This window comes from Sturnira hondurensis, unplaced genomic scaffold (genome assembly GCF_014824575.4).
Source record: "Sturnira hondurensis isolate 20B ecotype Veracruz unplaced genomic scaffold, ASM1482457v3 Scaffold0011253, whole genome shotgun sequence".
Taxonomy (NCBI): Eukaryota; Metazoa; Chordata; class Mammalia; order Chiroptera; family Phyllostomidae; genus Sturnira; species Sturnira hondurensis.
This window is the reverse complement of record NW_028083884.1, coordinates 3144966-3217054: the sequence shown is the minus strand read 5'-3', so window position 1 is coordinate 3217054 and position 72089 is coordinate 3144966. Positions and strand designations below refer to the sequence as shown.

The window sequence follows — 72089 nt, the reverse complement described above, 5'->3', positions numbered from 1 at the left end:
GAGAACGGAAAGTTCTCCGTTCTTGAAGTTTTCTCTTTTTCCCTCACTGCTTCCTGTATCCAATACATGAGCAAACACAATCAATTCTACTTGCAAAACAGAATCTCCAATCTGCCTAGCTCACCTGCCCCTTCATCCAAGCAGCTATCACCTCTCCTGGGCGACAGAAATATCCATCTCCCTCTTTTCCTGCTTCTCAGATCTGTTCTCCATCCTGCAGCCAGGACAATAATTGTTGTACCTAAATGTAATCTCTTACCCCTATCCCATGCTTAAAAGGCTTTGGAAGCTTTGCAATGTGCTTCAAATAAAATTCCCCCTTTTTACCAGGGTGTAGGGCGCCCTGCATGATCTGGCCTCTGCCCACAACTCCAACCTGGTCAGGGACCCCTGCCCCAACCCCCTCCTCCAATATGCCCCGCGCTCACTCTTTCAGCCCTCAGCTCAATGCTATCAGCTTGGCTCTCTCTTCATCCTTCAGGGCTCAGCCCAGATGTCACCTCTCCCAAGAGGCCTTCCCTGACTACCCAGGTTGCCAGATTAATTACATACCACCTACTTAAATTTGGGTTTCAGGTAAAAAACAAATAATTTTTAATATAAGTCAGCCCCAAATACTGCATGAAACATATTTATGCCAAAAATGCATTCCTTGTATATCTGGAATTTAAATTTAACTGGGCATCCTTCAGTCTTCTTTACTAAATCTGGCAACGCTATCAACCAATCAAGTAGTTATTCTCAGCCATAGCACTTTGCTTCCTCCCTTCACTCACCACAGTCCTAAAGTATGTACTGGTATGTCCGTATTCTCACTAGACTGTAAGTTCTTTAAGGACAGGGCCTGTGTTCATTTTAGTCACCAGTTTATACTTAATAATTAGCACAGTGCCTAGCATGCAATAGAAGCTCAATAAATGAATAAACAAGTATTATTTTAGCCGAAGAGTTAGCATCCTTTTTTAAAAAAAACTTCCTCCCAGGTAATGTGGTGAGTTTTCACCTTCCAGAAAACACACTTCACAGACCAAGGAGCAGAGTATGTAATCCTAATCATTTAGCTCAGTAATTAGACCTTAATGTGAAGAAATTCAGCTGACACGGCACCGAAGAGACGAGGTGTTGAGGGATGCTAGCACCGCCGCGACACCTCTCCAAATGATGAAACCATGGGCCAAAATAAAATAGGAGGAAGGCAAGGACGAAGGGAGATAGAAAGGGGTACCTGCAGGAGCAGAGAGCTCGGGTCAGCAGTTCAGGGGAAGAAAAGTAAAGACCGATGTCAATAAACTAGAAAACAGAGAGCAACCCTGGGCAAGGGGATACCAGGAAGAAGCTGAAAACGCTGGGCCAGTGCAAAGACTACTGGGGCACTTTGGAAAAGCAAAAGGTCATTTAAAAAGCAAAAGTCAAATAAATAATAAGCCCTGCCCAGGAGTCCCGATAAATGTGACTTGTAATATCCAAAGGAAAGGTCGGCAAATGAAGACGCTGAGAGATAGAGAACATAATCTAGGCAAAGGGTTTTGTTTTCAGAATTTGATTTGCTTGCTTATTTTTAAAAGGAATGTGAGCACAGATGTTCAGCGACATCAATTTCCCAGGAGGGGCTGGTGCCTATTTGCATGCCCTCGCATAAAAATAAAACTCGCTAAACTCCTGGCCTATTTAACTGTAGCTTTTTAAGATAAGGCAGCAGTCATGCTCTCTCTGAGCAGTGACGGCGTGGAATTTACTGTCAGATACTCGCAGAGTATCTGACACTAAATTGTTTCTGAAGTGTTCTTATCCTCGGATGCCTGTGGGGTTGTTGGGTCATTTCTGTGGTCCAGAGGTGGGTCCTTAAAACCCACGCAGGGGTCTGTCTGATGTGCATTTACAACAATTTATCCCTTGGAAGGTATCTGCTCTAAGTCACCTGGAAGGAAGGGTTCATTTTAAAAGGCGGTGCAAGGCACATTCTAATTACACTACTCGAGATTAAAGAGGAGAGAATCTTAAAAGCAGCACGAGAAAAGGAGACAGTTACCTACAAAGGAGTTCCTATAAGACTGTCAGTGGATTTCTCAAAAGAAACCTTGTAGGCAAGAAGGGACTGGAAAGAAGTAGTCAAAGTCATGAAAGGCAAGGACCTACATCCAAGATGACTCTACTCAGCAAAGCTATCACTTAGAATGGAAGGGCAGATAAAGCCCTTCCCAGATAAGGTCAAGTTAAAGGAGTTCATCATCACCAAGCCCTTATTATAGGAAATGTTACAGGGACTTACCTAAGAAAAAGAAGATCCAAGACTATGAACAGTAAAATGCCAATGAACTCACAACTATCAACACTTGAACCTAAAAAAACAAAAACTAAGCAAACAGCTAGAACAGGAACAGAATCACAGAAATGGAGATCACACGAAGGGTTATTAGTGGGGAGCGGGAGGAGGAGGGGGGAAAGGTATAGGGAATAAGAAGCATAAATGATAGGTACAAAATAGGTGGGGGAGCTCAAGCATAGGATAGGAAATGTAGAAGCCAATGTACGACCCATGGACATGAACTAAAGTGGGGAATGCAGGTGGGAGAGGGGGTGCGGGGCAAAGGGGAATAAAGGGGGAAAATGGGACAACTGTAATAGCCTAATCAGTAAAATATTAAAAATAAAATAAAACGAAAATAATAAAAAAATAAAATAAAATGTGCAAGGAAAATTTGTCAAACCCCTTTCTGCCCTGGGGCCTTTGTAGGTACTGTTCCTTCCCCCATCACCAGGCTGTCTTCCGGGCCTCAGGACTCCTGGTGGAGGTCACAGACTTGGGAAGGAGACTCCTCCACTTCACTGACCCGCCGCCGCCCCCCAACCCCCGTCCACTCTTTTTCTTCTCAGACTTATGACAACTTGCAATCATGAGCCAATGATTGTGCGTCCGCCGCCGCCACATCCCCTGCGTGGGAAATCCCACGAGAACGAGGACGGTCCTCGTCTTCACTGCTGGATTCTCTGAGTCCAGCAGGTCCCCTGGGGCACACAGTGAGCCTGGTGCACATAGTGGGCCTAGAGACACTCGCTTCACAGGTGACTGCAAAACCCTGGGTTTGTGGGTGATTCCATGGAGCGTTAATGAGGCTGACAAAGAAAATAGCTTTCGATTAGGAAAATCTAAGGTTGCATGTGTAATAAACTGAGCCCTGGCAGGATGGCTCGGTTGGTTGGATCATCACCCCACACACCAAGAAGTGGAGAGTTTCATTCCCGGCCAGGGCACAAACCTAGGTGCAGGTTGGATACCCGGTGGTTGTGACATATATGGGAGGCAACCAACTGATGTTTCTCTCTCACAACAATGTTTCTTTCTCCCTCCCCACCCGGCCCCTAAACGCACATCAATAATCATATCCTTGGGTGGGGATTAAAATAAAAGTTACAAAAAATGTAAGTCTAATTACAAATTCACTGTAGAGAATTGCTCTTTATATCATCGTTCTAAACCCAATGAGTATTTCCAAATCAACATGATCATTTTTCTTGGGAACCTCAAAGACTCTAAAAACTCTGTGTGTTCACCCTCAGACCTGAAAAGGCAGGTGATTCTCCACATTTTAGACTTGACTCATCACCCGCTGAAAGGCAAGCCCAAAATCTTTGAGGCCTTTGCCTCCTCCATTCTGACCTCCACCTACTAGCGGGGAGGGCTGAGGACTGCCTTCCTGCCTGTCACGTGCTCCCGTCTGTCCAGCTCAGCCGTCTAATCGCTAGAACGTACTTCCTGGGTGGGAACCAGAGGTGCTCTCTACTGTGAGGTTGTGAATTAAAAAAAAGAAAGAAAGAAAGAAAGTTACATAAATGGTGAACCTTTTAAAATGACTTTTATAAAAAAGAAAAAGTCACAGTCCCCAGTTGAGACGAAATGCACTGTGGACACCGAGAAGTGACTGTACTTTAACAAGAAAACAATGGTCTGGTACAATCCTGACTAATGTTGCCTCGTCATTACAGAAGTGATTTTCTTCCTTTTTAGTGTGGCTCAGGATAATCCCCCAATACCGAGGCACTTCATTTTTTCCCCCCTAGAGAAGCAGGAGTGATTATCATGAATGATAAGCGAATTTGTCAGCATTTAGTGCAGCAAAGTCACTTCCATCCATCTACACGGAGACCTGCCTGCAGGCGGGGAGGGCTCTGCTGCCTCCGCTGTGGCCTCTGGCTCTGGGAAGGGGCCGTTGGGGAGCGGTGTGCTTTGGTGTCTGTTCTGACATGGCAAGAATATTACGGCTAATTTAATATTTGCTAAAATATCAAAAATCCCTCTAATTGAATAAATTTACCGAAGAGCTGCATAGATTTCAATGGTCTTCCATACGAGCCATTTAGGAGAAAAGATTGATTTCTTTAAGAGGATCCAGCTGCAACTTGCCTCGAGCATTGCACAAATTCTTCAGGGGAACTGATGACCATTTTTCCTTGTCAGTCTAGTTGAAAATGATACCCAGTAGTTCCATTTATCAGTGGGGAAAACTTGTTTAAACACATTCAGAATGCTGCCCCTGTTTGTATTGAAGCTAATCCTTCTGTTTCTCTTGTTAAGGAGGTTTTAATACAAACACAACCAAATTGGTTCTGTGTGAGCTGCTAAAACCCAACAGCAGCAGGAAGAGAACGGGAATAGTTCCACCATCATTCATATTAGAAATGCAAAGCTGTTTATTTTTAGGACAGAATGACAACGCCCAAGGAGACCAAAAGAAGAGTGAGGGAGAACTCTGTTCACAATGAAAACGAACTCAGTTGAATTTCATAAGCCTAAACCTGAGGTTGCTCAGGATGGAGACTGAGTCTTAACTTTCTTTTTTTTATTTATTTTTTTTATTTTTTTAAAGATTTTATTTATTTATCTTTAGAGGGGAAGGGAAGGAGAGAAGGAGAGAAATATCAATGTATGGTTGCCTCTCGTGAGTCCCCTGCTTGGAACTGGCCTGCAACCCAGGCATGTGCCCTGACTGGGAATCGAACCGCGATCATGTGGTTTGAAGGCCCGCGCTCAATCCACTGAGCTACACCAGCCAGGGCTTAACTTTCTTTATAAACCCAGGTCCTGGCTCCCCCCAGGTAAGAGTTGATCGGCTTATTGGACTTGCCGGGGCCACATAAATTACACTTTTCTCCCCAATCTGAGACGCATGGAGCAGTCGGAAAACTGGAGGCAAAATTATCAACTTTATTAAAGGTAAAACTGAATTAGAGGGCGTGGCTTCCCTGTGTGTCTAGAGTGGCCTTTTTGGTCCTTCATCCTGAATTAGATACAGCTGGCCCCTCAGTCGGGGCAGCTCTGGCCAACTAGAGGTCCCCCTAAAGATGCAGGGCCTGCCCCCGAGCTCACTGCGTGGCTGAGGCGCCCCAGAATGCGTGCCCCCTGTGGACAGGCTGCCTGGCAGGATGCTCGGCTCCCTTCCCAAACCTGCGCATCAGATAAGCCACACCCCCTCCCGCCGCCATGGAGGCTCAGACTGGAGCTGCAAGTGTTGCAGATGTTTTTCCTTCCAGGAAGCATGGTGAAAACTGGAGACCTACACCGGCTGCGGTGAATGCTTGGTAAAATGGGGGAGAAACGTGGTTTTAAAATGACATGTCTTATGATCTCTGTGGGCTTCGCTAGGGCTGGATTTTCAACTCTGTTGTTATTGGGATAGCCAGAGTGTAACTGTTGGCAATAACCCTGTAACCAACTAAAATTCAGGTCATTACTTAGATCCACCTTTTGGATCTTCCTTCTGTGTTGATTAAATTATGTTATTGTCAAAGGAATTACTAGATTAGACTTTGATGTGTACATTTGCTTTCCTCTTCTGTTCACGGACATGGTTTGGTGTACTTTTTTTGTAACCTGTTGCTGGGGCAACTCAGTAATTCTAAGCCTAGGCAACTATTTGAGTCAGGATGCTGTTCTTTAGCGACCTTAATTGGCTGGAGAGAAAAGTCCTTGTTATGGTGCTTTCTATTCTGTTTTGGGTTTCAGAATTTCCGGATGTGTGACAAATATTAAACAAAAGATCACTTTGATTTGGGCTTTCGGGCTCAGATCAAAGTCGCCATCATCAAACACTGACGGAGAGGTGATGAAACCAGGCCCTGCTCCGCGGTGGCGAATTCAGACGCGCAGGCCTGGGCGTCCGGGAGCGTTTGCCAGGGGCCCCCCTGAGAATCAGATCTGTGAGGGGGACACCTGGGTGCTGACGCTCGGCCGGTGACTCCTCCATGCTCTGGCCTTGGATTTGCATACAGTTCATTTGATGTTGTTCTAGTACTGGCTTCAGGTGAGCTTCGGTCACTCAACACTGAGATACTAGAAGTAGAAAGACATAAAGCCCTCTCAAGGTCTAAAATGCATTTCCTAAAAAAAAAAAAAAGTTGGAAAGAAGGTAAAACCCCAGACCGCTGGATTTTATAGTCTCAGAGTTTTAGGGATGGGAAGACTTCGGAGATCATCAAATCTGCCAACCCCTAACCCACTTCCTCATTTTAAAAAGTGGAGAAACAAAATCGAGCACGTCTAGGGACTTGANCAGTTCATTTGATGTTGTTCTAGTGCTGGCTTCAGGTGAGCTTCGGTCGCTCAACACTGAGATACTAGAAGTAGAAAGACATAAAGCCCTCTCAAGGTTTAAAAGGCATTTCCTAAAAAAAAAAAAAAGTTGGAAAGAAGGTAAAACCCCAGACCGCTGGATTTTATAGTCTCAGAGTTTTAGGGATGGGAAGACTTCGGAGATCATCAAATCTGCCAACCCCTAACCCACTTCCTCATTTTAAAAAGTGGAGAAACAAAATCGAGCACGTCTAGGGACTTGAACAAAATTACAATGCTCATCAAAAACGGGGAGGGCTAGAACTCAAGTTTTTCAGATTCTCTGTTTACCTCTCTTTATCGCTGCTCCTCAAATGTTGGAAACATTAAGAGTATCCAGGAATCAGTAGAAGGTAGTGTGAATGCTCCTTAGTTACCTGTACTTAGTGTAGAATGCCAGTTTGTCGGAATATTCAAGGAAGGTCCCCAGTAAGTTGCAAACCACATGTTCCAGCACAAAGCATGACTGCCCCTGGGTCCCAATAATTTTCGAGCTTCCATTTCCCTTCCCAATACATTTCATACTAGAGTCGCTGTACTAATCATACAGCTCAAATCTGGCAAATCCAGGTAAGAACTGGTCCATGAATCTGCTTCCTCGCTTGAGTGGACCCAGAACATAAATCCTCCCATTGGCCTCCACTGTTGAAGATTTATTTGTTTTAGGTGTCGTTTGGGGGGTCCTGGGGATTCCAGAGGAATGATTGGAAAGGTTTTGGAGTCAAATTTCAAAGCCTGAAAGTGAAAAGGTCAAAACAAGGGTGAGAAGGGGCGGGAGGCCCCCAGGAAGGAAGAGGCACAGGCACCTTCCTGCCAAGACGCTGCTGAAAAGTGCTCGCAGGTGACTGGAAACACCTAGGGGGCATCCACGTTGGGAGCTAGATCTGGGAAGGAGTGAGGCAGGTCTCCACCAGGCCTTTCAGGTTCCTGAAAAGCCCATCAGCATTTACATCACAACCAAGAGCTGGACACCTGGGGAGCCACAGACCCAGCTTAGGGGAAAGGAGGGCGGGAAAGGCCAAAGATGCTGACAAGAAACTCATGACAGCCCCAGAGGGGAAAAAGGAAAAAAAAAAACCCACCCAAAGAGGCCCGGGAAGAAAGACTTCGCCAGGTGGCACCACTTCAGTTTAATTAGACAAAGGCTTGGGGGGTGGGCTGTGAGGTCTGAAAGCAGAGACACCTGGGAGTGAAAGGGAAGGGGGAGGGTGGGGGCAAAGGTTGAGAAAAACAAGCCACCTGGGACTCTGATTGAAACTCTCCCGCCAGAATAAGGTGTAAAGGAGGCAGGTCAAGGAGGCTGGCAGAAACCGGAGTGCAGAGGTGGAGGAGGGAGGGGGCAGGTGCAGAGGGGCCGGGCGTTGCCCACCAGCCTGCCTGCTGTCAGGCAAAAGAAGTCACGTGACCCGGGGATGCCAGGGATGTTACCTCTCCAGTGTCCTCAGCTGTTATTAGCATAGCAAGGAATAGATGTCAAATTAGGAGGGATGGGGGAAAGCAAAAGAGACCAACCTAAAAAATCTTTTTTCTTCCATTTCTTTGCTATAAATATGTGTATGAACAGTGTGACTGTGAGTCATGGCACATTTTCTCCTCTCCACTTTTTTCTCTTGCAAACCTCTAACATTCAGAAGAGGTGGAAGAACGGTGCACTCTACAACCCATACATCCTTCACTTTGATTTACAAATGAACGACACCTTCACTTTGGCTTTGGAGCTACGTCCGGTTCCTGAGCCATTTTAAAACAAGTTGCAAACAAGTGCTTCATCCCTACGCACGTCCACATGCGCTTCCTACTTTTCAGGCCGCTCTAGTACATTCCTGGGGAAGTTCACATTCATTTTACTTAATATATAGTTTATATTCAATTTCCCCCCCAAATCTTTCTTTTCAGCTTTCAAAAAATCCAGAATCCAAAATTTGCGCAATACATTTGGTTATGTCTCATTAGATTATTTTAATGGAGGGTGGCCTTTTTGGTGCGTTTATTGTTTTTCAGGACAGTGACGTTTTTTAAGCTAACTGACTAGCATCCGTCACACTCTGGATTTGTCTGATTGCTTTCTCGTGGTCCGAGTCCCATTAAATAGCTCTGGCAAGAATAACGCACGGGAGACACAGTCTCTCCCAGGAGGACACACCTTCTATCTCACCCACACACAGAAAAGGCCGCCATTGGCATGGCATGAAGACTGTTTGTTTCTTTACTTCAATTCCATGCTGATGTCACGGTTTCTACCAAAACACTTTTTTTTTTCCAGTAGCTATTATGGTCACACCCAGATCAATAAAATAGCTACTACACATCTATTTATGAACCGAACACTGCATCTGATGGTAAGATTCCAGGCAAAGAAATCAATCTGAGAAAGACGCTGAATTCTAGGGCTTCGCTGTCCAAGGCACAGAGAACATGGAAAAGGCAGTTCCTGGACTGAATTCTGAAAGGAACTGGGCATCAGAAACACGATGGGCACTTTGCACTGGGCTCTGTGGCGGGAGCAGCACCCATCTTCCCGGAGAGCCTGGGTCCCGGGGCTGCTGTGTGCGCTGCAGGGCCCCGCGGGTTCTGGACGCCAGATGCGGGAGTGGGAACGCTGACAGTTCTGAAAATGGAGGAGCCTGACCCCCATTCCCGGCCAGATGGTGAGCCACTCCCCGCAGCAGGCCAGTGCTTCACTCGAGGCTCCCTACATGTTATTTCCCACAGACAGACCCCCAACTTACATAAAAACTGGCCGAAGTCTCAAACCAGGTCACAGCCACGTATTCCTGAGATTGGGCAAAAGATGCATCTTATTTAAATCCCAAAATGGTTTGTGTATGTGATGAAAAATTCAAATGACCAAAAAGGGTTTATTTAAAAAAAAAAACGTTATGTCTCGAAAGCAAATACCCAGTCCTATCCTTCAGAAATAACCGCCGTCTTACACGTTCTTCCAGGAATGTTCCTGCAAACCCACACGTACCTGTACATATTTTAACATGCAAATTCCCAGAGCACTCTATACTTTCCCGATGTCTTTACCTTCCCCATTAACCATGTGTTTTGGATATTTGCCCTATCAGCTTATATACAGAGCGCATGCTTGTTACCTAATGCACAGCATTATTCTATTAGATACCCTGGTCGCCAGTTTCGTGTTTCGTTATTATCCATGATGCTGCAGCCGTCACTATAGCAAGCACGACCTCGTACACATCCCAAAACATCTCAGGTAAATTCCTAGGTTAAATTGCCGGATCAAAATGGGTACACATTTAAGATATTAATAGATATTGTGCCCTCCAAAGAGCCTGTCTCATTCTACTCCAAATGACGGGAGTTCCTGTCCCCTTCTCCCAGCAGGCCTGTGCGTTAACAGCATTGAGCACTTTGACAGGTGAGACATGGCATCTTATTTTTTCTAATATGTAGATGTTTAAAAGGCTCTTGGGATTTCTTCTTCTGCCTGTTTGTTGTTTAATTTTTTCCTAGTGGCTCATCTTCTTCTTATGGGTATATTTAGACATATCTGGGTATATTTAGTTCATGCGATAGATATATTATATGAACTAGATATATTTAGCCATATATCTAAATAGATATATTTAGACATATATCTTATGGGTATATTTAGTTCATATAATTCAAAATTAGACCATGTCTGTCATACATGTTGCAATATTTTCTCTATTTTGTCAGCTGCCCTTTGACTTTGTTTATAGTATTTTTTGTTGCTCAAATGTTTGAAAAGTTTTATGTAGTCAAATACAACTCTTCCTTTATAGCATTTAGGTTTTGTGACTTGAATAAAGAGGATTTCTAGCCCTGGCTGGTGTAGCTCAGTGGACTGAGCACAGGCCTGAGACCCAGAGGATCGAGGTTCGATTCCCAGTCAGGGCACATGCCTGGGTTGCAGGCCTGTCCCCTGCAGGCCAACTCCCAGCAGGGGATGCATGAAAGGCAACCATACATTGGTATTTCTCTCCCTCTCTCCTTCCCCTCTTTAAAGATACATAAATAAATAAAATCTTTAAAAAAAAGAGGATTTCTCTGCTCTGAGGTAATTAAGAAGCAAAGCAGAATAAAACTCCAATATTTTTGGTACTTCTCACCCTTTATTTAAATTTTTAATCCATGTAGAATTTGTTTTGGTGTGAAGAGTGAGGTGTGGATTGGAATTCGTATTTTTTCCAGATGGCATTCAGTTGCATTAAGTCCATTTATTGATTGACCCATCTTTTCCCCACTGCTTTGATGTTTGTTTTTCATCTTTTGAAGGTAATTATTCTCAATAAAGAGGCTAACTCAGACATCATTAAGTCTTGGTTTTGAAAAGTCTTCAGCTAGTTTATTCAATTTAGAAGCTACAGGGGGAAAAAATCCTTTTACATACAACTCTTCCTCCATTCAGCGATTCGGAACTTCTTTTCCCCCCAAACTGAAGAACTCACATATCAAAAATATTGACAAGGTTTCTCAGATGAAATTTACTTTCGTTCATCTTTCATTTCTAAACGATATGGTTGGAATTTCAAGTGTAGAACGACAGGAAGTTCTGGGCAAGGCAGGAAAGGGGAACAATAGCCCATGTGCACCATTGCCTGTCATTTTTGAAAGAACTCTCCCTATTCTACAGATCACTCCGGTTTTGCTTTTCAGTTTTCCTCGGAGCATCTCCCAGGTTTCAGAATTAAACTCACGAGTCAGGTAAAAGCAGCACAGGAACACCGCGTGAGCTCATTATCAGCCCTCCCTCCCTGCTACTGGGTCCAGGTGGCGCTCCTCACAAGATAATCCTGGGTCGGCACCAACTGGTGCTGCTGGGATTAACCCGAGAGAGTACTCGATTGGCTACTTCAGCGTCAGCAGGCCTTTAAGAGATCCAAAATTGTTCCTTAAGGGGGCAGTGCAGGGCCCAGGGACTCCACGAGCCCACAGGAGACACCAGTCACTGACCATGGTTATCAGTCTGGTGAGTGAAGGAAAGGAAGAATGGATATTGGATTGGATCAACGGATGGATGGGAGGGCCCAAAGGAATCTTCACCAACTTCCAGGACACAGCAGCAACTGGTAATCGGTCAACTAACTCCCAAGACAAAATGTGTTTACCGCGCTGCACTGAGGTTTTATTCAGGGCTCCCTGACTGTTCAATGAGAGACATGTTAAATAAAGCACTTCAGTCAGTCAGAAAAAGCCGATCTTACTTAGTGCTCTCATGAAAATGAGTTCTTTATTTTTGTATCACGATATAATTAAGAAAACTTGTTTTTATATCTAGTTACCAGAAGACTCCTAATCAGAAGTTGATTGATGTACTCCCTGTTTCAATTAGGGACCACTCAAGGTTTCTTTCTTTCTCATTAATTACCAATATAAGTCAAATTAGAATAAGAACTCCTCCCTCCATCACGGACAATAGTGTTTTTATATAGCCATGATCGCACTACTTTGAAGTGCAGATAATTAAAATCTCAGCATGCTGCCATCCAACAAAAAAAGCAAAACCTTCTTACACAGTATTTCAAGGAACCAGCCACTAAACTCCTCCTTCCACTTCTTTCTCTCTAGCATGCATTTACGGAGGACCTGGCATGTGACATGTGACCTGTAAGTGGCAGAGAGCAAAATGAGCAGCTATTTTGTTCCGGTCAGTATGCATCAGCGGAGCAGGGCCCACAGACACGTGAACAAGTATCTGCAGTGGGACAGGATAAGCCCTCACTCAGATAAAGAAATGCAATGAATGGAGAAGCTGAGTAAGCCCGCGTATCCGACTCGGGTAGACCGCCTATCGTTTGAGATGCACATTTATTTCTGCCCATTTCCCATTGACCATGGCCATGGTCTTGAAGTAACCATTTCTCCTCCAGGTTCAACTCCCAGTGCCTGTTTAAAATATAAACAAACAAGCTGTTATTTTATTCATTTTTTAAAGGTGGCTCCTTTATAAGATACTGTCATTGTTTGTAATAGATATTCACAGCGACCATATAGATCTTAATAACAATAATTTGATCACTCATTCAACAAATATCTGAGTACCATCTACATAGCACAGACAGTGCCAGGAGTCAGTGTCGGGGCTACAATGACTAGGGGTACACACTCCTTTCCAGGAACTTTTGTATATTTTTATAAAATGACTATTAGACCCCAAACAAGGACAAATAAATGCATAAGATGGGGGTCGGCTGGAGGTCAGCGAAGGTTAGACGGGGGACTCTTGGTGGAAAGGAATGAGCAGGATTGGAACAAATGTCAGAAGAAAACACTGTTCATACGATGCTCCATCCCACGAAAGCTTTGAGGTGACTGACAAAGATACACACAGTTCCAAATGATTCAATACATGAGTCTGGACAAGGAGAAATATGGATAGTAATATAAAGGTTGGAGTAAATGGGCCATTTAGACATGCGCACTGCAATGTGTTTAACTACTCACTGAATCACCGGAGGCCAAACACGAGGGACTGCCAAACTGAGGAGCGATGTAGGCGGAGCCCGTTCAACCCAGATTCACTCCACAGGCAGGAAGAACTGCGTGCAGAGACGATGAAAAGGCACTTGCACAACTACTGGGAGTCTGTGAGAGTCAACAGAACGGAGAACCCAGACTTGAGGCGAAAAATAGAATAGTAAACGGTGAGAGACTCTGTCATAACGTTGAAAGGTAAAGATCATACCGAAGGTTAAAGTAATAGGCTAATATCCTAAAATAGTGCTATCTATGCAACAGCCAATCAGCTATAAGATGTGGGGCGCCGCGGTGGTCTGGTGGCTTTAGCCAGAGATGGGCTCTGTACGTGTCAGGGGCACCCATGAGTGGGGTCACTGCTGCTCATGAGACCAGTAAGAAAAAGGTTTAATTCCAAGGAAGCCTGGCTGAGGCATCAAAACACAGCTGAAAGTGGTGAGAGCAAGAAGGCACCTGCAAAGAGGGAATGCCCGGACTGACCAACAATCTGTGGGACGGCCCCTCGGCGCGGTGGGGACTGAATCTTGTCCCATGCATATGCCATTCTGGGACATTCTTCAAGGAGGCACCACAACAGGTGTCTAGGCTACAGCTCATCACGTGGTGTGACCTCGAAGTGAACAACAAGCCTCCCTCGGACAGCCAGGCTCCTTAGAACTTGGAACTAAGATTTAGTCACTCCCGGCTACAAGGTCTAAGCATCCAGGCGTCTCCATGAGACCGAATGCCTTAGAAAACCTCAGTTTTCAATCGTTCACAAGGCCCCTTGCTGTGGGGAATTCACACATGAAGCCAACCTCCCCCATCCTCTGCCGGTGCGGAGGGGAAAAAGAAACAAAAAGCCTTGTGCTCCAACAGGACTGGAGTACCCTTTGAGGCCTAGGGTCTCACAGGAGAGTCCCAGCACCCAGCTCACAGTTGTTCCAGACACGCGAGTAAACTCCACTCGGGTTCCAGAGTAAACCCGAGGCTCCCCCACACCCTTCCTCCAGGGATGACCCCAGAGTGCCCTGGGCCCGACTTCCTTCTCTGGCCTGCTTCGCAAAGCACAGCGCTGTCGCTCCCGGAGGCTCCCTGCAGTAACTTCCCACACTCACAGAAGAGCTCTTATAAGCGTAGTTCTAATTAGTATTAACTCCAATAATTTCAAGTCTAGACACTTCAAGTCAAAATGACCTCTTAATGCCACCTCGGCACAGCGCTTTGCCCAGAGTAAGAAGAGAGCTTCATTTTTGGAAAAGACCGCTCCATTTCAGATCACATCTTTCTTTAATTAAAATACATGGATTGTCTTCACAAACTCTTTCTGAATATTTCATGTGTTTTGAGCTTTATTTGCTGTACATATCTTCGCAGTGTGCATATTATTCAAATATTCCTAACAGATGGTCTCAAGTGCTACATACTGCACAGCATTAAGTGAATAGCTTGGTAAACAAATGAGTCAGGGATTAAAATATTTTACAGCTTATAAATCATGAAAGATGTTCAATAACAGTACATTACTTAAAAAAACCTTTAAATGTAAACATAAAAACATGAAATGTGCTATGGGACCTGTGAATGGTTTATAAAAAACAAATTCATTCCTACCAGAGGTGCTCATCGGGCATGGTCTCCGAGAGCGCCCCCTGACTCAGTCCGAGGGCGATAGCTAGTTCACCTGTGAGCCCGCCTCTTCTCTCCTCCAGCCAACCAGGTGCTTTCTCTGCCACGCTCCCCCCACCTCCCACACCCCCAATTAACACCTCCATCACTGGGAGAGGAGAGGAAACTTGTAAGCCAATTTTGTTACTCTCTAGAATAACTTGAGCAAAACTTTGCTGAAAGAGGTTGATACCGTATCATTCGAGTTGAGGATTCGAAATCCACTGTGACTTTGAGGGTCTGGTGACCAGCTCCTTTCATGAGGGGCTAATGCTGGCCACTGACGTCTCCACTGGGGGTTTGCATGATGATTAAAACAAAAAAAGTTTTAAAAAAACCCAAACCCAGCAACTTTTGCCAGTGTTCAGATGTCTTCGGACCCATTTTACGCTGTTCATGTTCTCACCATAATTCCTCTGAGGAGTGAAGGCCATTAAATATTCTGGTGGGCGTTCTCTCCTGCCACGCTTGTTTGAAATGATGTTACTTAACCTACTGTGGAATGACCTTTTCCTAATCATTGGGTGTTTCTACTACTTGTGCAAGATCAGGCAAGAGTCTGAAATTTCATTCTAGATTTCCCTACAAACAAGGGCTCGACTCAGCATTTTTTGTGAAAAGAATGTAAACCTTTGCTGAACTGTTTGCCAAAACGACTGTAGCTAGCCAAGTTACAGAATGCCTGTTAAGCAAAACCTCCCACCTACAGTCACAAGTCGGCTTTGTCATACTAAGGCTCATTACCCAACTTCACACGTATATTCAAAATGTGCTTCTCCCACATTCCATGCCTGGCCCCACTGGCTCTCTCCCCTCTTCCACACTGTTGTCTGTGGCCTCAGGAAACGGCCTCTGGGAGGCTGGAAGAGATGCCCTCCTTCAGCCAACGTGGCCTAGCCAAGGTCGAGGGAAAGGAGGCCATTCTGCAGTTTCACTTTAAACCCACGCTGTTTCCCTTCTCGATCACGACAGCAAACCGTACTGCACAAACAAAACCCATCACGTCCATGAATCAGTACTCTGCGCGCCTGCATCCACTTCGCATAATGCAAGGTGTGTACCTTAGGAACATTCTACCGCTATGAAGTCTCATCATGGAGATTAAGTTTCTCTAAAGTACAAAATACTCATTAAAAAACTGAAAAAACAAGCAGAGTTACATTAAGCAAAAAACAATGATCCTGTAAAGTACATTAAGCCAAGAAAAAAAGGGGGGCGGTCTCTATTTCAGCGGTTCTCAAATATGCATTTGAAACACCCTTGGGGGCTTATTCACAGGGCTCTGTGGGTCCTACCCCCCCGAGTTTCTGACCTACTGGCTGTGGGGCAGCCTGGGGATCTGCATTCTCACAAGTCCCCAGCAACACCACACTGCTGCCTGAGGCAACAGTGGCAAACCAGTGGTCTGAGGCATCCACCCTTCTCCATCTGGCTCGAGTCGAACAGTACGGTGGAATTTCAAATGGTTAATGCATAAAATCAAACTTCGGAATCACCGGCCACCATGTTTTAAGTGAAAACCATTATTTCATAACCTGCAAACCTTATGAAAACACATCAACCTTAGAGTACTGGAAATTACCATACAACACACCTGATTTGACCTCCACAGAGCACAATACTGGTATTGTGAACTCAACTGATCTTCGGGACGCTAGTAGTTTTCGGACAATTTTTACCGAGACGCAAGACCATCATAAATGTTGAAAATGCATGCTCACCACAGAAAGGTAGGTGACACACCCTGGGGTAACATTCGAGGACTCTAACCACTGGAGCAGGGGACTGGAGTTCAATTACATACCTGTATGGTTCTCCCTGAACAGCACCTTTCCAGTCACGCTCGGGGACGGGCACACTGGAGAAAGTCTTCTTTTCCTTAATTAACAGCATTTAACCTAAGATCTACATTCTTAACACAATTTTAAATGTGCAATACAGTATTGTGGATTACAGGCACAATGTTCTATGGGGGATCTCGGGACTCAGTCGTCTCGTGTAGCCAAAGCTTTGCACCCACTGAGTAATTATTCCTCCTTCCCTCCCACAAGCAAGGTTTGGACTGGGCTTCTGTCTTACAAAGCACACCAGCTCCCCCCTCCATGTGCCCCTTGACCAAGCCAGTCTTTGGATAAACATACGATCATTTGCGGGAGAAGGAAACCACCACACTGCTCTGGACTGTCCTTACCATGAAGACAAGGAGAGGATGCAAGACGGCACCTTGGCACCAGTGACTGGCTGAAGACGAGATTGCAAACTGGTGGCCCTCAGATTTTTGTTACAAAAAAAATCAAGAATAAGTTGCTCACATTTGGAAATCATATTTCACATAAATATCCGTAGTTTCGGTTTCTCTCCAAAGATCACGTTGAGCAGCCCTGGCCTGGCCTTCACTTCCATATGGCCGCACAGCTGTTGCCCACTCTTAGTGAGAAAAACGGGCTCCCCGAGTTGCCACTGTCCCCAGGAGTCCCTCCTCTGCCACACCTGGCCCGTCTTCTTATCCACCGCCACCTGCCTGGCCCTGTAAGCATCCGAGTTTGCAATCCCTGCCCTAAGGGTGCAGCACAATTAAGATTGGCCGGGAATTGCAAATAACCTGTGGTGTCCGTCTCTCACGCCTCGACGTCACTCACCAGCGCACAATACACTGTAATGTTGTAACAATGACTATCTTACTCTGATCTAATGTATTAATAAATCATTTGCAAACTTTGATACTAGTGTTCAAACAAACTGGACCCTATCTGACATGTGTCCACGACACGCTGTAATGGAAAACCTCTGATAGAGAAATTTGCTTTCGTGCTTCCCAGCATAAATTCTGACTTTTGAATATGCCTCACAAACGATGAAACCATGGAAAATTTCAGAATCGAGTTGCAGGCTGTAAGGGGTGTCAGAGAGATTCACATACTTCTAGTCCATGTAATTCTAGGCATATAAAGATGGTGCTTATAAGCATTAACTCTGCCGGTCATAAAAATGTGAAAGTATGACATTTGTGTTATCATGTGAAATTATTGAGGGGGGGGGGAATGTAGAATGCTGGGCACACAGACCATAAATAAGCCCACTGCTTTGAAAAACCAAACAGAAACATTTCTGGGACAGGCACCGCACTAAAACAAAACTTACATGAAAAATAGCCACTCTGCTTGAATAATAACTCTCTACTTCCAAATTACTCCAAAATACCTTTGTCTCAGTAGCCCAAGGAAAAATAAGCGTGTGTACCAGGAATAGGTAGGAAGAAGAATAATCCAGGAGTGTGCTGGGGGAAGAGAAGGATTAAGTTAAATGGGTCCTCCTGAACTGAGAGCAACTGGAGGCTAGGAAGGCGTTCTGGCCTGCAGAGAAATCTCTTGTTCCAAATGTGTATGACTAATGCCTAAGACTGCTTGCTATGTATGGATCATATCTCAGAACACAGAATACAACTGCTTAATACACTGCCATAACCCACCCCCGCCCCCACCCCGGGTCCTGAGATTCCCGCTTGCCTTGGATGGACAGGGGTGTGCATGGATGCTGTGTTGAGAAAACACCAGGCATAGGCCTTCCATAAATACTCACTTGTTATTTTCTACCAGACCATAGCTCCATCCCTATGAGGGGGTATCTTACACAGAGGGCACTCACACTGCTGCCGCAGAATATCCACTCTAAGGTACTTAGACATTTGCCTCTCAATGAGTTTTCAGAACTCTTTCCACAGTGAAGGGGTTTGTAGATCTCACAGAACACCTGCTGCAATGCATCAAACAGGAGGCATCGCCAGTATTTTTAAAAGACACGGAAGCCTCACGTATAAGTGCATATGCCACAGTGTTTTATCTACAATAAGAAGTTAGACAACTGAGTTAAGATTAAACACTTTAATCAACTATAATAAATCAATATATATTATATAAAAAGTCTGATTCATGCATCAGATTACATAAATTATGTAACTGTCACATTATGCAATGCTTACATACTTTTGAGTTTGTACCTGCAAAAACGTATACAAGTTACGAGAGCATTTTACTTAATAAGTGTAATACTCTTCAGTTATAAATAATGCTTGTATCTTTCCAATACCTGCTAAATATATACATTTCTAGATCTGCAGCATTTTTGGTACCTTGAAATACAAACCACCTGGGAGCTTCAAAGATTAACAGGCCCAATGGATCATGTTACAGACTTCGACTCCATGGTAAGAGCGGGTTTTTTGGCAGAGAAATAAAATAAAACACCAACTCTAGCTTAATGCTTGGAGAGTTGCTACACCACTTAATAAACACATCAGAAAACCCTTCAGATGCGGATTAATTAGTTAAGGTGCTATCTATTGCATATTAAATACTTCCAATAACTGCATGTGGATTAGGAAAGTTATAAATCTGTGAAAATGGGGGCTTTCCACTGTGTGCTGACAGACCTAGCATCTACCCTCACGAACGAGCGGTGCTGCGATCCTTCACCTCCTACTTCAAAGAGGTCGAGAGCGCGAGCGTGCTTCATGTGCACTTACACACGCCCCAGTGACACCTAGCATGTCGACGAGACATATGAATGCACGGACATCAAAGTTTCAGCTCCGCTTCCATATCCAAGGTAGGTAGCTTTTCCTGGAAAGCTCCAGAGGCAAATAAAAGCTCTAGTGTCACAGGTACTAGATATATTGAACACAGTTCTTCTCTTTTCACATTCTCCTTGCTAAAGAACAAGGTGGGGGGGTGGTGGGCAGGGGGAGTGAGCAAGGGGGGGCAGGAGGAAGCAGGGCTGTCACTAATGAGCTGTGTTTTACTGAGGTTTCCAGCCACGAAAGCCTTTTAAATACAAGGCAACATTTTCACAGCTGGAAAATCACAACGACATCTTCATTTACTGCCAAAAGCAATAGACGTGGTTATGTAGAATCTGTGGATAAGACCACATTCATGGGGGCCCGGCAAAACCAGGCTCAATGCAGAACNAACAAGGTGGGGGGTGGTGGGCAGGGGGAGTGAGCAAGGGGGGGCAGGAGGAAGCAGGGCTGTCACTAATGAGCTGCGTTTTACTGAGGTTTCCAGCCACGAAAGCCTTTTAAATACAAGGCAACATTTTCACAGCTGGAAAATCACAACGACATCTTCATTTACTGCCAAAAGCAATAGACGTGGTTATGTAGAATCTGTGGATAAGACCACATTCATGGGGGCCCGGCAAAACCAGGCTCAATGCAGAACACAGCAGCCAAAAGCAACACGTGAGCGTTTCTCATGAATGGTGACGCGTCACTCTACGTACCATGCTAAGACAGGACCCTGGGAGTCAGTGAATGAAATGGAAGCCTAAGTGGAAAAACAGTATAGTATGTTCAGTATTTTCAAAACTGAATTTTAAAGCTGGGACAGGAACTGGTTGTAAAATAATAGAAATATTTTAATAACAGAAGTATATTAACTTAGGTTTGAGATAAGCACCAATTTTGTGATTTTTTTAAAAAAATCCTCTTATTGGTGAAAGTATTTTTGAGCATGCATTTCTAAGCATAAATAAAATCCATTTATAAGCCTATAGTGCTGTGCATTATTTAATGAGTACCTATATTTTATTTCCATTTCTAAGCTACTAACAAAATACACCATTAATACTTAAAAGTTACATTTTGGAAAAACAAACTAAAGTGATCTTTCTGTCGTTTCTTCTACGATGCTAGGAAATAAAATACTGTTTGCACTGATGCCCAAACACAGGAAACACCGATGTGTTTACTGGGGAGCTGATGTTCACATTTTGGTTTTCAGTTTATTATATTGACAAACTATGAAAATATATATAATACGTTGTCTTCTAGGTCATGAGTGAAACTTCATAAACATCCAAATAGAACATTTTTAGGCAGTGATAAATGCAGATTGAGTTTTCAATAGAATTCTTGTCTCAGATTTAAAGATAAAAATATTGGGTCACTTAGAACTAAATCACTCACATGTGGATAAGTCTCATTCTTAACAATTTTTATATAAGCAAAGAATGTCTCCTTAAAAATGAATTTCCTCATAAAGAGAATAGCAGTTACTCAAAGCATCCTTTTTAATGAGCTTTCATATAAAACATAACCCCAACACAAAACCAACATCCCAGTTCATTCTATAAAGAAAAAATTTGGCCAAAGCATATTAAAATTTCTGCAAATAATATGTCGTCCTACTAAAAACACATGGATTTTGGTACTTTAAAAAAAGTGTAAAACGAGCTTCAATCATACTAACAACAGAAAAAATAAATGCTAAGAATTTTTAATATTTAATAAATGCTAGGAATTTTTAATATTTAATAAATGTTAAAAATGGCACCGTTTAAAAAATAATTTAAGACTTCAAATGGGAAAATAAAACTCTACATCAGATTTGGAGGTTTATTAAAGAAATACATAAGAAGGAAAAGTTGGTAAAGCTGTTTTTCCTTCTCTGTTTCTTCATTTCAAAAATTTAGTTTAATATTTGTGAAAATTTTTCCTAATTTCAAAATGTATGCTCTTACATACAGGAAAACTAAAAAAACTCAGAAAATATAAATAACAAGGGATTTTAGCTTATCCACTGAATATAAGCTTAGCCAAGTATTATACAATTCAAATCATTAAAATGAGCAAAACTCTGATATCTGCTTTGTATTTAACTTTCAATGAAATCTTAGCAGAGACACATATTAGACAAAAATGCACTTCATTAAAAGATTGAGAAATACATGTCTCCACATACAGGAATGTGTTTCATTTTAAGTTCAGAAGAGACAGATTCAGTGTTTCATAGCAAGTACTTTAGATTTTTAAGGTAAAAAGTAGTAATTAGTAATATTTTTATAACCAGTGTTTTTCACTTCAAATTTCAGACTAATTTTGTACAAATATAATTTTGTACAAAATGCTGACTGCTTCTATGAATTATCTTTATAGTTCATAGAAGCAGTCAACATTTTGGGGGGGAACAGAATGATTTCAAAAGCCAACATATAATTGTGTGATAAATCAGTTCTTAAAAGGGTCGGTGAAGAGCAATGTGTAACGTCACGTTAGTCGCGCTCTCTCCTGCAAGCTCAGTCTTCCTTCAGTGACTGGTACTTTGGTTCAGGACCCAAACGCAACCATCTGCTCTATTACTTATGTCACTGGAGACCGAGCCGAGTGCTTTACCCCCCGAGTTTGCCCACTGGTTTGGATCACCGGGCATCAGATGATCACCTACTCCCCCACCAAATTATCTTCAGCTTGAACTTCTGAGTATTTTCTTTGCTAGGGATGTATCGGCGTTCAGATTCTCAACAAAACAAATTACATTAGCTTATCTTCAGCTTAGAGCTTCAAGAAAACTCAAATGTTAAGATAAAAAATGAATTCAAGAAATCCATGCTGCTGTGAAGTTAATCAAGTTAAAAAAGGACTTTGGACCATTACTTTGGATGAAGAGCCAAGGTCGGATGCAGGAGTGGCCCAGAGCAGGAGCTCATTTCGAAACCAAGGTTCCCAGTGTCAAGAGGGACTTGAAGCAACCTCCCCGGTGCAAACCGTAATACTGTAGTAGGATGGGGGTTGCTGTGCGTCAACAACGCACACACGTTTTCAAGTTAAGAACTGGCATCCTAATTTGAGAGGCAGCAGTTGTTTTTCAACGTCCTAAAAACACATGTATACGTGAGGTATATGCACGTATTTTATACACGAATATACGTGAACTTATATTCATGTACATATATATGTATATAAAATATGAAGTATTTTTAAGTAGTGTTTATAATGAGCAGTATTCCTGCAGCTAAACTGTCTACAAATTGAATGTGGGAAACCAACCACAGTATCAACTGTCACATAGCAAGTGGTGAGAAATATATTCCTGAGGAACAATTCATGTACCTTTGAAGACATTCCTAGGCCTGTGGGGGACTCCAGCACCTAAGGGAGTCCTAAGGAACTGCTTACTGACCGAGAATCTGGCCCATTTTCACTGTTAAACTTTAAAAGTTTAAATTACATAGCTCACTTCAGAGGTCACTCTGGATAGTCCCTGCTGGTATTTGCAGGTCAAACACCTTTTCACAATGGGGAAGAAGAGCATGTGATGAAATCTGGAAGCGTAGTCCCTTTCGGTGACAAGTCTTTCTTTTTCTCCCCTGTCCTTTGCTGTCTTTCTCTTTCTTCCCTTCTTTCCCCTCCAGCTGTGAGCAGGGTACAACCGGCTTCCTAACTGTTGGAGAACTTGCCGGCCCTCCTGGACGGTTCGTAGGGCACTCGGAGAATGCTGGGCGTCTCCTCCATCACCCTCACCAGCAGGTTGTCGATGTAGTCCTCGAGTTCCCGGATGTGGGTGTCTTTCCTCCTCAGCAGCTCCTTGTGCTTCACTAGCTCCTGGAGCACCTCCTCATAGGTCAGGCTGCGGTACCCCGCCGTGGCATCGAAAGGGTTGCCGTCCTAGAACAGGACACAGAGTGTCACTCTAGGTGATACAGTGCCAGGAACAAAATGGAAGCATCCTGAACTTCAACTTTTGGTTTTTCAAGCCCTGGTCAAGTGTCCCCTCTATTCTCGGACGGCTGCTGCATGCTGAGGCCGGCACTCGGCTGGACACGCCCAAGTCTTTATTATAACCCTGAACTCTCCCACAAGCCTATCTTAGAATGCGACAAGGTCCTAAAACAAGGAGTTGACACATAACTTCAGATAGAATGTTCTATAATATGTATAACTAAAAAACCCCTAAAGATCTCTGAGAATGAACTTGGAGGAACTATAGAAAGCTACTAAAAACTACACATTTGGACAGCATCCTCATGAAATCACTTCCACTGAACTGTCATTTAATGGTACGCCTTTTGACTGGAGAAGGTTACCAGAAACAGCAATACCAAATCTGCTTCTTGCTATGAAATGCTGAAGGCACTCAGACTTAAAGCAACGGGCTTCCTTGTAAGAAGCTCCCATGCGAGTAACTTCCGCTTTAATTTAGAGGCAAACAGCTTTTTCTCCCTCGAGTAACTAGTTCATTTCCTCCTCATAGTAGTAACACCTATGTATTTTGTCTTATTTCCCTTTTTGCCCTGGTTATCAGGAAACTCAGAGTTCAACCATGACAATGCTGATATTTAGGATTAGTATGTCTACATTGTCTTCCATGTCACTACTGACTTATTTTGTAAAATTCATTCTATTGATGAAAATTCTTTTTACACAAACATAAACAAAATAGAAAAAGGCACTGATTTAATTCATGTTCATTACACAACATTTTAATATTAAAATATATTTCTCAGGAATGTACTAAAAATAATGACATCTATTTACAGTATACAGTAATTAGGTTTTTCATTATGTAAAATGTGATAGCCAAATATAAAGTAGCATTTTAATGCCCTTTCATATGCAGTTCTATTACTAAACTCAATAACTTCAAATGGTTTTCATCACTTTCCTCCGAAACATTTCCATTTGGCTTTAAGGAAATAAACTGAAATACTGCGGAAACTGCTCTCACTCTTTCAGATTAAAAGTATCTACTCTCTTTAAACAGTGGGGACGGGGAACAGGAACCAGTGAATGCAGAAAGGCCATTTTCCTTCCTTTTTTAAAAATAGGAATTACACGTGTCTTTACCCATTTTCAGGATCTCCTTTAATCTGCTGTGTGTCCCGGAGTTTTCACGAGTAAAGCCACGGAGTAACTCTGCCCTCCCCTGTCCCGGGTGTCATGCACGGCTTTGCCGGCACCCGCACCGAGGCTCAGGCGAGAGCACAGACAACAAGGCGTTGCTCGGGTTACCAGACCACACTTCCTTTCCCAGGACAATGAAAAAAATTCAGGGTGGAGAAACTTCTCCACCCCCATAGGACCTCTCGGGTTTGGTGGAGAAGCCACAGCTCGCACCAGGCAGAAACGTTTAACGGGCATCTCAAACGGTGGGCTCCACGTGTGCAAAGGAAGAAATGAGGTTTCGAGGTTTCGGGCACAGCGATCACACAGGTCATCAGTGCAGCACAGCAGGAAGCCAAGGTTCAGGACGGGGAGCAGAGAAAGGCTGAGACGGTGGGTTCCAGGCAGACCATCAAGGATGTTCAATGCCATTATTAAGGACCTGTAGACTTACTGCTGTGGGAAAAGGAGGGCACTGAAGGTGTCCAAAGACAAGAGGGAAATGAGTAAAGCTAAGTTCCAGGAAAATTAAAATGGCAGCAGTGGGTAAAATCGTTTGGAGGGACTGAGATTAGTTATAAAGCTGCTGGAACATTACAGAGGAGACTTCGTAAGAGCCTCCACCAGCTCAACGGAATGAAGAGAGAGAAGGCTAAAGGAAGTGGGTTTAAATTCTGTAATGCATATCTGTAAAAACCTACTTGGTCCCAGCATTAGGAACTGGGAACAGATAGGACTTTATGCGCTGTGCTACCTTTGTCCCTAAAACATTTCGGAGCGTCGCTCTGCGGCTCTGAAAGGACGACCCTGGACACAGTGTGGACCCACTTTCTGTTCTCCTCCCTCTCGGGTCAACTAATCCTCTTAGAGACTAATTCTCAGTACACATACTCTCCATGTATTTAATTGGTCATGAGTAGTCTGGAGATATAAGCATTATTATAATTCCTTAGCCACATTCTTATTATTCTTATATTTATTCTAAATATAAGAATATATTCTAAATATCTATTCTAATTATTCTTACAAATAATTATTCTATTAAGCAGGTTTGTACAGAAGATAAGACATACAATACAGGTAAGTATATATTTTTAATTTATTAAAAATAAGCTAACGTGTCTCACTTTAACCTGAGTAATTCTGCACAAGTCTGAGACAGAAACCGACCCAGGCCTCGCTTTCCCTATTTGATAAATGAGATGGTCTCCAAGGTCCCTTTTAACTCCAAAATCTCCTGGTCTACGCACCAAGTTTTCTCCACTGCATTTTAAAAAAGCGGCACCATCCAACTGATGCAGTTTCATTTTTCTAATAAAACATTTAATGAAAAATAGGGATCCTTGTGAGAATTGCAGGGATTAGTGACATTAAACTAAACAGGATTCATTACTGATTGGGTGACTTTCATGTTTTTCTCTTAACTTGACATCAGAATAGCATGTATGAGTCTCACTAATCTTAATTAAATTACACGTACATAAACTGACTTCTCCAAACTCAGTACGCGATGAACACAGAAAATCGCCTTAGCACCACACACCAGTACCACCAGACAACACAGCTAGAAACACCTTAACATTTCTCTAAAGACAATGAGGAAGGAAGATGTCAAAAAAATCTTATTTTTACATAGTCTAAATTGAATGCCATGATATAAATCAACTTAACAATTTAATCTCAAAATAATCCATTATTATCCTGGAATATTGTTTGACACTTTACAGTCACAATTTGAAATATGCAGATCCACTGTTCGGCTTATTTTTCCCCTACAACTGCCTAATACTTATGTATTAGATATAAGTAGTGTATGTCTATACTACTATAGAAAGATTTCCTGAAAATACATTTCTGACCTTTTCAATAAATTTTCCATTTGTCCTTTTATGTGAAAAATTTACCCCAAACTTCTGCATCAAGTTTCTAGGCAGAAAAACATCTTAGAAATACATGTACTCTAAACTGAATTCTGAAAAAGAATATAATATAATTAAAAACAGTTTTAATGCTTAGTTCCATATTTTATCCCTTATTTGGAAATCATGTAAACCTTTTAATATTAGGCAAGAGATTCTTAGATTGATAAACATATTTTCTTGTTTACTGATATAATTCTAAATAAAATAATAAAGAGTAATATCAATTAATATATACAACAGAAAACGAAAACATTTTCTGGTCACAAAAAATTATTTTGCTTAAAGAGGGAAACTCTCAGGCAAAGATAAAAATTGATTTTTTTCAAAAGATATTTTTAATACTACTATTGGAAATACATCTAAAATTGAGAACTTTCCAAACTGGTAAAGCCCCAATAAACCCACAGCGGGATTCCTAAGTACTCGGTATTCTTCCCTGAGGCCTTTTCAATAGCACATATGTTTTTAAGATGTCTTCTCACACTGAAATGTGATATAAATTTTTCTTCTCTCTTCCCCTTTCACAACCAATCCTTTTTCATCCATCCCCAACCTCTGTTAAAAATTTTCATACGCAGGTACAAGAAATTAGGGAGAGAAGAGTGGAAACATGAAGTTTTCTAATCAGAACCTGAAACAACACAGTTGTCCAGAAGCATTTGAGTGCGATCAGGGATCCGTTGGTACTGTATACACAGCCTAGCTTCTTACATCAGGAAATGGTATGTTTTTTACAATATTTAAATTGGAACAAAAGCAAATTATCGGGACTCAAAATAACTGAAGATTTAAAGAAAGGTTGTCCTGGTAACCAAATATTGGTGGGGTACTAACTGACATCCAAGGCAACTGGAGGGGGGCGAGAGAGAGATAAGATGAAGGCTTGGCATTCTGTGATCATCTCATTATTGTTCTAATGAGGAACTTTGCTCTGGGAATATCATCTCAGCTACTTTCACATCTTTTGTCCTACTCCCTTCATCTCCCTTTCAGGCCTTAATTAGGCCTTAAAGAGCTCTCACTGCCCTTTCAACTGGCTACTGCTCCTGTTTAAACACTGCGCTCTCACCGACAGGTGTTGGCACTAGCATGTAAGACATACGAACTTAATTACAAAATACTATGTCCAGAAGGGGAAAAAATAACTTGGTGGATGGCTATTATGGGAGAACCTAATGTAAATGACTTCAAACATCTTATAATCTTCAACATAAAAATCGTTCAAATACTTTCCTCTAACACGATCAGTATGAGGATGAGCTTTCTCCTCTTAATTGTATCTTGCAGTAAATTAACAACACCTAGTAATCCTTTAACTGTCATTTAGAATAGTTAGTATTCCGGAGAAAAATAATCACACATCAAGGATTCTTTTATCACCTTTAAATCCTTTAACTAAAACAATTTTCACATTTTATTTCTTTAAAGAATTCTAAGGATGCTTTTATAGAAATAAATTACGAGATTTCGAAAAGTACATTTACAAGCACATAGAAATTGTAATTAAGGTTACTTAATAAACAATCGCTGCACATTAAATCGATTTTTTGATGTTGCAGTTTGTTTGAGATTAAGTAATCGCCTGATAGAATTCATTTTACTACCTGATCAAAGGCTGACTTCATACATTCTGACATTTCTCGCCAGTCTGCCATATTATAAAGACTTGAGTATTTATGAAACATAAAAACTTACAAATCATTTACATAAAGCAGCAAAAACACAATACAAAGGCCTCTGCTTCTATGTTTTCTACAACTTTAAAGAAATAACTACATTTAGAATGGTTTATACACTACCATGGTTTATTCTGGGCATATCTCATTATAGAAAACTGTGACATCTTACTGCTTTAAAAAGCTCTTATTATACATCTGGATCACACACTTTAAGGACAGATGGTTCAAACAGCAACCGCCAGCATCTTGGAATAAAGGCTCTATTTCTGTTACTCACTGGGAGTCTGGTTTTCTACCAAGAACACGTGCCCAAGTTTTCGTCGAGTAGCCTCTTCCCTAGGTTTAGTACATTTAGAATGGACCGAAGGCGCGGTAGAACTCGGAACAGACACAAACCTGGACTCCAAGTAACAACAAAAAAGAAGTCGAGGTATCTGAACAAGCCTTGCCAAAGACATGAGTTCATTTAGCCAGTGGCTGGCATGCCTGTTAACATACACAGTTTTGTTCTGACTAGCAAGGTGAAGTGTTCTACAGGTTCTTTCAGAGACTTTCACGGTTAACAGCTCTCCTGCCAGGACGCTTTTCTTATTGTTGAATGTTAACAAAGAGTTTTAGTCTTTCTTCAGTCTTTGTCCCAGTAGCAACAACAAAAATGTTCGTTTTCTCCACATGCTCTTATTTCATAACTTACTATAATTCTGACCTTGACGTATAGCTTCCCTATTTATTTGAAAAGTGTCTGCAAACAAAATGTGTAAACTCTGAGCAGTCATCAATCAGAATTACGTTTACCTGAACTTCCAGAAATTGTACGGAAGTCATACCCTATCATATATTAAAAATAAAGACTAAATTTTGCTTTTCTTCTTTCTCTTCAAATGATCACGCTAAGCTATAACCTGCAGGCAACTGGGGGATTTGAGGAGCCGGGGGCCCTTTTAGAAACGGGGGCCAGACAGACAGAAGGCTGGCTTGTGGTTTGTTTCCGGGTGTTCTCTACACCCCTCCACAACTTACCGGAATTTTCCTGAGGTCTTCACTGCTTGTCGGGTTCATAGGAAAACTGAGTGACAAAAGACAAACACAAATGTTAAAAATGTACCACAGTCCACACAGGAGGAAAGCAAAACAGCACATTGTTAACCGACATTTCAGTAACAATGTCTAAAGTCCTCCATCACTCCGATGAGTGAAATTTCATCCACGGTTTAGAAGAAAACCAGTATCTACTCAACATTCTAAAGCCACTACAATTATTAAACTTTGAAGAAAAACCTCTTAGTTATTATCAGAACTGAAGAATTGTACCTCTAAATACGTAGTTTCTAAACAGCTTTAAACGTAAGCATCTTACCCATTGAGCTATTCACAAAATTCAGTTTTGTAACATTATTACTCATTTTACATGCACATACTCACCTTAGGCCTCCTGATATAAAATAATGGAGAATAAATTTAAGTTGGAAAGATTGTAGCATAAAAGAGTTAAAGCAAACTTTTCAAAAAATTCTATAGGTATTAGAAAAATACCTTTTAAACACTAGCCTATCAGTGAGAACGCACTCACAGTGGTCAGCACCATCTCTGTAATGAATGAGATTTCTAAGTAGCTGGCCTTCAAAACTCAAACACCGAAATGGACCCCCCCCCAAATGGATTTGCTCTACAGAGAGAGTACAAAAACATCACAGCTGAGAGCTGCAATCATTTTCTTCCCTGAAACATGTCCATTAGGAGGGGGCCGAAACCAAAAAGAAGCTAAACTTCAAAGCCATCTGATGAGTAAACATTTCATCGTTGCGATTCAAGTTTAATTTTTACCCTGCACTTAAGAGTATTAGCCATTATAACCTCTACAAAGCATTTCTGTCCTAGGAACCTTTTTAGACCTCCTCCAAAGACTTAACAGTAAAATATTTTTTTTACATTATCTGTGCTTTATCAGCTAAATAATTGGAATCCTTTGAAGAAATTCAGTTTTAAAACTTCTGACTGTACACAAAAAGTCTGGACACTAGATATGAGGTCTGGAAAATAATCTGTTATTGCAGGTACATGTCCCAGGCTGTAAATCTACAAAGCATACATGCCATGTACAACCATCTCAAAAGAATCTCTCTGCTGTCCCAGGCTTCATGCGTTATGACTAAGATTTGTAGTGCTAGCTTCCTGAACTGGTGGCTGACCTTTTCCAGCTAAGACTCCTAGGCATACATTCAGTACTTCAGTATAGCTGGGAACGCAGCATCAGGGAATGAAACATGTTTTAAATACCTAGAATGCACTATTTACAGGCAGAGGCAGCTGACACTTTCTCATTTCCCGTGTCTCGCCATTTTTACTGCGTTCTGTATGGTCCCGGGCTAGATCGCTGTACCAGCAAGGTCTCAAGAGCCAGACAAAAACAGTGGCTTAAAAGAAACCAACAAAAACAAAATCCAAGAAGACACTATCACACCAGAGTACACCTCAGCCCAGGGCGCCAGGGGACCAGCTGCTCACACACGCGGTTCCCATCCTCTCGCATTCTCCACCCAGGCGGTCAGGACCAGCGTCCAGGGGACCAACCTCTCCTTTCACCATTATCTCAGGGCTCACTGTTCTCCAACAGCCAAGAAACCCATTCTGCTGCATCTCCCTCCATTGACTGTGATAACCTCTAGGACAAAGTGACTGACACTCAGGTTTCACAGACACCACGACGGTTACGAGCAGAGAGGCGCTGAGGGCCCTGGTACCAGGAAGTGTGGATTCAAATCCTGGTTCTGCCCTGTACTTGCTGCATGACCTTGAGCAAGTTATTTAACTTTCACTGTCTGGGCTCGTTCATCTGTAAAGTGGGGATGGCAACAGTATCTACCATACAAGACAACAGTGAAGATTAAATTAGTTCACAACACGTAAAACACTTAGCACGGTGAACGGCAGATAGCACGGGTTCAATCATTCATTTTATGTAATAAATATTTACAATGCACTTAGACTGTTCAAAACATTTTCCCCAAATTTACTCTTTTCATCTTTACAACCCAGGAAGCAGGTAAAATCTTCATTTCTGGAATAAGGAACAAGCCACGAAGAAGCGTGGTAGCTTGCTGTGGTCATCCCACTGGTGCTGGTGGGGGTGTATGGCTCTGGCATCTGTCCTCCGGCCTGTGACACGCAGCCCTGGCCCCCGTCCCTGAGCACAGTGAGCACGGGCTGCACTGCGAAGCTGTGAACACACGGGACACATGGATTAATCAGAAAGGGCGCCTCCCCTCACGGGGGGCAAACCCACGGTCCAGCTGCACTCAGGGGTGGTTGGGACGTTTTGACCACTTGGAGGAAGATGTGCTCTACCATGGTGACGGGTCCAAGAAAAGGGAGGGTTCTCAGTGACCCGAAGGATCAGTGGGCAGGCCAGAGACAGAGGACACTGAAGACACAGGGCACAGCCTGGGCACAGGGCAGCAGTGTCACCGCTGGGCACCAGAGACTGGAACCCAAGGCAGCCGTGGGGAGCAGCCCCAGAAGGGTTCTGACGCCAAGGCGAGGCTCTTACACCTAATCGCAGAGCAACAGGCAATTTCCTCACACCTTTCGTCTCCTTCCATGAATGTTCTCTAAAGGTTTCCTGTGCAGACGCAAAACCCATCCCACCTGGTCCTTGAAGACCAAACATTATGACTGTGTACATTTCATTATGTCTGGGGCAGAAATTACTGAACTAAGAAATAGAAATGCTAGTGTTATATTTACGTTGATAAGGGTTTTTCAGAAACAGACATTTAGGACAAAGATTCTGCCAAAGTCATAAAAGTAAGGACACCCAATTGCTGAACCGTCTGGAGCTAGAGAGACTCGGTGACAACCTGACACACGTCGGGGCCCATTAGAAAAGTGGACCCAAGAAGGCGGTGGTAAGGGCTGACAGGCATGCAGGACTCTGCAGAGCCCTCTGGTCCCCGTCCTACCTGAGGCGCAATCGGAGGAGCCCTCTGACACGTGAGCAGTCCCCAGCCGTGTCCGCAGACAGGGCCATTGTGTGGGGCACTGTCTGAACTCTAAAGGCAGAACCCCTTGTGGCTCGGCTTTCTAGTCACACACTGATGTGTCCAGCACATGACAGACTCACTCATTCATGGCTGCTTTTTTGATCTGTCCTTACAGGGGAAGAGTTAACTGAACTGGACTGAATTAGCTTGGTGAAAAATAAAATGTCTCTATTTATTGAAGTGTGGCACCAATTTGCCAAATACCCTTTCCTTTGGACTCCTCACGTCACACAGGACACCGAAGAATACAGCCGGGCTGCTCTGCTGAGCCGCGACAGGTTAAGGAGCACGGTGTTTTCAATCAGGTAGAAAATGAACTTGGACATGTTCACATTGAAAAAAGTAAATTTAAGCTTCAGAATTAAAAAAAATTATTTTAGAAATCAGAACTGAAGGAGTTTAGGGGTGGCAGGGAATTTTAAAGTAACTATTAAGCTGTTATAAATATTTTAAATTCATATTTTAAAAGTTCTTTAATAAACTGCATTACCTTAACATTCTATAGTTTTTAAGTAAAAGCTTACTTTTTATTGTAATATTCCAATTTTAAATATTTTTTCTAAGTAAATTCTTATTTTAAATTTTGAGATGACTACTATTCTTCAAACATACCTTAGGGAATCATTAGTATTTCTCCTAAAAATATCACTTACTTACTGACTTATTTTATAGAATGAATTTTGAGTAAACAAATAAGTAAACTGGTGAGAACTTCAAAGTGTCACCTAGTTTTTGCTATAAACTAATCTTCTATAGACAGGCCTGAAAAGATAAGCAACGCTACAAAGCAGTACAACTGACCACTGCAGAAATCGCTAGCGCGTTCAACAATTATCAGAATTTTTTCATTGTCCTTCCTTGTCTCTTCTTAAAACACAATTAGATTATTTGGAGCAAGAACACCTAAGACTGGGAAGGGACTAACGAGAGTGGAAAAAGAGTATGAGGTGCCCGTCAAGATAAAAATAAAAACCACAGAAGAACAAGGATCTATTAAAACTGCTTACCTAACTGTCTTGTTAGTACAAGACACTGAAAACTGCAAATTCTTGGATTTTAAGCCTTTCAATGAGAAAGACACTGGAAGCGCTTCTGAAGGCATTTAAAAAGTACTATTACATCTTCCGAAAGACCTCTTCCGAGGCCCCACTGGTGCTACCATTATGAAGGTAAGTCCATTTTGGCCTACAACTTGATCCACTTTGTGTTTAATGAGTGAATTCAAGTTCTCTGAAAACTCCCACCTGGCTGGGGGTCCACGGGGGAGGAAGGAGTGGGTGGCAGAGGGTAGCACTCAGATGCCACTCATTCCTTACTGTGTGTGGGGAGTACGCACCACTTTCAACCGTCAGAGAAGAGCTTCCGACAGTAATTATGTTCAAAGGGGAGCAGCCCATTGATCTTCTGGTTTCACTGAGAGAGTGGACTCCAGAGACCCGGGCCTTCACTTGGTGGCAAATGCAGCTGGGAGGAGGGGTATACACAGAACTGTAACACAACATAACAAAACCTTTAATGAGTCTGAAAAGGGAGGAAAATGCCCCATTTACAGTAAAGCAAGGGCAAAAAAAAGACACTAGGCCTAACAATAACCGATACTTACTGGACTTCGACCGTGCCTTTCTGGGCCCTTGAACTCACTCCTCGTAGGGACCCCAGGAGGAGAGTGTTGTTTCCATTCCCATTTACAGAAGAGGAAACAGCACAGCGGAGGGAAGAAGCTTACTCTAGGCAACACACGTGATGAGTGAGCCAGAGACGAAGGCAACCCAACTCTGTGGCCCAAGCTCTGAGCCACACACCGCACGTCTTCCATTCCACACAGGTGTTCTAATCTGCTCAGTCCAGTCCTACTGTGAGCTGGTTCCCAGGAGTCCGATACAACCTCCTAGGGATTCTTCCAATCAGAAACGACTACGAAAAGCCCATGGCTTAGATCATCTATTATAGAGACAGAATAAAGGCTGAAAAGCAACAGGTGTTGAAATAACAGCGCCCATCATTACGTCTGCCTCTCCTGCTCCCTCCTGCACCCCGAGGAGGATGCATCACCTGGGCCCCCTCCCCTTTGGCCTCCATTTGGGCCAGAGGGAGGGGAGACAGAGTCCCCTATGCTACTTTGCTCTGTCCCTCCCTGCCAGGGCACAGCTTTGGAGTAGCTTCTCTACAAACAGCCAGAGCTGCAGCTACAGCTGCTCCTTGGCACCTAAGTATGGCGGTCCCACCCACACACCAGGGGTCCCCAGGGCCATCCTGCCCCTCCACTGCACTCCTCACACTTGTCACCCCTCTGTGAACAATCTCTACTAAACTTTCTTCAATAATCCATTTTGAGTGTATCACGTGTCTCCTGCTGGCACTCAAACGACACAAGTATATACATTAAGTGCTGTGAACTAGTCACTTAATAATTTAAAATAGTTTAGGACAAAGGTTTATTATATTTATCTAATGAAAAACAGAGAAAAACAGTATGTCACAATTATTCACATGAATTATCTACACTTTCTTTTTCCCTTTGACTTGGGGCTTACGCTCCATACCTAGTTTATTAGCACTATTTTTCTGTTTGTTTCCAAAATTGCCACAGTCTCCTACTTTGTAATGATACTTCACTGCTAGCCACAAAGAAAGTTCTGGCCTCCACTTAACACTTTCCACATTCACAGAGCTGGCGTAGCTCATGTTCAAAATCACCTCCAACTCAGAATTGCATTGTTAAAGATTGCTCCTGCATAAAGCAACATGTACTTGAATAAATACCACCTCATATTTATATACTGTCTTACTATTTGTAACACGGTTTCACAAACAGAATTTCTCTACGCATGTTTTCGAAGGAACGGTAGCCAGTAAGGTTTTATATGACTACAAAGGTGGACACAAGTCATTATACATTTGTCGAAACTCACGAAACATACAAGAACCCTAATGTAAACTATGGACTTTGTAGAATTATGATGTGTCAATATAGGTCCATCAGTTGTGACAAATGTACCGCTCCAGTGGGGAATGTCGCTCATGGCAGAGGCTATGCATTTTGGGGAGTAGAAATATATGGGAAATCTCTGTACCCTCCGCTCAATTTTGCTGTGACCTAAAACTGCTCTAAAAATTTCTTTTTCTTAGAGTTTGCCTTTTGTGTATCTTAACCCCTGGATTCCCTGCCCCTTTCTTCTGGAAACTGCTTGAAGAAATATTTCCCTAATCTTTTCAGTCCCAGCATGTAACAGTACTTAGAGCATCACAGGAGATGCTTAAGAAATATATGTGGAATCAATTCATAGCTAGGGCCTACTAACCATTAGTAAAAATGAACCTAATAGTTGACTGAGTAAATCAACGGTAGGTCGGTACAAGTTTTAGCAACAAGACATAAACAAAGAGAAGAAGAAATCATTTTTTTCCAAATAATGAAGATTACTTATATTCGGGCCTGACAGTATATTAATGGAATTTTTTCAGTTCTTTTTAAGATAGGAAGAATTATTCTGATACAACTGCCAATATGAAGTGAAATAAGTTTCAAACTGGTGACTTCCAATAAACCCCATTCAGCTAGCCAGGTTAGCATATCTCACCAACCAGGTACACTGGTTTTGATCTATGACTACAGTACAGAGTAACTTGAGATTTTTCTGGAAAATGCTAAAATCATTTATTCCACAGAGGTTCAACAGAGATGATAGAAGTCAGAGGAGTTCCAAGAAATGTTCTTTAATGGCCTTCTTGACAAAAACCCAGATAAGTGAAGTCTCCAAAAAAGGATTTCCACTAGTAAACACAACCTTTAGCAGGTTCCAACTAGGTTTATCACACATGCGGGCAGGGCTTCGGAGGCAAGGTGCAACTCCGTATTGCTTTTTCTCCCCTTTCTTTTTTTGGGGGGTAGGGGGTGGGGGGAAGCATTCAGTACCAAATCAAATTAATGATATTATAGATTAAAGTACTACATTATCTCTCTTGGGATTGGGCAAGCATGCTAAATACATGAATAGCAAAATAGAGCCTAATACAGAGTGTCTATCGGGATTACCAGTAATTTACTTATTACCATTCTCACAGGGCAACTCTCATGAGATGTCACAGGCAAGACAATTAGAAACTGTGGTCAGTGACACCAAAGAGCACGGACAGCAAATTCAGACCTAGCTGTGTTTCTCTCACCAACAGTAATAAATATGTTGTAGCAAAGTCCCAAAATGGGACAATTCAAAGATACCTGTAAAATTAAGGCATGTTTCATTAAGAATACTATATTCAATCAAGTTTAACTTATTATTCTCCTTTGGAGACTAAAAGAGATAATTATTTCAAATATAGTCCATCACTAGGAATTCTGGTTAAGACGGCGGCGTAGGTAGACATGGCTCCCCTCCTCCCACCACCACATCAAAATTACAACTAAAATGTAGAACAATCAGCAGAATCAGCAGAAACAGAGTTGAATGGAAGTCTGACAACTATGGAATTAAAGGAACCACATCCACCTGGACTGGGAGGAGGGGGGCACATGCAGAACGGGCTGGTCCCTCACCCACAAGTGGTGGATAAAAATAGTGAGGGATACCTTGGGAATAAGGAGACCCAGTCCCACACCAAACCCCCAGCCCAGGGTTCCAGTGCCAGGAAGGCAAGTCCCTGCAACTCCTGGCTGCAGACACCAGCGAGGACTGAGTTGGTGGAAGTAATTTTTGGAGCCCCAAGCAGTTTCTCTTAAAGAACCCACACACAAACTCACCTGCTCAGACTCACTCCCTCTGAGTTCCAGCACTGGGGTAGCAGCTCAAAAGGCACCAGTGGTACATAGGGAGAAACTGAGGAGCCCGGCATCAAGGCGAGCAGAGGACACTTTTCCTTTTCTAAACCCTCCCCCCACAGAACTGGCAAACTGGTTCCAGACCTGAGACTCCATCAATCTGGCTAGCGCCTTTGATCTGCCTTGGAGATCCCCAGAGACTCTGCCCCATCCAACTTACAGGCCCACTGAAGCTGCTTTTTCATAGGAATGGCTGGTCTTGGCTCATGCTCCACAACTTCCTAAATCTTCTCCGAGAAGCAACCGCTGGCCTCAGTGAACCTTGGCCTGGAACTAGCAGTGACCAGCCTAGATTCACAGCTTGGCTGTGCCTGGGAATCTCCAAGCCCAGCACAAGTGGCAGCCCTCTCAGATTGCTTTACAGTTCAGGCAGGGTGGTCCCAGACAAAACACAGGTGGAGGCTGGTCTTGGCCTGCACCACCTGGTAAACCTCAGGGCCAGCGCACCCAGTGGGGAGCTAGAGACCACATCAGAGCACCGTCACCCTGCCTCTGCATGGCTAACCCATAGAGGGCAGAGGTTGGTGGTCAGTGGTCAAAGCCAATCCTTGCAAATGACTGGGCTGGGTAAATCCCTCCCACTGATCTGCCAACAGCAACCAAGTCTCAACTACAAGAGCAGGGTGTACTCAGCACACACAAAGAGTACACCTCAAGTACCGGCTGGGGGGAAGGGGAGACTGTGCCACTAGACCCTACAGGACACCTACATTAGCCCACACTACCAGAGTCAGACAGCTCTACCTAATACACAGAAATAAACACAGGGAAGCTGCCAAAACAAGGAGACAAAGAAACATGGCCAAAATGAAAGAACTGATCAAAACTCCAGAAAAAGAGCTGAATGATATGGAGATAAGGAATCTATTAGATGCAGAGTTCAAAACACTGGTTATAAGGATGCTCAGGGAACTTAGTGATAACCTCAACAGCATAAAACAAATCCAGTCAGAAACAAAAAATACACCAATTGAAATAAAGAATAGCTTACGGGGAAATACAGTAGAGCAGATAAAAGTTTGGAATCAAATCAATGATTTGGAACATAAGGAAGCAAAAAACAACCAATCAGAACAATAAGAAGAAAAAAGAATCCCCCAAATGAGGATAGTATAAGCAGCCTCTAGAACAACTTCAAGAAGTCCAACATTCACATCACAGGGGTGCCAGAGGAGAAAAGAAAGAGCAAGAAATTGGAAATCTACCTGAAAAAATAAGGAAAGAAAATGTCCCTACTTTGGTGAGAGAAATAGACATGTAAGTCCAGGAAGCACAGAGTTGCGAACAACATAGGTGCAAAGCGGCCCGTTCGAAGACACAGCCTAATGAAAGTGCCAAAGGTTAAAGATAGCGAGAGGACCTTAAAAGCAGCAATAGGAAAGAAGTGAGTTATGCAGGAGGAGGTTCCCAGAAGATTTTCAGCTGATTTTTCAAAAGAAACTTTGCAGGCAACTTTGTAGGCTAGAAGTGATTGGCAAGAAATATTCAAAGTCATGAAAAGCAAGACCTAGAGCCAAGATTGCTCTACCCAGCAAAGCTATCATTTAGAAACAAAGGGCAGATAAAGAGCTTCCCAGACAAGAAACTAAAGGAGTTCATCGTCACCAAACCATCATTATATGAAATGTTAAAGGGATTTATTTAAGAAAAAGGTCAAAACTATGAACAATAAAATGGTAAAAAAAAAAATCTATCCACAATTGAATCTAAAACACAAACTAAGCAAACAAGAACAGAGACAGAATCATGGATACAGAGAACATTTTGATGATTGCCACATGGGAGGGGCTGGGGGAAAATAAAGAGGTGAAGGGGTTAAGAGGTACTAATAGGTAGTTACAGAATAGCCATGGGGATGTAAAGCACATTGTAGGAAATGGAGCAACCAAAGCACTCAGACGCGGGCACGGACATGCACAATGGTGTGGGGCCTGCCTAAGGGGGTGGGGGGTCTCGGGGGGAGTGGGGAAAAGGGGAAAAAATCAGGACAACTGAAACAGCACAATCAATAAAATATAATGAAAAATAAATAGATAAAATCATTCTTTGTATTAAATTTTTTTAAAATACACTCAAACAATTCACAAACTGTCCAATGTAAGCCCTGTGAATCCCAACAGCTCTCCATTTCTTTACAACTGAGTTTCTCAAACATCTCTCTCTTTAGCACCTAATACATGAGAACGCATCTAGCAACAAGTACAAAACGTCCTTGATACCTCAAACTGAAGTTAAAATTCAGGTAGATTTTTGCACTTTACTCACATGTCTTTCTCTTGATATAAAAAGCATCTTTTCTCCCAAATCTTTAGGCATGCCGTCATACTGAGAAGTTGTGTTTATCCTGTCGCTCTGAGTAGACCCTGGTCCACTGCCTGCTTTATACCCACTGGAATCTCTTTGGGGTTGGGGTGTCGGGGGGGGGCATGTAGTGAGAATCAAGTGCTATTTATTTGAGAAGCAAAACAGTAAAACTGGAAAGGAGTGATGAGAACAAGGCCACAGGCCCCTGGACGGGCCAGACCCAGCACAGGCTCTGTCTGTCCCTGGGACCCAGGCCAACCAGCCTCTTTCCGTGAGGAAAGAAGGAGCACAACCTGGGCACGGCAAACTGGCCCTGGGTCCCTCTGGACTAGGCACAAAAGGGTAGACGGCCCACAATGCCCTTGGCTGAGAGTACCCCAAACTGGCTCTGTAACTGAGACAAGGCCAAGTTCTGGAGAGGAAGCTATGGTGCCCTCTTCAACAACTGAGCTCAGCCACATGAGTTTAGGAAAGAGCCATCATGCTTTAGGTCAACGTCAAAGCTTAGAAATGCAAGCCGTGGCTGGTATAGCTCAGTGGATTGAGCGCGGGCCTGTGAAACAGAGAAATGCACCAGTCACGGGCCTTACTTGTGCTATGCAAGAATTTCTGAACATAGGATTTTACGGCAATATTGAGTATAATGCCTTCGCCACAAATAGGAACAAAATAAACGTTCTACTTAATACAAGAAACACTTTCACTTAATCTCAATGTAGTTTAGTTTATTTTACCAAAGACTATTACCGAACATACACCTTGAAAGAAACCAGAAAATCTATCAAGTTTGTTTTGGGCCACATGTATGTCCTTTATCGGTCAGTAAAAAACACAAGCTCCTAAATTCTACTTGTATTTAATACTGTTAAAGTTGAGGACGTATCACTACTTAGGAAGATTCTCACTTAACTTCAAATAGTTCTGGGCTTCTACATAGTAAAGTCACAGCGAGAGCCACTGTTTCCAAGATGGCTGTGTGGCAGACACTCCGCTCAGGACCGTCCTCTCTGCTCCTGCAGGACACCAAAGTTGCTGTCCCCTGTAACAGCTGGAAAACAAGGTCTCTGTCCCCCTAGAAAGGGTAACACAAGGTCACACAGCTATTCAGCAGACTCAAATCCAGACCCAAGTCCAAAACCTGAACTTGTAATGCTGCTCCCTTCAAAACATTCTATTACTACACACACACATTTTTTCAGGTAACGCTGCCTGTTACAGTGCCTGTTTTCCAACAGTTGAAGCTCCATCCTTCACCTGCTGGAAGGATGTAAAATCCTTGGGTACAAAAAGTTAACTAGAGCCTCTGAATCAAATATTACATTTTGCTCAGTACGACTTCCATTTTTATTTGGGTCATGTTATGTCTTTACAAAGAAAACAATTGAGATGAAACAAATACAAGGTACACCTCAAGAAAACAAAACATGTGACTAACCTGGACACCCCCACTCCCGCCCCAGGCTCTGTAACGAGGTCTCAGTTCGGAGCCGCTGCAGGGCCGCCCCTAATTGGCTCCTTGGAAGACTTCCTCGGGGAATGGCAGACGGGAGAGTAGGGCGCTCGACTCCAGCTAGAGAAGGGAGGGGGATTGCTCAGGGGCTGGTGAAGAGCTAATGGCATGAGTTTGGAGCCCCTATTTAGAAAAGCTCCCTCCAAAATGCATCTCACAATTTTAATGTTTCCTGCTCTTTAGTAAGACAACTACCCCTCGTAATCCTTCTCCAACTTACAAAATCATGTTCAATGGTCAAAGACAAGCTCAAAGGCCTCTTCCTTAAAGAAGCATTTCCCAAATTCTGGCAAACGGTTCCCCAACCTTCCCACAGCAAGCACCGTGGTCAACACGGTCCACTCTGCCTGGATTAGGGGCCACTGCTCACACCCCCAGCTGCGCAGCTCCTGGGGCCCCCAGGCCTCTCCAAATCCCTCCGTGAGCCCACCTGCCCCTGCCCAGGCAGAGCTGCACACAGGTCTGCTCAAGCGACTTTAGAAAGTGGCAACATGAACTAAGTTTTATTCTAGGCCTAGCTGACTCACGGAATTTCTATTTAAGCAGTATTAGCACTACTGTCAGAAAGAGTTCTAGGCTTAAAAATATATATAAAATATATTAAAACACTTTACTTGATGTATAATATTTAATAGTAATACATATTTATAGATATTTTAATATTTATACAATTATATTATGTTGCAAGTATTTTATAATTAATGCTGTATTACATTTAACACATCAAATCAAAGAGCAATAATTTATCCTTAAAGTTTAAGTTCAAGGAGACAAATGTCTAGATCCTAAACTTCTTAAAAACTAGACAAATGTATTTAAAAGGTCATTCCATAATCAAGGTAATTGCCTCATTTTCTATCCCCAGCAGCCATTTCTATCCCAAAACACCCTGGCCACAGGTAACGCCACCCCCATATACTAAATCGACAGAAACAGTGCCTGTTTTCCAAAAGTTGAAGCTTCATGGTTATGAAAATCAGTAATGACAGGTAATGTGGTCACAGTGGCCCAAAAGGAGCTGTTCTAACGTTGAAGCAGGAGGCCCGGAAACACAGAAGAAACAGGAGCCATTCTCTTCAGAGAAACTAACACAAGGAGCCTAACAGGGGATTTGGTCAAGCCAAAACCACGGGAGAGAAATACATGCAGTCACCACAACGCTAAAGTGAACAAACTTTACATGCACTCACTCCATAAGCAATTCCAGAAATTTGCATTCTTGTGTTCAAAGAAGCTACAGTGTGTTTCGAGTATTTAAAACCACACTCTTAACAGCTATTTTACCATGTTGATACTAACTTGCCTGTCTTGTCAACTCAAAACACATAATTTCCCTTCTCTGAAATAAAACTCTCAACAAGATAGCATCTCACTAAAAACAAAAACAAAAAACTCAAATATCTCCATCCAAACTAAGCTGCCAAGTTCGGTTCCGAGACTACAGGCCCGACACTGCTGTAGTGGTTCTCACCATGCCGTGTTCCACCAAATTTAGGGCACAGACGGAAGACGCATCACTGGGATAACCTCACCGTTCCTTTTCCAATTCCCCCTCCCCTCCACACACACACACACACACACACACACACAAAAGAATGGGTAAGCCCTGTCTGTTTTAGCCCAGGACAGTATGTCAGAGATGTTCTCTTCCATCCTCGCTGCCAAGTAACCTTCTGTCAGCTTTCAGCTCGGCAATCACACTAACTTCCTAACTGGTTTTCCTGCCCCGAGTCCTTCTCCTCTCCTTTCCACTCCCGCCCCCAGCAGATGCCCCTCGCGACAGGGCTATCTGTGGAAGATAGTACTTCGATCATATTACAATCCAATTTAAAAACCTTTTATGGTTCCCCAACGCCTGTAGCATGTCTAGTCCTAAGCACAGAATTCAGACCTAATATTTACATGCCTGCTTCTACATGCTCTAAGAGCAGGATTTATATCTTCATAACCTCTGATTTCCATGCATATAGTACATTTTCAAAAGTAATGAAAATGAAAATATCATTCGATCACCAGATCTGAAGTTTGAAAAAAGTCACATTGCTGGGCTGAAGTGGCCACACTGTGGAGGCGAGGGAAGGAAGTGGGAGACCTGCAGGGGCGTTCTTTCTTCTTAATCCTTAATCCTTATAGAGTATAACATGTTTGTAATAAAGGTTTGCTGACTGTCGGAGTTCTCTGAACCAAAACTCAATTCACACCCCAACAATTTCAAATTTACACAGGCAATAGTTAGACCCAACACTTGACATTGGGAATATCAAGTCGCCGCCTCCAAGGTACCCTAGAGGTACCTAGAGGTATGGCTGGGGGAGCCTGCGCACGTGGGTAGAACCAAAGCGGGGAGGGGCCGTCTCCTCTCTGGTCAGGACCCTGACAGTTTTCAAGTGGATGAGAAAAGTAAGGTCAACTTGGAAGAGGCAACTTGAGCTAAGAGGCCAGAGATGGAAAAATAAACAGAACAGTAAGTGTCCAAACAATTTAGAGTCATACATTTACATCTTTCCAATGTATTGTTCTCAAAATGCACATGGTTCACCAGTGACAATTAACAAAAATTATAAATCTCTATGTAACATACTTTTCTGTTTGTTGTATTTTACAAGGAAATAATCCTCTCAAATTCTATATGAAAAGTTAAACCAAAAAAATTACACATTGATTTTACAAAAATTAGTGCACTGGGGTCATTGGAATATAATTTTCATACTTCCCCATCAGAAACCTCGGGAGGACTTGTATTCGGTACCTCGGGAGGTACCGAATCTTGTATTTGATCATATCATAGCAACCTGTTCTCTTTAACTACGGGACTCACTGTGTGTTATCCTGTGTCCAGTGCCTAAGAGCTCGTTAATTACCTAAACTATATCTCCATAGGTCTTGTTAATTACCCGTCTCCTGTCTCAGAGGACCTTGTTAATAACTTGTACAGTCTCTCTAAAGAGGTCCTAACAACACATTAAAATTAAAGATGCTTTTCTTTTAGCACCTGTCAAGTGCTGTAAATTGAGAAATTTTCACATCAGTTTATTAGCCTACAGTAGTTTTTGTGGATTTTTTTTTGGCTTGTTTTCTTCTCTCACAGAATCTTTCTGTATCTCAATCTCCCAGCTCAAAATAATAATAACTTAGCTAAGTTTGTCTTTTGGTTACAGAACTTTTTTTGTTTTCAATTTTGGAGTCTATAAATATCAATTTGCATTAGTGAGTTAGCAAAAGGATGGCATGGTTGGTATCTGCAAATTAACCCATTGGGAAATGTACCAATTAATGAGAGCTATTATAATGAGTATTAGGATGACAAAGGGTAAAAAAGTTTCGAGTAGTCTCTGTGGAATTAAGCATAAAGTTCTAGTTAGTGGGAACTAATCACACTGCATATTTCATGTTCCCAGTCACCGTTTCGTTGGATGCGTTCTGTTAATCCCCGGGCACTAACAGATCGATGGGGCTGAAAATCATCTCCAAAGGTTTGTTTTCTACCTCACAAACAAGGGTACAAATTTCAGCTGTGTAAAAGATTTGCGGCCTGCCATGAATACCAGGCAAATTATCTGCAGCATTAGACAAATATGAACAAAAAGCGTTGCTATTAAAATAAGCCTTATGCGTGTGAAGGGTTATTGTGCCAAAGAGAGGCCTTTAAACTTACACAAGAAAAAAATCTCCATAAGGAGCATGATATAAATGGAAGTTTTAAAACTAAGAATAGGATCTTTCTTTAAGATCATTTACTGTAACTTTTAAAATTAAAATGTAAGCCTACAGTAAAGTCTATCATTTTTTATGCGCGTGTTGTATAACTTCATAATAATGACTGCATGCTCTTAAGCCTATGGTGATTTTTTTGATTTGGGAAAATTAGAAACACATTTAAATATACAGTCCAGGTACCCAATTTTTGTCACTTCAAAGAGAGGTATGATACAACCATTGTCAGGAACTGACAAGTGAGGGAAAGAAAGGAGGGAGGGAGAGAGGGAAGGAAGTAGGGTAACCTGATCCCAACGGTCAAAGGCATATCTGTCATGCAAAATTATAAAATATTAGTGATAAATAATATCTGATCTTGGACACTATTTCTGTACTGCCTTAAAAGGTAAATGATTGGCCTAAGTTGGCGGGTAAGTAGAAGATATGTTCTTTCAGAGCAAACATTGCAAATGGAAATATATGCATATATGCTCTTATTGACAAAATCAATGATATTAAGTATAATATTATAAAACACTCAATTAAGTTATCACAGAGTGACTGAGAGTTCACTACATGGTACTCACAACTACCATGTGGCAGAAACGAATGAAGGGAAAGCACGTTCTTTGTGCAAGTCAAAAACAGAAGAATGCCCCGCCCCCAATTCTCTGGCAACAATCCCTCTGGTAAGTTCTAGCTCTCATAAACTCCTCTAACATCACATTAGCTCATCACACAGAGTATGCTTATATTATTGGTTACATTATTTAAATTTCAGAATAAAAACCGCACAACCAACTTTCTAGTAATGAATTCCCTTAACTAGGCAAAATTCTTCTGACCTACCTGAATCCTGAGAAATAATTCATCTGCAGATGCCGTCAATATTTAATAGTCAGACATTTCTGCCTAGTCTTCAATGCCTACTATACTTTAGATGTTTCTCAGCTACTCGGCCAAATCGCATATTCCTCTCCACACCTGTTCTCATCATCCTCGCCTTCTCTCCATGCCTTCCACCTTAGCCAGGCCCTGTAAGCAAAGTTAATGTGTCTCAGTTGTCTAGTCAGCCACAAGTATACAAACACAACTCCTGATTCCTACTCATCAAAAACTGCTTACTGAAGCCCTAGGAGATAAGTGATTTAATTTAGATCGGCAATGTTTAAACTCTCTGAGAATCAGTGGGAAGTTTTAAAAATATTGATTTTTATTTCAGGCCCATTCCCTAAAAATTCTAATTCAGCCTGAGGTAGGACCCAACAAATCACACTTTTTAAAAGTCCCCAGGAGTCCCTGTGCCTTGTGCAGAGGACAGGCACGGTTCCAGGTTCCACGGGGCACTGAAGGAGGTCCGGCACCCCTGGGAAGCTTACGTACCTAGTGAGAGGGACTAAGACCCAGACATAATCAACATGGCGTGGCAAATACATTCTTTGGTATCAGCAGCAATCCAAAAAGGGGACACATCACATTATTAATTGAGAGAGAAGTAGAGTTTTCAGCATCAAGGGTAGATAAGCTTAGGACAGTCAGGTGGGAGGAGGGCACATCCCACCACTGAGCCAAAGAATGGGCACAGGGAGTCTCCCAAAGGCCTCCGGTGGAGAAGTAAGGAAACTAACTCACCAAAAACAGAGAGATAAGGAATAGTAAAAGAAAAGTCGTACAGTTAAGAAAAGCCTAAACTACAATAAGTCTTAAAAAGCTGAAGGAAGGGTTTGGATTTGGTATTCCAAATGAGTGGTTCTTGGCTTTTTTTGAAGTAGGCTTTCTTAAACAGAACCGAAGGGCCCTGACCTGTGTAGCTCAATGGGTTGGGTGTCAGCCTGCAAAGCGAAAGGTCTCTGGTTTGATTCCCCAAAGTCAGGGCACATACCTGGGTTGTAAGCTTGGTCCCTGGTCATGGCACGTGCAAGAGGCAATCAGTTGATGTTTCTCTCTCACATCAATGTTTCTCTACCTCTATTTCTCCCTCCCTTCCCCATCTCTAAAACGAAATAAAATAAAGCCCTTAGTGCTAAACAATAATCATGCTAAGTGCTATAATAAATAAATAAAAATCCAGTAATTTAATACTTTGAGAATTCATCATTCCATTCAGACAAAGTTCAAGGTTCAGCTGGCATCCGTGGTTGGGTGCCCTCAGGGATCCAGGCTGTTCCTATTCTATGAATCTTCTCAAAGGTCTCCACTCAGCTGGTACAGAGTTCAGCAAACTAGTTCTGTTGTATTTTGTGTCTGCAGGTCATAGTCTGTACTACCCAGTGAGCACAAAACTAGCCATAAACAAACAGGTGGGCTGTGCTCCAACAAAATTTTATTTACAGAAACAGGCAGCAAGCCAGACTGGCCCCCCCAAGTCTTGCTTGCCAGCCCCCCAGTTTAGGGTATGGAGGAAGAGAGACCATGGCATTGAAAATGGCATAACGAACATCTAGGTGTATTTGTTTTGGGAAAACTATATACTGCTGATGTGAAAACGCACGACTTTACACATCGTGGGGCACACCACGCAGCAAATTAGTTGATTCTGGTGATGCTAAACTACCTGTGATTTGTAATCGAAAACCAGGAATGGGAGCAATTTTAAAACGCAAACAACTCAAACCAGTAAAACAATGATGGTTCCAACTACATTTCCATGGACCTTTGTGTGGGTGGGAGTTTTGCAGCCTGCCAAGCGTTGGCATCCAGACTTCTCACAACCAGCACCTGCAGCAAACACAGAACCCTGTACTCGCCACACCCAATCCCGCTTCCTCCGAGTCAGGGCGACACTGCTTTTCTCAGCTGGCTGCAACGGAAGTTGGGCTACGGCTGAGCTCCGGCCAATGGGACATAGGGGAAGCGCTACACACCACTGCCAGGCCTGGCTTCCTCAGAGATGTCCCGCATGTGGTCCTCCACTCTCTAACCCCGCTGCATGACCCTGGAGGCCATCTATTACATGGGAGCATCACAGGACGGAGGAGGCTGGCTCCTGAATTACTGTGTGGAGCAAAGTACCTACTTCTCTCATTCCCCTCTCAGTGAATTAGGTTGTGACAACAATAAACCTCTACTGTAATAAGCCATCGACATCTGGGGTTGTTTATCACAGCTGATAACCTATTCTAACCAACATGGAGTTCTTAATAAACTCCAGAAATGTGCTATTTAGGGTATGAATATTAAATTTTAATAGTCCTTTAAAACTCACTCCGATTTTCAATAATGTTTCGCTGCACATAAAAACGCACACATTTGCCTTTATAGATCTGTTCTCGGTCCATCAGAAAGATGTCCACAGCCCACACTGAGCGGGAGGCAGGAGACTACAAAGAGGAAGTAGCCCTTTAGGAAATCAGTCAGCTCTTCTGTGGTCACTGATTAAAACATGTTTCTCCAACACCTACCACCCACACCAAGCATCACGCTGGAGACTAAGGGCAGAAGGACGAATGATGTGCAGGCTCTATCCTCAAGCTGATCGTGATGGTTAGAGGGGAGGGAGTGACGGGGCTCCTGGCAAGTAATGTGGTGCCGTGGAAAGTAAGCCGGGTACGAAAGCACTGCAGCACAGGATCAGCCACCACCCCCAGCGAAGAAGGGGAGGGTTCACAGAGGGGCCTGGAAGACCACAGAGACTGAGAAGTAGCAACCTGGGGAAAGCACTTCAAAGAGCCCCACTCTCTGTTGGCGTCATCCCACGAAAACCCTAACTTGCTTCCTTCACCAGTTCTATGCAAGGCTGTGGGGTCCATTCCAGTGGAGCAAAAGGCAGTATCCTGTGATGCACAGGTGATTTCTTCAGGTGGACTTTACTGACACTAAGGAAGAAACACCCTAAGGTCTAAGAAAGGGTTCCTTGGCAATGTAGATCGCTCTGGCACAAAGGAACTTCTCCTGCTGCTGCGCTCGTGAGCACCACTCACCCGGAGGGTGGTAATGGTTCCCAGGCACCGCAGTCCCAGGTGAGCCCGCTGACCCCCAGAGAACAGAACCCAGCTCCACAGCGTCACGTCTCACCCTCAACCCTCGCCCTAAGCATCCTCACCAACTCCTGTCACAAGAGTCCAGGAAACTCTGTGGAGAGGTCTACTAAGCACTCCTGGAAAAAAAATCCCCAGCACATGTCCTCACGATGCGAGTCCACAGTTTCCAAAGTGCATTTGGGCTGGATGTGAGTGTGAGAGCCCTAAAACGTCCCGTCTAACAGAGAGCGGCACTGGAGTGTAAACAGGGGCTCCCCTTACCTAAAATGAAGCTGCTTCCCCGCACCATCCCGGATCCCACTCAGGACGGAGCTGCTTTCCCAAAATGGGACTGCACTCCCTCCTCCTGGATCCATTCACAGTCTTATTAATTAGAGCTACTTTATTGCAAATGCTTTAAATTCACCACAAAGGTGGTTTATGACACCGCAAGAAAGAGGAGCCTTCAAGAATCTACACGTTTCTGTCCATGTCATTTCGGGCATCTCACAGAATAGGAAGATGAAAGAATATTAAGAGAGAGAGTCTTGAGACTTAAAAATCTATTGTCTTTTTACATGCTTGCTATCATTTTATACATATAACATGAAGCAGCTCTAATTTTGAAAGAAAATGCATCAACATGAAATAACCCAAAGCAAAGCTTAAATCTCACAAAACGTCATGCTCACTTTTAAAATCCATGATAGTCCATGTAAACAGCCCAAGTGTAGAGCAATTAAAGGTCTGAAGATATGTTTTTCCATACACTATCATAATTTAAAAACATTATTTCCCTACCATTTCCCATTTTCTTTGACTCTGAAATAATACAAAGTTCCCAATCTCTAAGTTCTCTCAGACGGTTGTTTTCAACAGTCTCCTTCAAAACAAGGTCAATGAAGGAGGAGAAAAAAGCAAATGGATTCCTACTTATTACGCCTGTCATTCAGGAATTAATGCAACATGTAAAGTACACTATGTAAAATCCCAAAATAAAACATTTCAGAATAGCGTATCAGAACGATGGACTCCTTAATAAAATATTAATGCCATAAGGTAAAAGTTTATGGTACTTCTCTGGAGTACAGTCTGCAAAGAAAACTGACTGATACTTTCTAAAGCCACAGCAAATACCATTTACTGCTTAGGGGAAAAGCAAAGAAACACTTCCCCTCTGAAAGGTTTAAGTGCAAGTTTTAACGTGCCATTAGTTCACTGAGAGGTGGGAGAGCGCAGCCCGAAGGGCAGCTGCTACTACTGAATCCTGTGTCTGCAGCGGGACAGGACAAAGTGCTGGTTTTAACTACAACTCGACGCGACAGCACATAACACAGAATGGCAGCCGCCATTTGGGGGTTCCCTATTGGGGCCTGGCTTTGTACCTCATACTTATCATTTACCGTCACCCAATCCCACCAAGTAGAAATTATTTTCCCTGTTTCAAAGGTGGAGATGCTGAGATTGACAGAGGTCACAGAGCTTCTAAGCCAGGATTCCCACCATAAATGGAACATATTTAGGGTACGAATATGTTCCTATTACTCTACATATTACTGCCTTAAGAAAAAAAACTTCTGTGTCATACGACAAACATTCTACCATGTACTTCTTTTGTAACTGCTTAAGACTGAAATAAATTCATCTTTTTCTTTGAGGTTTCCTTAACTGGCTATTCCATTGTTCACTTCTGCAAATCCATAATCTTAAAGGCATATACTTCCAACCTGTACTAAAGAATAAGAAACGTACTGTTATACACAAAACTGAGAACTAAGATTTTGAAAACCTTTATCATAATAGTGATTATGTCTATGACTGTAGATCATTATGTCTATGACTGTAGATATTCTTTGATGTATTTATAGTACCCACAAGGGTCCCTGAGTTCCAATAAACAGTCACGAATAAAATTAGTTCTACACTGCCATTTGATAAGGATAGTTAACATCTATTATGAAAACCATTAATACCTAAACCAGTATTTCTTAAAGAATAGCCCAAGGGCTGCTATTGGTCCATTAATCTTCTCCAGACAGCCTGCAAACTCACTCCTGGGAAGTAATATACGGAAACACAACACATCTCCCCAATTTCTGGTTTCACTCAACAGGCACTGGGGACTCTCTCACCACGTCTCCTCCAAAGCCCCTCTCTCCACTAGTTTCGGTGAGTTTCTGGCTCACCTAAGTACAAATACGGGGTCTGGCACAGGGTCCCTTTTTTATTACACAAAAATCTTTTATTACAAAATCACAAGTTCTGCAGCCTAACAGTATCCCACTCAAGCACACCATATGACATTTTAGGTGAAATGTTCAAATTAAAACCATAAATTATTACACCCACATTATTACCCTACCAACCACACTCAACAAGCATTACTTCTGCCTAATCCTATATACCAGGGCAGAGATAAGACTCTGCCGTCCTTCTAAGATAAAAAGTTCAAATCCAAAGATGCATGCGACACTGTCTGACTCCATAATTAACTATAAAAATACAAAATTTTTCAAGTAAAACAAAAAAATTAAAATATTCAAGTATTTTTAAAAGGGATATTTGATGCTTTCAAGTACAATATTTTTCAAAATAACCTAGCTTTCCCCACGTTAAGCTTACCTTGAAGATGGCATTATATGAGAGGCCCTGAATTTTGTTGTAAACGGATTAGTTGACTCGTAATCAAAATAATCCTGCCGATTTTCGCTAAACGCATTAGGTGATTTCAAGTCACAAGGGCTACTGGCCGCCCCATTGCGGGGTTTCTCAGGCCGTCTGCTGTCCTTTTTTCCAGTCACCCTCTCAAACAGGCTGACTTTCTCCCTTTTCTCTCTTTTATTTTCTTTTCTTACTTCAACGGATTTTGAAAATAAAGTCACGCTGCTGTCCCAGGATTCGCTACTCTCTTCGAATGGGTTTTTCTTCCTTGGCAGTGTTGCAAATTTTGGGGGTAATGAGGCAGTCACGTGGGTAAATGGGTCACTTTGTCTTCCGAAAGACGACTTGCCTTCATCCACACTGCTGTCGGGCTGGTTCATTTTAGAAGTATCAAAGCTTAATGTTCTTCTGTGTGGAGATTTGAGACTTCCTGCAAACAATTTTGTAGTCAGTACATAATCAGCGACACATCACATCACACGAGTTGGCACATTCTGTGTGCACACTGCTGCTTTTAGAACGAGAGCAATTAGCTACTTAAAGATTTAACCTCTAAAAGAATCAAAGAAAACAATCCTAAAATGCTAAGGGATAGCACGCTGAAGTACTGGGCTAGTAATAATTAGTGTACTGCTAGAAACAAGCACATACACAAACTAATGTTAAAACTAGAGGTTCTGCTCGGCTTGCCAGTGCTATAAATTCTCAAAGACTTTTTTCCATCATTAGCATCATTAACATTACACTGACTTTCTTACAATGCTTCTGAACATGGGTCTTTTCCCAGGGACTTTCTGTTTAAACAAAATATTCATTTATGCTTCAGCTTTCCAGACGGAAGCAACAGCGGGGGGGGAAAACATGAAGCCAGGCCCTGAGAAGTGACTGAGACTCATTTCTATTATCATCTAATAATATAAATGCAATACTGAATGCAGACAGACTCTGCCTTTAATGCTCCTAACAATTTTATTGGATCACTCACTTTAGGAAATACTAGTAAGAAAGTGTAATTTTTATTTTCTAATTTTAGAAGTTGAACTTTAAAAACTTATAAGGGGTATTTCGGGCCACTGAGGACACAGGTAGAGGAAAAAGCGTCACTTACCACTTTCTGGAACCGCCCCAAAGGCATCCACCTGGCGGCCGAGAAGATGCGTTTGACCGATGGGGCCGGCCTTCAGCTTCTCAGAAGATACGTGGGTTCCGGTTAAATCGGACATTGAGTGTGCCGAAGAGAGTCGCTGAGGACCCAAAAGGAAAGGCTTTTTTGGTTTGGATTTCATCTGTATCTCACCACTTGAAAATTCAGAATTGGCATCAGTCAAGTGAGAACTTGGAATGATTGCAGAAGACGTATCAGAAAATGTCCCATCATTTTTTCTCCCTTTCACCTTATCTTTCAGTTTTGCAAAGGGAGACCTGGTCTTGTCCTTCATCGATAAGTCAAACATACTTGCTGTCATGTTGTTCCTCATGAACTGAATATTGACCTTTATCTCACCCCTGTTTTTGGCTCTTTTTCCTTGTTTGGATTCTAATCTAAACCACCTTAAAGAGAAGGAAAAACTGGGCTGTAACATGTGATGAACAGAGGATCTCAAGCTTTGCTATAAACAAAGAGCTTCTTAGTAAAGTTCTCATATCCAAGGGCAATCCATGCACCGGATGAGAATGTGCCAGCCAGAGCACTTCGGCTTTTACTCGGGGCTTAATTTTTAAAAACTTACCGCTGTCTGCGGACGGATATATACTAAGGAAATGGGTCTGTAGTAAGTTTGAAAAGGTTTTCAGATAATGTTTTCTTTCATGATTTGCAAATCACTCACATCAAAAATCCTTACCAATGAGAGCTATTTATTATGTTTCCATCTGAGATAAATGTTGCTAACTGCCTAAAAACATTTTTTTAAGTTAAATGATATTGAAGTACAGATTCCAAAAGAATTCATCAATACAAACTATTATGGGCATTATAAAATGATAAATGTCTATATTTTTAATAAAGTAATAAATATTTAGCTCCATCCAAAAGTTTCATCTGTAAAAACTATTAAAAGAGCTTTGTTAATATTGGAGATCACTACATATAATTTACTAATTAAAAACTGCATATGATATAATTTAGATTAATATAAAATGGGTAAAAGCCTTTTCCTGAATAAAAAGTGCAAAATGAATTAATGCAAGAAGTGACAAATAGTAATAAATCTTAGAGAGTTCTCAAAGAGAAAAATGTAAATGCTTCCTGTTACCACCTTTGTTTCATTTACTATTGCTACTGTGACAATTCTGAATAAAAATTATTTTAATAGGAGCCAAATCTCATGGTCTTAGCCATTTTGCTGTATGACACTGCCCATTGTTAAATGATGTGTAAGAAACAAAGTTTATTTTGCTTTTGTCCGTAGCATTTTTATCCATGAGAAAGTCCCCAGTTGTCAGTGTTACAAGTGGTCATTCTACAGGGCAAACAGCCAAAATAAGAAAACAGAACAAGAAAACCCCCAAAACAAAAACCACCCACAAAATCAAGCCTAGAAGCCAGTTTCTACAATGTTTTCACATTACTTAACAATGAAGCATAATATCCATTTCTGCAGAGGGGGTATTATTTAAATATAGCTCTAATCAAGTGTAACGAATTTTCTTAGCTACAAAGGAACTCAGATCTAATTTCATATTAGTTCTTTCCCTCACTGTTACCAACAGGATACGCCAGAAGAAGGTACATTTACTCTATACCACGTGGAAGACCGGTTCACAGGTCTTTCCAGGCAGGAGAAAAAACAGGCGCGTAACAATACTATACACCAGCTGCATCTCAGCAAGTAACACTCTAAAGAAGTATTTTCTTGATGAATTTGGAGCAAGTCAATCAAGTAAGATCTAGCTGCATCAAAACAAACAACTTTTTTTAAAAAGAGAATATTTGAGAATAGAAAGCATTAACTTGATTTACTCTAAAGTGAGAAAATCCTTTATCTGCGGCAAACAATGAAATCTGCAGAGGCAAACACTTGATACAACAGTGATAAACTCCATGGAACAGAAATGCAAACTCGAGTGCTCGAAAAAGTCTGGGAATGAAACAAGGTTACATACCGAGTTATAAACTCGGTTTTGGAAAACAGAGCCATTCGCAAGGGGGAGGAACACTTCTGAGGAGTGGTACGACAGAAATATTCTGTGACACCTCAGGCTTTACAGAAAACTGATGAATACATGTTGTACCCAAAACAAAACAAAACAAAACAAGCAAGCAAACAAAACCAAAACCTGTAGAGTTTCCATGTGTATAACAAAACAAAGCAAATCAGGAAAAAAAAAAAGCAATAACCCAATAAATGGAAGGGGGTGAAGGTAATCAAAATTCATACAATTTTACAAGTAAGACCAAATACATCAGCTACTTTACCATTCTTATTTCAGAGAGGAGGAAAATGAGGCACAGATAATATAAGTAACAACCAATGCCAGGTGAAAGTCAGTAAGAAAAATATCCAAAGTTGATGGATAACTTCTGCACGAAAAGACAAGTCCTTTTGTATGTGATGAACCAAACACATTAACAATATTAAATGTGCAGCTGCTTGTCTGTTTCAGGACACTATTTATTTAATCAGGAGACGAGGCAGCCAAGGAAGAAGGCAATGCAGGTTCCTACTGCCAGAGTGTGAGGTCCATGAAGATGGTCTGCCTTGCGCTACATAAATGTCAACTGAATTATTTCTAGAACTGTATCCTTAAGACAACCAAGCCATAATACACTGTGGGTACGTGTGGATGTGTTTTGCATTGTTTTGTCTTGGGCAGGGAACACTAAAGACTTAGATGAACTTTTTAGAATAAAGCAAGTCAGTGCTTGAATACAAACTGTAAATACAGTATCTGACCATCCTCCTCCCATCCCCCCAAAAAACCAAAAATGCAAGGAACATTAAATATACTAATTGAAAATACAGGCATGACAAATAGCTTAGCTGTCTTGTTTTGAAAGTGATATAACGGGGAAGTCTTAATGAGACCTTCAGAAATCATCCCCGAGATAAGAATTGTTTTCCCAGGCTTCCAAAAGATAACATGAAGAGGTAGCACTTGGCACTTCGTGGATTAGCGCTGATTTTTTTTCACCTCTTGAACGCTGGATTGAAACGATATATGGCCTCTGTTCAATTTTTAGTGGGCACAGGTCCATGTTCAAAACCACCACACATGTGGGAACTATTCCCAAGCAATTGGTGCTGTGTGGTCAGAAACGGGACAAGATTGGCAGTAAGGGTGCCAGAGGCCAGGACGCAGGTGCACCGCAGAGGCGCACACAAAAGTCCTAAAATCAGCATGTGCCTGAGTCATACCTAACTCTAGGGACTCTGATTGTTATTACTTTTCATGAGCATTAAAAAAAAAATCAACATCACCCACTTCTGTTGTAAAAAAAAAAATAGACATTACATAACAGCATGAACAATTTTACCACTCTGTTATTAAACATTGTATTATTTCCTTAAATCTCATGCCAGAACCAACCCAGACACCCACTGAAGTGGGAGATACAAAAGTTCCCTTTCTATGCTCCACTCAAAGTGTGTCAGGTCAGACCCCTTTCCCCACTTCTTAAAAGAAGAAAAAAAAGGTATTTAATTTAAAGGTATAAAAATAAGTTAAGTAATAGTTTTAGCTGTCACATTTCTTTGCCTGTCATAAGGTAACTGGAAGACAAGCTGTAAATACCTGTCTTCAGTGTCAAGAATAAAAAGTGTCACACCCAGCGGTTTCATGGGACTTCCAGCTCAGCTGGTAACCTTCGCCATTCATACGGCTTCCCTCCAAAGCACTTGGGAATATGCTGACAAAGCTCAGCAATGTGCAGAATATTAAATATCTCCCTTGCAATACACCAGTGGCTCGAGTCTGTCTCTCACTGTGCCGCATGCACAGCTGTGCCGCAAAAGGAAACTATTAAATATATTAAAAAGCTAGAAATATTACCAATAAAGATACCTCATCAAATACGTGGTCCCCATTTATCCACAAAGAAAGAAAATGTGAGGCATTTAATAACATGAAAATCATTTTGAAAGCAATAACATGGCAAGGGCTGTTGATAACATTTTAAAGCATTTGCCCCCAAAAAGTTCTAACCAATTTTATATAGTAGCCAAGAGAGAATTTCTATAGGGAGCGCACAGTATTACTGTTTACAGCCAAATGTATTGTAACTGTGACACTGACAACAATAAGGAGAAAAACAAGAAGACTTGAAAACCTTGCTTCGTCCTCAGAATCTGTGGGTCACAGTCAGGCCCACTTGCACATGGGAAATTGACAGCTCCGAGAGGCCGGTAATGCCTCACTGCTCCCCACTGAGAGCACTGTTAGTGCGGTAGGAACGCTGAGGTTACAATGTGCTGGAAAATTTACATTCAGAACACTTTGAACATTTCATATTAAGTGACACCTGAAACTGGTGATGTGAAACAAATTATTTGATAATTATCCATTTTCCATTTAAGTCTGAGGAACTCCTCAGAGGAAACTGAATACCACTTTGTAGATCTCAAGCAATTTCATTAAAATCACTGATGTAGATTCAACCTACACTTTCTAAACCCCTTTTTGTTCCTTTTTCTCACACTATTTTCATCTCCTTAACTAGTCTAAATATTTACCATTGTTTGTCTTGCATTCCTAGTATTTCTTATCTCTCTACCCTTTTACCTTACACATTAAATTTTCGGTAAAGATCTGATGGGAAACTTTTTTTTAATGGAAATTAAAACTCTAGTCAAGAGAAGCTTGCAGAAAGACACACAGAAAAAAAGAAGAGGTGGTTGTTTGAAAATATAACATTTCTTGACATATAAATGTCAAGAAAGTTATCATTATAAAACAGTTTCTAAAAGGGTAAATAAATTTCAGTTATGAATGAAACAAACAGCGAAGCTATGTTAGAAATTTCAATTCCTCTTATAAATTCAACCTATATTTTTCTCTCATTAATAATGTTCTCTCAGACCAGAAAAATTACAGTTAAGGAAGAGGGAAGACCACCCATCTCTGAAAACATTCTATTTCTCAATGTAACATCCCAATGTTAACCTATATGACGGTTTTCAAAGTTAGACTATACCTACCTTAAGCTAAAAACTTATACTTTAAAAGCCATGCTTTCATTGAAGATGTCATTACATCATTTCATCACAAGAATTTAATCGCTGTCTAAATCTGACAGCTTTTAATATAGTCTAAACACACTGGCTAATTCCGAAGTAATACACCAGCTCCCATGTTTGGTAAATTCAAACATGTGAATCAAAGGTCTTTGTGTTCAAAGTTGAGGATGTGTATACACACTTATAAAACTTTTTTTTTCTTTAAACATCTTTAGACTCCATCAGGACGTCCTTACGCTGAAAAATGGCTGCACTCTGAAGGCCACTGTGTTTGCAATGTTGAAATGACGTTAAGTTTTAAATATGGTAATTCATCTTTTAACAGCTTCAGAGTTCAATGTTTATAGGGCATTATATTGGCAGATTTAGTTTTCTGCTATTCCATTTCCTGGAAAACTGTTGTTTAAAGACAACTTACACTCGTTGTTTTACCTGGTCAACCCTACGCTCCAGTCTTATAAGAAGTAACAAAACAATGTTAATTTACTTAAAACCCAGTGCAAAACGTACAATTCTTCAAGATGAACCCCTCAAACAAATGAGAGTAAGGGGACCATTCAAGACTCCTTTCTTGAATATTTCTTCACAAGGGCTATTTTTACTTCGAAGTCATGCAAATATGGTGCTTAAAACTGGGTCATATTTCAGTCCGAACACCAATGCCCCAGGTATACACATAATTTCCAAGAACAGAAAATCCATAAATAAGTTATAGTTAAGCTTCCCCAAATTAAAATAAATTACATAACTTACTCTGTTTTTCTTCTTTGTTTGTCCTCAAAGATGTCATTGAGATTGATTGCCACCTGCCCTAAAAACTTATCCAGGCCCACCAGGGACCTGTGCATAACTATGAGGAAAAGAATGTACTTCTCTGGATTGCCCTGCATTAGCAAGCCGGGTAGCTCAAACGAGGCCTCTTCCTTCCAGACTGGCTCAAGGGTTTTCTCAGCTACGGAGGTGGAGTACTTTTCCTTGCCCAGCTGAATTATAGTGTATGTGTCATTGGTGCCACTTTTGCCTTTTGGCTTAAGACCTTTGGCTTGGAGCACTGTGACCTGCACGTGGGTTGGAAACCACTTTTGGGCTTGCTCGGACAGCATCATTCCGTCCCTGTATGCACCCAGGTCCTCAGCTCAGGCAATGCCCCTCCCGGAGGGAGAGCCTGGTTCCCAATCACTGCATCCTAAGGGCACTTAACGGAGACCGGCAATCTCACAACTGCCCAAATGGCCTAGGGCTGATGTCCGAGGGCCTCACGGGGGCAGCCCGGGGACACGGCTGCTCTGGAAGTCCCCTTTCTTCAAAAGCACAGGGACCCACCATCACCTGGCCGCGCGGTCCCGGCCCCCGCGCCCGCACCTTCACGCTCCCCCGGGCCCAAGGACTAGCCCTCGGCGGCGGGCGGCTCCGGGCCTGCGGGAAGGTGAGGCCTGGCCGCCACGGCCCTGGCGTAGGGCTGCGGAGTGGGAGGGCGCCCCCCGCCCTGCAGACTAGAGCTGGTTCACCTAATTCGCAACCCCCGGCCTCCCGCCCGCCTCCTCGAATCCAAGCTGCCCTCGCCTCCTCCGCGCCTCCCGCCCGCCCTGCGCTAGCCCGCCGGCCCGGCCCCTCCTCCCGACCCCGGTAATACGAACCGCCGGCGCCCCGCGCGGCCTCGCTCCCTCTCGCAAACCTCTCTATCCACCTCCCACTCGCCTCGGCTCCTCCTCCGGGCGGGGGCGGGTCACGAGGGTGGAGTGGGACCCGGGGTAGGGGATGCAGCCGCCTCGGCGCCGACAGGCCACGGGCGCAGGGCGGCGGATACCAGGTTCTGCCTGTCGGGGCCCTGGGCTCCTAGCACCGCGCGGGTGGTGGCGGCGGCGGCAGCGGCGGCGGCGGCGGCTGCCGCAGCGGCACTTCCGGGTTGTCCATCTCCACGTTGATTTCGGGGACGCCATGGGGCGGGGGCGGGGCGGGGCCTCCGGGTCAGAGGTCAGCACCGCCCTGGTTGCCGTGGCGACCAAGGGCGCGCGACGCGAGGTTAGGCGCTCCCGGGTTGGGTGTGCGCACGCTGTTCCTGCCTGGTACAGTGCTGGGCTCTGGGGATGTGGCTACCTAGGGCGGCTGGCGGAGGACCAGTCCTGAGAGGGGGCAGTCAAGCACCGGGGCCTGACCCATGTAGAGAGAGGCCCGATTTCAGTTTGTCCCAGATGCCCTGTGCCTGGCAAAGAGCGGGAGTTTGATAAACAGTAGTGGAATGCATCCCTCCCCTTCATAACCCCAAAACACAGTTTTCTCAACCCCTTATCCTCTCTTCTTTTGAAAAAAAGAGAAGGCTGTTAATTGACTGAAATGGTACCCACTATTCCTCCTCCCCCAAGAAAAGGGAGAGAGGGAAGCAGGTAAGATTCCAAAACACAGGTATGAACAAAAGTCGCTGAAGGCACTGGGCTGGAGTCACAGGACCTGTTTCCACCTGTTTCCGACCGCTGAGCCTCTGTAGCTTCTAGGGTAGGAAAACTCATGTCTAAGACTCCATCGCGACGCTTTGGACTCAACGTCAAAAGGACCCCTTGGGACGCTTGCAGTCCGGTAGACTATTCAACTTCGGAAGCCAAGCCCCGAGACCTTCCTGGTCATATACCATCAGCTGAGAAAAGCAAACAGCCTTCTTCACCAAAGGCACAGACAATTGCCTTAGCTGGTCCTGAGGGCAACATCTGGATCACAAGGGGCTTTGTTAAGAGAAGAAAATGGGAATATGTTAACACTACCCTTCTCCCCGCCCCCGCACTTGCCTGATCTAGTGGAAAAGATATGGTAATAGCTGCTAAGTCAGGAGCCTCACTTGATGTCCTGACTCTGCCAGAAATTCGGTACAGAGCTCATGATAGGCACTTAGTATCCTGAGGCAAGGAATTTATAATCTGGAAGATTCCATTCCCTTGTCCATAAATTGTTGATAAAATAGCTATTACGGAGTTTGCAGAAGTATTTTTAGATAATGTACATTTCCTAGCATAGTATGGAACATAATTCTAAAGCTCACTTTGCCCCATCTATTTCTCAGTTATAAGAGACTTTTTAATACTACCTTTATTGTTTTTATTTCCATCCATATCTCATTTTCACTTCCCAAGGGAAGTCTCAGTTCTTTGGACTGCCTTATGTATCATGGATCATCATTTCACAGTGCCTAGCATGCAGTGGGCACTCAATATGTTCAATGACTTAATGCTTTTTCTCCCTTTTTATTACTAATTTTGAGAATAAAACAATATGTTAGATGTACATATACTTTTCCAACTTAAAATGGCCATAGAAGTGTAAGGTACCGTGTTTATTATTTTCAGGCATGATTTAAAACTTTTCTATTCGAGGGAGACATTAAGTTTTCCATGGTTTTTTAGTGTCCTTGTGTTTACAGGTTATTAGCCACAGCACTTAAACCTCTAAAACCCAAGGGTCTTTTCATGAAATGTACTTGTATATTGTGTGGAGGTATGTAAGGGCCCAGTATACAAGGTGGGGCAAATGGAAAATAATACAATAATTCATAAATAATAATATTAGAATAAACTGTGTGTTTCATGTACTCACAACTGTAATCTACTTTTGTCCCACCCTGTATTTGTGACAGAAAAGCAATCATTAAGTTTAAAACCTTAGGAGCAGGGAATAACATTACACATTATTTAAATCTTATGGAAGAAAGATACTTCCTTGACTTTAAAGGATGTCACTACAGACCTCAAAGACCACCCAGATCCCAGCACATTCTTTCAGGGACTTGCCGGTACCTATAGATTTCCTTTCATTTGTCAGAAGCTGTAATTTTTTCAGTGCTGCTTATACACAGTGGCTGGTGTGAATTCTATATGAAATAGGCACGCCAAAACAATGGATCAATGGATCAATTTACCACCAAGATCTTCAGGAAACCGAACTAGAGGTGCTATCTGGAATAACAGCTAGACACTGTCTAGAATGAAAAGACCTGATTTTAAGGTCTTTTAAAGTAAACTTTTAAAGTTTACTATAAAATGTGTAAAAGGAGGCAGAATTTTTCACCCCTAAGAGACAGTGTGTATAAAGACCACGTACAGGAAACAGAAAAAAATCATCAAACTGTGAATATAGCATCTGGACCCCAGAGTGGGCAGTTGTCAGCTTTAGATTTCCCAAAGAAAAATGTTCTGTAGGAATTTTTAATTTTTAGAGAGTGTGTTGGAATAGTCAATGGTGGAATTTCAACCAAAATCCCCAGAGAGAAATTATTTAATACCTGAAAGTTACAAAACCAAAATTCAGTTGAGAATTTTTATAAATTGCATTGTACAAGTCTTCGTGTCTAAATTGGTTGTAATTAAAAAAAAACAGCCAATTATAATAGTGGACATGTGTTTCTAAAGAGCTCAGATTGGGAAGTTTTATTAATAATTATGAACTTGTTTACGAGTATCATTTCACTCATCTGTGAAATATAGCCATCTCCAGGGTGGATGCTGGCAGAGGGAGCTCACAGCAATGCAATCACGTGCTCCAACACAATTTAGGGAGTACTCTATAGGGGAGAGCTGAACAACGGGAATTACTGACATCTATTCCTGTAACACCTGAATTTTTTTTTTTTGAGGTTTCCTAAGACCTGGTGGAGCCAAAATTATTTAGTTTTACTGTCTGGCAAACTCCCCATAACTCTGAGGAGTTATGACTTAATGTTTGTAAACCAGAAAAAGAAAACAGTATACATTTGCCCTGGAGAAGCAAACAAACATATAAAGAAAAAATGTACTAAACAGAATCCAGGATGGTATTATAACAGTGAAGTGATTTCCTATAAGAAAGTGTTTTTTTATTTTTTGATTATTTATATTAAGAGAGTTAAAGACAGGACAGCTGGGTCACATATATAACTGGCACATAGTGAAAAATAATGCCAAGTACATTAGACCTGGGATGTAACTGTGCTCTGGCTGGTGTGGCTCAGTGGATTGAGCGCGGACTGCAAACCAAAAGGTTGCTGGTTCAATTCCCAGTCAGGGCACATGCCTGGGTTGCAGGCCAGGTCCCCAATGATATATATCTCTCTCTTCCTCCCTCCCTTCCCCGCTCTAAAAATAAATAAAATCTTTAAAAATATTTTTTAAAATGTTTATTGCCATATCCTTTTAAAACTTCCTACTAATTTTAAGATACACGTGGACAATCATTTTAACAAGGAAGAAGGTCTGCATACAGAAGGACAACATGACCAGCATTGAAGACAGTCACTTTTTATTATTATGCTATGACTAATGATACGTCCAGAAATGTTTGGTATAATTCTAAATCCAAGGGCTTGGGGAAAAAAATACATCTTAAAGGAGGAAAAATCTTGGAATTTCTAATTTTAAATAGTTACAATGTCTGATGCAATAAACAAGAACAATGTGAGCAGGAGGTAAAAATAACTACTATTCTCCAATAGTGGAGCATTTCCCAGATGAAAACATTTGCATAGTGCTTGCACCTTCCAGTAAAGTCTCATAAGGAGACTTATTTATTCCAAGCACTGTGTGAGAATTTTTTCCCTATGGGCATCAGCATCTCTAAACTAATCACTTGGAAACCTATTGTAGGACAATGATGAAGCTCTTAGTGTTGAAATAACCCACGAGGTCAAGAGTGTTAACACTAGCACGTACGATATTTTCCAGTTGAAGATTCAAAGACATGAAGGCAACATGAAGCTTTCCCAAAGTATCATTACAATCTTCAAACTTCAGATACACATGCACACATTCAAATATATATACAACTCGATATATGTAAAATTTATACAAATATACATATGGAAAAACTCTGGAGTATGGTTAGAGATATGCACATAGACAGGTTAATGTCCACGTAACCATTAGAAAGTTGAAGTAGTTGGCAAATTAATTTGAAATTATAATTGTAATAAACTAGTCTCTGGGGTGGGCGGTAGGTGATCATCTTGTTTTCGTCACTGGCCTGATTAATCTGTCTCCTGGGTAGTGTACGGACACAGTTTGTCGTCACGCATGAGCAGTGTGCTGTACAGTCCTGTAGAGAGCTCTAGTCAGCAGCCTGGGACTTAATCCCAATTCTGCCTGTTACTAGCTACATATGTTCAGGGAAATGACTTTCCTGCTTTGGATCTCTGTTTCTTCATCTGTAAAATGAGAGCCTCTAATAGGAACCACTAAAGCTTTCTCTAACATTTAACAACCCTAAGTAGTATATCCACAACACAGAGAAGCAAATTGCATTATAATTGCCTAATTGAATGTGGTCAATATACTAAAGCAGATTCCTTTTTTATGTGATTTATTAATGAAGGGTCCTCTAATTGGGAAGAAAAAAACCTTTAAGACATCCTGAGAGCTCTTCCTCCTGAAGATCATCACAGTAAGGAAGTAAATATCTGTCTTATTAACAGACCCTCCATGAGGAAATCAACACTAACAGCTCGATTAGGAAGAAACTACATGTAAGTGCAACTGCTTTTGAAAAGCCTTAATCTTTCCGCTTGTAGTAATAACTATAACTTCTACTCATATTATTTGTAGCTTTTTCAGACGATGAAAAGATGTTGAGGAGAGTAAGAATTTAGGGAGCAGAACACATTTTTGCACATAAGAATGTTTTGTGTAGATGTCTTTTAATTTCTTCTTTATGGTATCATACTCTGATGTGCAATTTTTGTTTTCTCAACAAAATCAATGTGTGTTAATGCACAGAATATGAATTGATTTACTTTCATTGTTATATATACAAGGTCTGTCCAGAAAAAGTCCAGCCACTGTTAACAGGAACAGTTTGTGCAACATTGGTATTAACCCAACAGCCAAGACGAGTGGACTGGAATGCACATGCATGAACAATGATGACTTCACTGTACTGATCAGTGGGGGCAGTAGACACCGTTGAGTAAAAGTGTGTCCTATGTGGCTATCACATTCAAAATGACTGAGTGAGTAGAGCAACAAATCTGCATAATTTTTGCATTAAGCTTGAACATTCCTCCATGGAAACTATACAGATGACTCAGAAGGCCACAGCTATGGACAACTGGTGATGGGCAGCTTCCTTGCAACAGAGCACCCTCAGACGCATCACATCTCGTGCAGATTTTTTTGGCAAAACATCAGATTACCTAAGTGACTCAGACCCCCTACAGCCCAAATTTGGTGCCCTGCAACTTCTGGCTTTTCCCCAAACTAAAATCACCTTTGAAAGGGAAGAGATTTTAGACCATTGATGAGATTCAGAAAAATACGACAGGGCAGCTGATGTCAATTGGGAGAATCGTGTGAGGTCTCAAGGTGCCTCCTTTAAAGGGAACTGAGACGTCATTGTCCCATGTACAATGTTTCTTGTATCTTGGGTCTTCAATAAACGTCTCTATTACATGGCTGGATACCTTCTGGACAGTCTTTGTGTGGTATTGGGTCAGATGAACGAGCCCCATTTGATCTTTTCCGCTTCAAAAGGATGTTTAAGTTGTTTCTAATTTCGCTATCATAAACAATGTTGTAGAAATATCCACATATATCTTCTATGCACATGTGCAGATAATTTTTTTTTTGTAATCATGCTTCTTTTGACAACTGACCATGAAATTACTGGAAGTTTGTGAATGACTGTGGAAACCATTGGGCCTGAGCATCAGAAGGCCTGTTGCTAGTTCTGGCTGTGTAACCAAGCAGCTTTAGGCCTAAGGAGTCATAATCTTCTTGTGCCTCTGAGGCCCCTTCCAGCTCCAGAATTCTCAAAGTTCTTCATACATATCTACATATATGTAAAATATGGATATAATATATAATGTAAATGATATAATAATATATTCTAAATTTCACATGTACATAGTATATAATATAATGCATTACATTTATGTAATATAAAATAATATATAATACTTATTGTATATAGGTATGATTTGTTTCTATATATTGAGTTGGCCAAAATGTCCACTTAGTTTCTTCCATAAAATAAAAGACACATTTTTCATTTTCACCAACAACTTTATTGATCTGGATATTTTAAGTATGTTGGCTTAAAATATTGTTGGCTATCTCCCACTTGGCTTTTAGTGGCTTTTAAAAGCTTTTAGGCTTTTAAGGGTGCTGCTAAACATCTTCCAATGCATAAGACAGCAAAGAATTATCTGGCCAAAATTCAGTAGTACCAAGAAAACTTCGCAAATCACTTCTGACACATTCTATCAGTCACAATTTCTTCTTCATACACTGCACAAATCTTTTTTTGTATTTCAGTTGAATTTTTACCTTTCTTGGAATAAGAAAGCTTTGTCACCAAAAATGTTGCCTATTTTCTTCCATCTTTAGTATTAAAATGGTTACTAAAAATTCACCAATTTTAAAACATTTTCAATGCATGCTGATATGACAGCTGTCACAATACAATCTAACAAAATCATTTCAAATGAAGTTAAAGACAACTAAGCACTACTAGAACCATCATATGGAAAAAACTAAATGGTTTTTTGGCACACTCAATACAGTAAATTTATATATGTGTAGAATTACTGAAAAGCATCGATGGTTGTTATTGGAGAAAGGTTTTGTGAATACTTACATACTTCTCTTCAAATTTCAATGGCCTCGTCATCCTGAGTCTTTCCAAATATTCTAGAACATTGCTCCTGGTATGGGTCTGTAACAAGGCCTGGGACATTTTTGACTATTGCTGAAAGAAATGTTTATCAGAGTCCATAGGTGTATCCTTGTACTTTGTAAACATCTGCTAATATTTTTCATATTCAGTTAACATCCAAGATGGAGAATCCTTTAAACAAATAATAAAGGATTAGAATTGTAATATCTCTAGAACTAATGCATATGATCATTTGGATCATTAGACTGGTGCACAGCTGGCAAAAACATTTGGTGGTGGTGCTTTTCCCCCTAGATGAGATCTGGTATTCTATCTTTCTACTTATTTAATCTATGCTAAACAAAGTAAAGGATTTTAAAGTTTTTTTTTTATATAAAGCCTGGCTGTGACGGGGAGGGTGGCATTTTGAGGGGGTAGATCCAACTCTTTTTGTTCCAAGGTCGGATCTGAAACTGTTCCTTCTAAGCAGTTTCAACTCGACTGAACAATGTTTTAGTCCATCTGAATATTAGATAAGAAAAATATTTTTGGCTTAGAACTGGGTGCTTATCTTTTACATGGTCTGGACTGGATCACCTTCAGAGCACATATAGGTTATGATATAGGGAATGGCTGTCATGAGTCTGTATTATAATCGTCTTCTAGTTATTGGAATAATCACTGATTATCTACACAGCCAAGATTAAGCATATGACGTGTCTTGGCAGTGTAGACCTACAAGAAATACCCACTTCCAGGAAGTTCAGTAGTATAGTGGAAGGAGCATGGATTATCTATGACCCTGAGCAACTTAAATTCTTCCTCAGTAGAATGACATTTAAATATCTTCTCTAAACTTGGACTCTCAGATTATCCAGATGTCTTTCCAATAGATTCCCACCCATGAACAACTGTGTTTTACTGTGGTTGTTTGTCAGGCTTATTCTGCAGGAGGGCAAGATATAAACTGCGCGATTTATAACTGGTCTCTTGGAACCCAGAGATCTCAGGAAAAATTAACGAAGTTTTTTGAAAACTTGTGTGTCCTGGGTATGAAGTGCGTTGCATGAATTTCCAAGGTAAAGCTTTGCCTAAATCACCTGTGTAATTTCAGGGGATTTTGTTTTCCTTTTTGGTACTTGGACACTGGAAAGGCATGGAACAGACTGGCTTTGTACAAGTGAAGCCTGGCGCATAGGCACCCTAGGAAAGGATTTGTGTTTTCTAACACAGGATTTCCTCTGAAGTACCCCGGAAAGAGACCCTCACTGGACTCTCACGAGTGCCCGGATGGGTTTTACCCCTGGGCACTAAGTACACGATTGACCTTGGGCAAATTATATCAACTCTCTAAATTTAGGGTTGCTCATCTGCAAAATGAGTTGCTGGGAGCATTCAATGCGGAGTCAGGTAAAGCACAGGGGGCCAGCACATAGGCAGTTGTAGCAGCTGAGCTGATGGTACGATTCCACTTCTCTCTGCAGCTGCGGTCCTGAGATCTGAGGGTTGGTTCTTCTGGGCTGTTCTTTTCCAAGGAGTTAAAAATCAGGGGATGCAGCGGATGCCTCACTAGGCCAGCCAGTGAGAGTCAGCAAAGTGAGACCAAAGTTATTTTTGTTTCATGCCAAATCTCATATGATTAGACACTTTTTCTAAACAAAAATTAAAGTTAAAGTAACTCAATAATATTCCAAACCTTAATTTGCAGTAGAATAATGACTTTTCAAAGTATCAAGTTAACAACTTTATAAGAATGAATCAGCTTCTTAAGTTGCAGAATAATAATAAAGGATTCCCTAAATGATAAACCTTCTATCTTTGCAAACAGCTGAGTTAGAAACTTAAGCAATAAATACAAAATAAAATTTTAAAGAGAGAAATTTAAGGCATAGATCATACATCAAATAACATTTTAATGTACTGGATTTCCTTTAGGAAGAGAATTGTGATGCATTTGTTTAAGGTATGACATTCTGTGGTATACCTAGTCACATAAACATTCGGTGACTAATCAGTGTTTTCTAACTCCCATATTAGACTGTAAACATGTTATCTGTTTTAAATATTATTAAATAATGGCTAACAATTGCTGACTGCTCACCCCATGCTAATTTTTTAACATCATAATTTCATTTAATTTGGAAGAGATGAAGCTACAGCCAACACGAACACCCCCATTGTATTTGTCCGGTCCTATCACACAGAATGAAGGGCGGTTGAGCCCCAGACTCTCCCCCTCAGGCACTGCTCACACAGGGATGAAGCAGGAAGCCTGGAAACCAAATCCTTCCTCTCCTTTGAGCAACCCTTGTACTTCAATTGCCTGTAAGCGTGATCATAGCATCCTTGACACAATCCCCGAGCCTTATACTGCTTTAGTGAAAGTTCAGAGACAAGCCAAAGGCAGTCGATCTGTTTTGCAGCTCACTGCGTACTCACAGAAACAGTGGTCTCTCTCACTAGTATTTGGTGTCTGCGAGCCACAGGAGAACTGGGATGTATCGCTGCACCTTTGACATCACTGGATTCTCTGCGGTCTGTATCTTGTGGAAAATGTTCAGAAGACCAAGGCTCCCCCACCACCTCAACCTGCCAATCAGGTTTATTAGACATTTGCTGAAGAGTAAAACATAATACATGGAAAAGCATCAGTAAAACGTAAAGTATTTTACAAATATGAAATTTTATTATGGTTTTTAGGCTTGTAAAATGCACACTGTTTTGCCCAGATTTTTTAGGGAAAATAAGGATGCACGTTGTACATAGGTAACGCTAATTCCACCTCTATATATATGTTTTTAATTATTTTATTTATGCTTATGCATTAAAGGTGTAACTCTAGAAAGCAATAATGATATCCATATGCAGAAATAATAACCTGTAATACAATAATTAGTTTTGTTTCTAAATATAAGTAATTGAGTAAAAATTAAAATGAAAGATAATTTTCCCAAAAGTTTGGGCCAAAAATGTAGGTGCACATTATACATAGGAGCGCATTATGCAGTATTAAATGTGTTTCTCTTAACATTCATACTTTTTCCTCTAGCATCAATGATTGCTTAAAATGGTGAGCTGAACAGATTTAAAAGCAAGAAAGTTTTAGTTGACTGTCGTTCAAACTATGTCAAATCCAATCAAACTTTGCACCATAGTGAACACATAAAGAATAAATAAGAACTTGATAGATAAGTAGGGAAATATATATGATGGGTCAAAGCTGATTGACTATCTCAGGACAGGATATACTGTATGAAAAGGTGATTTTTCAGAGGGGAGGGGAGGCAGAAGGAGTTTGAAAGGAGTAAAGGGGGTCAAATGTATGGGGGTGAGCACACAATGTGATATACAGATGATGTCTTACAGAGTTATAAACGGAAAACTCATATAATGATATTAACTAATGTCACCCCCCAAATTTAAACAGGCAAAAAAGAGAGATAATTGTTAAGTTGATTGTGAAATGAAAAACCCAGTGCCTTCTTGGAAAAACACACCTTAACAAGCTCATGTGATTGTAAGGTTGACAATCTGCTGATAATAATGCCCGGGTTTCTTACTGCTAGTACACCCATCGCTCTATGACCTTCCTCCTGGTTTCAGGCAGCAGTTTTGCCATTTCAAGGTAGACAGTAGGGAAAAGGATAACAAAAGCCAAAGTTTATACAACGAATAAAGAATTCTGAGCCCTGGCTGGTGTGGCTCAGTAGATTGAGCAACAGCCTGTGAAGCAAAGAGTCACCAGCTCAATTCCCAGTCAGGGCACATCCCTAGATTGCAAGCCAGGTCTCTGGGGTGGGGGGCGCATGAGAGGCAACCACACATTGGTGTTTCTCTCCCTCTCTTTCTCCCTCCCTTCCCCTTTCTACAAATAAATAAATAAATAAACTCTTAAAAAAAGAATTTTGAAAGGATACAACTGATGAAAGATCTGGATTTGACGAAGATTTCACTGCTCAGGGAGAAGCGGAAAAATGGGGGACTGGCGAAGATCGAGATTGTCAAATATTTTTTAGTGTCTTCAAGACCTTCCTTTTCCCTTCCCTCCTCATTGAGCCTGGCAGTTGGGCAAATTGTTCACAGAGCCTCCAGCTCGATCTGGGCATCCAAAAGCAGTTATCGCTTGGTTTCTGTTTCTCAGGAGGGACCTTCAAGGTGAGCAAGTGCCCTGCACCCTGCTGGTTCAGAGTAGGGACAGTAGCCGTGGAATAGCCAGCCAGGGGGACGCTGGGCAAAGAAGGGCTCAGGCAACTCCCTGAGCCCCCTGTTATCAGAGAGGCACCAGAAAAACCTCTCAGAACATTCTCTTCCCCTGAAAGGTATGCAAATGACTAAGAAACCGCCTGTAGACTGAAGGAATCTATCATGTGAGGACCGGGAAGATTTACTGTACGTGGATCACGGACCAGGGACCAACCATGGCGTGGTTCAAATTTCAGGGCCGAGCTTCCTTTAGGAACAAAAACACATTCCACTTCTCAGCTTAAATGAAATAAAGTGTTCAAAATCGCTAAATGTTAGCTCCACTGTGTGATAGGAGCACGTATTACTCCAAGTATTTCTTTCTGTATTCCATTTATGTTTGTCCATGTTTTACTTTCAGTTGTTAGATTAATAATGACTGCAAATTATAATTGCTAATATTCTCTAGAGGAGAAGGCTTTTAAATCACCTTCCAGCATTAATACCTATTAAAAGAAACTGAGTTGCATTTGGAATTTCCTGGATTCTTCTGTTTGTCATGCAAATATTCAGTTCTGCTCTTTTTATGATAATACGAAATAAAGTAGTTTCTCATAGTAACATTGTAAATCATTTGCTTTCTATTACATGCAGCTGGTTTTGTTACCATAATGATTTTCTGTGAGTGCATATTGTAGAACACATAAGATGCAATGTGATATTCCTTTATTCAGACTTAATATGCAATTATTGTTTGCCCAGAAATAATGAGACAATTTGGAAATATACTTATTTATTGTATAATGCATTTCTTTTTATTATGTGTCTACATTCAGAGGGAAAAAGTCTAAATTTCTAAAAATGACATGCTATCTCTTGGCTTCTATAGACTGGAGTTTTCATTGCACTAAAATTCAGAATCGAAATCAGAAACAGCTGAAGTAGTTCCTCGGGTGCCTTCCTTCAGCTTATTCAAAAGAATATAGGATGAACGGTAAGAATTAAGTAAACCACAAATTATTTTGGAGTGTCTGGTTTATATTATAAATAAATTTTTCACTGCTGGTTATTTTTTTTCAAAAATATTGCCTGTATTTTTGATATTCATTCCTGTGATCTAATGTAAAGTATGTCCTACCATTTTAATGTATTGTTTATTCGTAATTACATTCTTTATTACACTCATATGCTATAAATATTTCTCATTATGCTCTTCCGGATCTCCGCCAAATAGCAATAGTCTCTAAGACATGTCTGGAAAATATTATAAGAGTGATATCCCCCCCTTCACATTGACGCATAGTGATTTCACACCTTGAACAGAGCCTGGCCACATCAGCAATGCAGCATCTATTTTTAAGACGCCAAATTAAAGATTATTTATTAAGAAGCAACAATGACAAAAAAGTTAAGACAGTGTCCCTCTGGTATCAAAATTGTCTTTCTTATTAGTCTAGACAAGAATTTAAAAATTCTTGATGATAAATTTGCATTAGTTTGCAGTTTGAGGAAAGCAAAATTGGTTAGCTTTTGAAGTCCCAATGTTTGTGAACCTTTTCTTATATACTTAAACACGGGAAATGTATTACTGTATTCTCATACTTCATTTCCATCTGCAGAGGTAAGGCCACCACCACGATGCCTCGCATGCAGTCGGGAAGGAAGAAGACTGCTCGTCCCTGTCTACAGGCCACGTGACGTAGAGGATGTTTACTTCTCACCGCTGCGTTCTGTCTTATCTCACTTTCCTCAGGGGATCCTGTGGCTCTGCAGCCAGAAGCAAAAGGTTTACGAGAGGGGGCGGAACTGGGCGGCGCTGCAAGGAGAACGGTTTTTGGAGGCAGGAACCAGTGGAGAGGATTAGCCTCTTTGAGTGGACTCTGGTGGAGAGGCCGGCCTGCTGCCGACATGCCACGGGAACTCCATGAGCACCATCCACTCGGGGGACACCATTCTGGTGACATAGGGACATCCCAGTGACACACCTGCCAGAGCAGCAAAGTGAGAAAGAACCTCTCCACCCCACTGACTAGTTACAAGAGTGTTAGGTCTTCTAAGGGAGTAGAATCGTGTCCAACCACACGTCTCCTCCCCACTCCCGGCTTCCCCTCCATTTATAGAGAGGAGGCCGATCAAAGTGGAACCTAATGAACAAAA

At 41.8% G+C, this 72089-nt stretch overlaps 1 protein-coding gene across 1 annotated transcript; it reads right to left on the bottom strand.

The window, feature by feature from the left end:
• Window positions 1-22905: 22905 nt before the first annotated feature.
• Window positions 22906-59044, bottom strand: RAB11FIP2 (RAB11 family interacting protein 2). Its single transcript, XM_037059669.1, has 5 exons — window positions 57900-59044; window positions 52079-52521; window positions 50932-51400; window positions 29002-29047; window positions 22906-23165 (listed from the first exon to the last, which is right to left on the bottom strand). Exons 1-5 carry the CDS (start codon window positions 58250-58252, stop codon window positions 22938-22940), a joined length of 1539 nt encoding a protein of 512 aa, XP_036915564.1. The 5' UTR covers window positions 58253-59044; the 3' UTR covers window positions 22906-22937.
• Between the last annotated feature and the right edge of the window lie 13045 nt (window positions 59045-72089).

Coding starts and splice junctions, on each gene's coding strand:
- RAB11FIP2 (XM_037059669.1), bottom strand. CDS start 58,252: ATGATGCTGTCCGAGCAAGCCCAAAAGTGGTTTCCAACCCACGTGCAG. Junction 52,522..57,899: donor AAACAAAGAAGAAAAACAGA/GTAAGTTATGTA, acceptor CTTCTCTTTAAG/GTGGTTTAGATTAGAATCCA. Junction 23,166..29,001: donor AAGACCTCAGGAAAATTCCG/GTAAGTTGTGGA, acceptor GTCCTGTTCTAG/GACGGCAACCCTTTCGATGC.